Here is a 72,089-nt window from a genome sequence, read left to right as displayed (position 1 = left end):
TTCTGGTAAGCTCAAAAAATGAAGAAATTAATTTTTTTTAGCAAAACCAGGTTTGGATTAGGTCTCACATATATCTCGTGCGCAAGGGATCGGAGGGGAGAAATCGACCCCCACTCCCTTTTACTAGCTGTTTACAAACCCAACAAAGAGCAATTCAATATAAAGAGGAGAAAGAAACTTTTCACGACCAAGGAGAGAAACACATTTTTTTCACAAAAGACAAAGAAGTAGAGAAGAAATTAAAGGGACCACAAACTAATAGTAAAAAGGATCACAAAGGAATCTTTAACTTTGCATTACCAACTATAAATAATACCAACATTTACTTGAGTCAAAACTATTACTATTACGTAATTTTTTTCCTTTGTATAAAATGAGTAAAACCGTCAACATTGCGTCCTCAAACAAACTATTATTTTGCCGTAAGAAAGAAACTTTGTTATGTAACCTTTGATTTCTTTATATGCATGGTTATTTTATACATCAACACCAATAATCTTCAGTTTCTTTCTTTTCCTTTTTTTATTAGAAAAAAGAAGAGCAATGTTGGTAGTATTACAAGTATATGCTCTAGATTCAAGTAATAGAATCGAAAATATCACCAAAGAGTATGATGAATGAACGAAATCATTTACCTATAAGTAGAACCGTAGAAGTATCACATTTGAGTATTAATATTAATACAACTGATAGAAGATATTTTCTACTTTAACGTATCCTATGACACTATAATAGTATTAATCGAATCGTGTAAGTTTCGAATACATGTCGGATGGTTAAGAACCAAAAAATATTTTTTAGTTCGTAAGCTTAGGTTGTTCCCTCTACTTTTGAACTCGTACACATTAATACCGATAACTTACATATTTTAAATTTCTTCCCCTTCAGACCACCGACACCTCAGAAGCAACCCAACGTTCTCAGTTTGCTACCTTGCTTTTGCTGATATTAACACAAGTCACAATATTGTTTCATTGTCCTTTTTAAAAGTAATTAGAAAAAGAAAAATAGTTCTTAATGGTGTGTTCGTGATTTTGGTCCAAAGCGGATAATATCATATCATGTTAAACGTATTTTTGGACCGTTTTAGCTTAACAATTGGGACAATGGCTCAATATCTTTTCTACATACTCTTATTTTCTAAATTCTTTGCCAAATTTTTTTAATAAGCTATTTCGAAAAAATATAATACAAAATTCACCTAATTACTAGGAGTAATAGAATTAATAGGACCTCCTTTTTCCTTTATACTTTTTTCTTTTTCAAAAGTCCTCTTCTTTTTCTTTTGGTTAATCATAGAGAAACAACATTTTTTTAGTCTTTAAAAGTCATTGTTTTAGTTTTTTTTTCAAAAAGTGATCTTGAATAGTAAAATTTAACCTCCTCTGAATTCTTTAGTCCTTAATCCCCCACCCCCCAAACACACACACAGAGCTAGAAAGCCAAACATAGCGAGATATATATATAGGAGTAGTATATATGGAGGAAGATAGAAATCTATATATAGAGAGAGAGCAAATTTAGGAGAAAGAAAAAACAAGAAAATGGGAAATAGAGCAAATGCCAAAGAAAAGAGGAGTAGCAGCAGCAATGAAGGTTGGGGAATGGGATTCTTCTTCATTTTCTTCCCAAAGGACGATTCCGCCATAATCACCAACAATGACGACAACAAAAAAAACAGTCTTTTTTCCATTAATACTTCCCTCAGGTCCTCCAATTCCACTCATCTTATCTCTAAAGTCCAATCCACTATCTCCATTTGCGCCCTTTTCATCTTCATTACTCTTCTCCTCTTCACTCTCTCCACTTTTGAACCCTCCACTTCTCATCACTTCCCTTCAAGAAAACACCCTATTTCTTCCAACAACAAATCAAACTCATCATTTCAACATGCATTGCAAGGAATGGGTTCTTTGTACATAAAAGGCACCAGAGCCATGAATCATTTAATTATAGCTCATCTAACTGAGTCTGTCACTGTGAATGAACTTAAACTGTTCTCAAGACTCTTCTACAGGTCGAAAATGGCACCAAAATCAGACCTTTTATTCATATTTCCATCAAAGTCCATTCTTTTTGAAAAAACAATTGCTGAAGAACACAACTCATTCTTGAAAATCTTTTATAGCTACCAAAAGAACAACTCAACATCCGATTTCGACACGACCCATTCCAAGATTTCCAATAAGAAAGCGAATGAAAGCGCAGAGCCCATCTGGGGTCGCAAAATTCACAGCAATTTCAGTGAAGAAAATGACATTACTGAGTCAACTCGGATGAGTTATGGCTCGGTTGTAGGATTCTACGCTGATGAACTTGACCCGGAAAATTCCTTAACCGGGTTTTTAGATAATGTACCCATGAGTTTAAGAAGATGGGCGTGTTATCCAATGTTATTAGGTCGAATCAGAAGAAATTTCAAGCATATAATGCTAGTAGATTTGAAGGAAATATTATTACTCGGTGACTCACTGAGTCGAGTCAAGAATCTGGGTCAAGACTCGGTTCTTGTTTCAAGAATAACTTACTCTAATGTACTATCCAAGCATGGAAGAAAAAAGTTGGAAAACATTCAGTCCAATGGTAAAAGACAAGCCAGTTCAGCAATTATTATGGGAGGAGCAAGAGGCGTTCGACGATTATCGAATGCAATGTTAACAGAAATTGTACGAGAAGCATTGGAGCGTAAGAAGAAGAACTCGGTTACTGAGTCTGTTCTGTTTAATCAACTCGTTGGAAATGAGTTTATACTGAAGAATGTGGAGTTGATTTTTGGCGAGTCAATTGCTGAACTGAGTTCACTGACTGAGTTGGATAAAAATTCAGCTTCTTCATTAATGTTTATGTCTAAATCTTCAATGGTTAGGCGAGGGAATAGTAATGTGGATGTTACTTCTTTTTTTAAAAGGTATTTGCGTTCATTTCCTTTGGATTCCACAGCTTATGGTGATTGTTAGGAACTGAATTAATTAGAAAAACAGGGAAATTATAGTTTTACGTTTTTTTTAGGGCATTTTATACTTTGTAGTATTTGTTCATAACAGAATTTCTTCAATTATATTCTGAAAATTTCGTGTTAATGAGATGGTACTTCTATGCTATTCGTTTTATGTTTCTTACCTGGAGAGAAATAGGGGGAAAGGTTAAATTACTTATTGGTTGATGGTTACATGCTAATTTAAAAAAAAAAATACGGAAAGATCATTTATGCGATGAATAATCAATGAAAAATTTGTTATGATAAATAGTAATAATATAAGAAGCATCGTATTTAGTATTACATATATATATATATATATATATATTGAATATAATGAAAAAATGTTATACAGGAATTACTTTGCTTTAAAATTATGTGTACAATGTACACCACCACAAAAGAACCCACAACGATCAGGTGTAGTTGTAATTGTTGCATTTGCTGCAACCTATTTGATACTATAAAAGTTTATTCTTAATTTTATAAGAGAGAAAATACCATTTACTAGTTGCTGCATTTGATATGACCTACTTATTTGATAGTATACTATGAGAGTTTATTCTTAATTTAATAAGAGAGAAAATAAAAAGACACGTGAAACATCCACTTTGCATCTCACTCATTTGAAATGATAATTTTGATTGCATTATTCTATTTATCTTACATTTCAAAAGTTTTGTAAAATTTCTTAAGTCCGTGTTCAACAAATATCTTCACATAACATGAATCGGGGCAGTGGCAAATTCAAACAAAAGGGGTAGTGTGTGTTTGGGAGGAGGGAAGCACATTGATTGGAACCAAATTTCCACCGCGTTTTTAACCCCCTTTTGACAAACTCCACAGAAACATATGAGAAAAAGGAAAACGCAAAGGAAATAACGTGTGATTTTTTTCTTTTATGCTTTTACACTTTATTTCATGACAACTTATTTTGCCAGCCTTTTCCAGCCAACCAAGCGTCTTGACATCTCTAGCTTTAAGTTTGACATTTAAGAATGGTAAGGGAAGTAAAGGAGAAAAAGGAAAGGACCAGGAGTTAACTGAAGGCTTGGAACTCAGTACTCGGAGAAATACTAATAAAATACATATCAAAATATTTTTAATGGTACGACTGTATAAATCCGTCACGTGGACTAATACTACAATTACATGTTACATAGGAGTTAAAACGACAAAGAGAAATGGAGTGTAGGGAAAATGTGAGCAACACCCATGAGATTGCTTGTGTAGATATCATTAGGGTTGTACGCGAGGCGATTTGGTTCGATTTTTTATTAAACTAAAATCAAATCAACTATATCGATTTACTAAATTTATAATCAAATGAAACCAACATAAACTCGGTTTTTTCGATTTCGGTTTCGATTTTTGTCGGTTTTTTCGGTTTCCTCGATTTTTCGATTTATTTTCGGTTTTCCTTTTTAGTTATATTATGCTTGAAAAAGAGATCAAATAATCACCAATTGTCCGCATGATTACTATTCATTAAAATAATATATATGAGAAATAGCAATTATTCGTATGAATCATAATTTCAAGATGTATTCCACATCTATTCCAGTGGTAGTTTCCATCTAGAAAGAGAATCTCTACACATAATAAAACATTCGAATAACTTACTGAAATTTAAAGAAAAATAAATGAGCAAAAAGAGAAGTTCGGAAACTTCTCAAATTCAGGTTACTTCTTAGAGAACCTTTAACATTAAGCAGTGATTTCATCATAAATATAAGTACAATATTAGAGTGAAAGAACACAACTAGTAACATCAAATTTCAGGACCAACAATCTAAGATAACAATTATACCCAAATTTAAAGGGACAAAATAACATAATTAGTTTAATCAAATACTTTAGCTTACCAAATTATATTGGAGTAGTAAGACTAATATGTAATTACAAACTTGAACAGTGGCTCGGAATTGCAAAGAAGGAAGCTCGTCTTGAAATGGATGGAAGGGTTTTATCTATTTGGGGTTCTTTGACTTTGGAGTTGGAAGATAGGAAAGATACGGAAGAATGAAGACAAAGAATAACCTATTTTATTGTCTTTTCTTATTGGGTTTTAGTTTGGGCTTCAAATTTAGGTTGTGTAGTTAGAACTTAGAATCTATTAAGTGGATAGTGAATTTATAAGCTCACAAATAAATAATATCTCAAGACATTGAAAACTATAAATTAATTTAGAAAATACTTACAAATTTATATATATATAAATTAGATTTTAATGATTATTTTTTATGTATAAATTTATATATATATTATGTCGGTTTGGTTTAGATTCGGTTTGACTTTTTTTTGTTAATACCAAACCAAACCAAGAGTGATCGGTTTTTTATTTTACAACACCAAACCAACCAAACTAAACCACAAGTCGGTTTTTTTCTTCGGTTTGACTTGGTTCGTCGGTTCGGTTTGGCTTGACGGTTTGGCTTGTACACCCCTAGATACCATACATGTTAGTCTCTGAGTTCGAATATAAGAAAATAGCCGTGGGGTTGGTAATTAAGGTCATTAATAGTTACGACTATGAAAAGAATAAATCAAATTCGTTATTACACATAATTTGCTATTATTGTCTCAACCGTTAGAAATCACTCACGTAACAGGCAATTAATAAAATAAATGACAGTGACGGGCAAGAGCTAAACAAGGCAAGCGGTTATAAGAAATAGCACTATTTAACCCCCTCCCCCCCCCCCTTCCCCCAACTTGTATCCCATAAAAAAATCTATCAAGTCATACTGTCAAGTATCATTATTCTTATTGTTTTCTATTATTGGAAGAAATATTCTTTCCTACTGGAAGAAAGCGACAATCATCAATAAGATTTCTATTTCTTTATTATCTCAGTTTAATTCTTTATTATCATTATTCTTTTTTCATACCAATTATATTTAAAAAAGTGAAGTAAATTGGTTGCTAGAAGTCTGCATTATTCTATTAATTTGCTTTAACTTCAAATACTACTTTTTGGGTTATACAAATTGGTTCTGTTACTAGGAATCTAATAATCGTTTCACTTTCTATTTATATATTATCTTTAACAACAAAATTATATTTGGAACTGATCAAATTACTCAACAGGAGAATGGATAATAGGGATCTATCCCACATAATTTACCCACATATTCTCCACAACGTCCACATGATCACTCACCCGATGGACCTTCTAGTCGCAACATTGAGCAGCAACATAAAGAACAATCAGGTTTGCATGACGATTTGAAGCAATTTGCCGCTCAGCAGATTGGTGAAGCTTTACGAGCTTTAAGAGGCAGTGTGCCAAAAATAGTTCCAGCTCCACCACAGTTAATACAATTATAAAAGATCCCAATTTGGGGCTTGAAAACTCAAGGAGTGAAGAAATTCCAAACAGTTCTGGAGCGAGAGGTTCAGGTACGCCAAATAATCCCAATTTACAAAAATCTAGTTCTAACCTTGCAGAAACAGCTCAAGGACAAAATGAACGGATAGAGCAGATACTGTGTGTACCACTGGTGATCAAATGTGTGGATATGGACAAGTATTCACAATAGTCATAAAAACCAAGCGCATCACAATTGCCGACACCAAAGAAATTCAAAATGCTAGATATTCCCAAATATAATACAACCTCCGATCCATGAGATCATGTCACCGCATTTTTCATAGGAAACAAAGGTTATAATTTGACAAAGCAAGAAATCGAGTCGGTGCTGGTGAAGAAATTTGCTGAAACCCTTATAAAAAGGGCATTAACATGGTATTCTCTTTTGACTGATAATTCAATTGACTCGTTTGCTGAGCTTGCATATTCATTTATTAAAGCACATGTGGGAGCCCAAAAAGTAAAGAAGAAAATAAAAGATATCTTCAAAATACAGCAAGAAAACACAGAATTACTCAAAGAATTTGTAGATCGCCTCCAACGAGAGAGGATGTTGCTACCCCTTATACCTAATAATAAAGCAGCGATAGCTTTTGCAAGAAACTTAAATGAAAGAAGTTCAGAAGCTATGATAAGGTTAAAAGAAAGTTTACAAGAATTTTCACCAACCACTTGAAATGACGTTTATAACAGGTACAACACTAAGCTTTGAATAGAGAAAGATATTATATCACAGCCAAAGGTGGAAGATAGGTCCATGCCTAAAAGATCAGAGTTAGAACGAAAAAATACAAAAAATAGGTACAAGCCTTATATGGGACCAGCAAAGCGAGATCACGTGCCGAAACCATAACATGTACGATCTGATCAAAGGTCAAGGTTGAAGAAAGTAGGCTCTTCTTCTCGATTTGAAAAAGAACGGGAAATGATGAGGTACAATGACCGGAATCCCATACCAAAATTAATGGATTTTAATTTCAACATAAGCACTTCAAAGTTAGTAGTGGTATTAAGAGGTATGTGAGATAAGGTATGGTGGCCTAAAGAAACAAGGTCAGATCCTAGTAAAAGAAGACAGGAATTTTGGTATGAATTCTACATTGATCATGGGCACAGAACGGCGGATTACAGGATTCTATAAGCAGAGGTTCATTATCTGTAGAAGAAAGATTATCTCACTGATCTATTTAGTGGGAAGCAATCTTATATGAAAAACATGGAAGAACCACTGAAGGCTTCGTCACCAAAAATAAACATTGAATATCATAACCAGAGGTGAAGAAGGTAATGTAGTAACGTATACAACGGCAAAAGAACAGTTAAAATATCAGTAACACATGGAAAGTGTATTCGGCAAATCCTAGAAGGAGAGAGCATAACATTTGATGTTGAAGATGCAGATGGCTTGTTCATACCCCATAATGATGCATTGATAATTTTTATTTATTCATGATACTAATATAAAACGACTTTTGATTGATCTAGGTCGCTCAATACATATTATATTACTGTGAGTAGTCAATGAAATGCAAGCAACTGATCGCATAATACCCAAGGCTCGTTCTCTGTTGGGGTTTAACAATTCAATTGTGATAACCAAGGGACAAATTACGTTGTCTACGTTTGCAGAAGGGGTAGTAAAAGACACCAAATTCCAAGTGGTGGAGGCAACCATAATTTATAACATGATTTTAGGAAGGCCATGGATTTATGAGATGGATGTTGTGCTATCGACTTTGCATCAAGTATTCAAATTTTCATCACAATGGGGGATTCGTTAGATCAGAGGAGATCAATAAGATGTACGAGAAACAATATGGTGGTTGTATCAAGTAGAACAACCGAAGATGGAGAAGAAAAATAGCAACTACAGTACCAAGCTGAGAAACCCACTAAACCTTCAGCGACGGGCATGGGAAATGAAGCAGACATGAATGCAAGACCTGATGTGATTCAGGAACAGGAGAAAAACTATACTATCAAAACAACATCAAAAGAGCTCGAAGTTGTTATACTATTTGTCCATTGGCCCGAAATAAAACTTTGCACTAGAACAAACCTAAGCCCGGAACTAAAGAGTAAGTTAATTGAATTTTTGCGCGCTAACGCTGATTGTTGTGCTTGGTCGCATTTAGATATGACAGGTATACCACCAGAGGTAATAACTCATAAACTAAATGAAGACCCATTGTATACACCGGTTAAACAAAAGAAAAGAAAGCAAGGTACCTTCAAAAACCAAGTAATACAGGAAGAGGCAAGGAAGCTTTTAAAAACTAGATCTATTCGTGAAGCAAAATATCCTGACTAGTTAGCAAATACTGTCGTTGTTCCAAAAAGGAATGTTAAGTGGCGGGTATGTGTAGATTATTCTGATTTGAATAAGGCATGTCCCAAAGATTTATTTTCTTTACCGCATATAAATCAATTAATAGATTCCAGTGTCGGTCGTGAATTTAAGTTTTTGGATGCTTATTATGGCTATAACAAAATTAAAATGGATCTCGAAGACCAGAAAAAGACTTCTTTTATTACAGACAAAGAGACTTACCGTTACAAAGTTATGCCCTTTGGTCTAAAGAACGTTGGAACTACATATCAAAGATTGATATAAAATATTCCAAGAACAACTGCGAAAGACTATGGAAGTATACATTGATAAAATGCTGGTAAAGTCGACGTAAGAAGAAGATCATCTCAAGTACTTGTAAAGAGCATTTGCAATTCTTCGGAAATACAATATGAAGTTTAATACAGAAAAATATGCATTTGGTGTAGCATCAGGTAAGTTCTTACGTTTTTTTCTTTCTAACAGAGGGATCAAGGTGAATCCAGCTTAAATTAAATCAATTAAAGAAATACCAGATGTGCTTACAAGTGAAAAAGAAGTGCAAAGACTCACTGAAAGAGTTGCAGCTTTGAGAAGATTCATATCTAAATCTTCTGAAAGATGTTCAAATTTTTCTCATTACTAAAAAGGCAAAATATGTTTGAATGGACAGATGAATAACAACAAGCATTGTGAGATTTAAAAACATATATGTCAAAGCCACATTTGCTGTCAATGCCAAATTAGGGAAAATGACTACTTGTTTACTTGGCTGTATCTGAGGTAGCAGTGAGTGCGGCGTTGGTCCATAAAGAAAAAGGTACGCAATCTCATATCTATTATGTTAGTAAGGCATTCTTAGAAGCTGAAACAAGATATTTACATTTAGAAAAATTGGCATTAGCATTAAAAATGGCATCGAAAAAATTACGACCTTATTTTTAATGTCATTCCATATATGTCGTGACAACTTTTCCATTACGAAATATTTTACATAAGCATGAATATCAGGAAGATTAGCCAAATGGCCAATTGAACTTAGTGAATATGATATCATTTACTAACCACGAACTGCCATAAAGTCATAAGTTCTAGCATATTTTATAGCAGATTTTAGTTCGAACCTACTCCCCAAGGTCGAAAATGAGGTACGTGCGTCTACCGGATCTAATCTAGGGACTTGTACCCTATACACTAATGGATCTTATAATGTAAAGGGAGCAGGTTTGGATATTATTTTAATAGCACCCACTGGGGAAATTGTTAGATAAGCGATAAAATATTATACTATTACTAACAATGAGGCCGAGTATGAGGCAGTGCTTGCAGGTTTGGAACTTGCAAAATAAATGAGAATCCCTCTCAAAGGGGAAGAATCTGATTCGATCGAATCGAGCAAATCGAAATTAAAAGTGTTTCTCAGTTGGTAGTTAATCAAATGCAAGGGAATTACATGGCAAGAGAGACACGAATGCAACAATACTTGAAAAAGGTACGAGATTTGTTACATCAATTTCGAGTATGGAAAGTTGTTCAGATTCCAAGAGAAGAGAATGCAGAAGCAGATACATTGGCAAATCTTGGATCGGTAACAGATATAATAAATTTTGAAAATGCAATAGTGGTGCATTTATTTCATTCAACACTCGATCAAACAAAAAGCGAGTTAAATTTTAATAGTTTAACATGAGATTGGCTAAATGAATTCATAAATTATTTACATCATGGAATATTTCTTTAAGATAAAAAGCAATCTCAACGACTACAAATGCAAGCTGCTCGTTATTGCTTGGTAGAAAGAAATTTGTATCATAAAATATTCAGCAGACCTTTAACTTAGTATCTAGGCCCTAGACAAACTGAATATATAATGTGAGAAGTGCATGAAGAGCACTATGGAAATCATACAGTTGGTAGATCGTTGGTAAAAATATTGATAAGAACTAGATATTATTGGCCACGAATGGAATAAGAAGCGAAGGATTTCGTGAAAAGGTACAATAAATTTTAACAGTATGCAAATCAATTACATCAACCAGCAAAACTACTTCATTCAGTAGTCGCTCCATGGTTGTTTATAAAATGGAGGATGGATAGTGTAGGTCTATTACCCGAGCGCCGGGAAAGGTAAGATTTTTACTGATTTTAACTGACTATTTTTCTAAGTGGGTGGAACCAGGTGACTTCAAACAGGTATAAGAAAAGAAGTCATAGAAGTTTGAATATCAGGAGAAATCACATGTGATAATGGACCACAGTTTGTGGGAGCAAAGACTACGAAATTTCTTAAAAGTTTGAATATCAGGAGAATAAATTCGTCTCCATATCATTCCATTGCTAATGGACAAGCAGAGTCGATGAATCAAAAATTGTCAACAACATGAAGAAGCACTTAGAAGCAACAAATGATAAATGGTTTGAAGTATTACCATGAGTGTTGTGGGCCTATAGAACAACATCCCAGACAAGTACAGGAGAAAATCCTTTCTCACTCAATTATGGTACTGAAGCTCTGATCCTAGTGAAGATATGGGAGCCAAGTCTGAGATATAAATGCATGAATGAATTATGTCACGATCCAAAATCCCAACCCATCGGGGTCGTGATGGCGCCTAACAGCCCTTTCTAAGCAAGCCAACACACAATAAAAAATATGAACGAATTGTAATTAATGACTAATATCAGGATAATAATATAGTGTAAAAGCAACTTGGAAGTGTACATGATAAGTCTAAAACAAACACTGACATCAACCATCCCAAAATGTGGAGTCACAAGTACATTAGCTACTAGAACTTAATAAATACATTATTTTGAAAGAAATACAATATTGTCTGAAAAGTAGAAACAGTACAAGAGAAATAGGAAGATGAATCTAAGGCCTCTGAATGTAATGTAACTCTACCTCGAATCGCCTGACTGGTATCTGCTAAGAACCTCTCGGGACTCCGCTGGTACCAATGTCCGGATCTGCACAATACGTGCAAAAGTGTAGTATAAGTATAACCTACCCAATATATTATGTAAATATCGATCCTAACCCCGAGGAGGTAATGACGAGGCTAAGACAAAATACCTACAATAATCCTGTGTAATTATATATCAAGAATTAACGAAATGACATGCAAAGTATCAAGTATCACAACGGGATTATAGCAAGTAAAAGAGATAACCGCACATAAGTAATGGGGCATAAAACGGGAGGTAAGGTAAAGCGTCACTAAGTAAGCCGCTACTTGTAGTTTTACAACAACTCTGAAAAACCTTTCAAAAGTAAATAACAAAGCCAAGTCTACATTCAGAATATCAAAGTAAGGAGCAATGAAATCAATAAAATGGCACGATATCACCTTTCATGCTTTTACCCTTATCCTCACATCAGGATATAATAGCAAGCATGAAAATAACCTTCGTGCATATCCTCGCTTTCACTCAAGTACGGAAGCACCCTTCATGCAATGATATCAATATATGAATAAAGAATGGAAATACTCTTCGTGCACAATCACTCTTCTCACAAGCACGACAATACCCTTCATGCATTTCGCTCTTTCTCATAATGAATCACATACAACACAATACCAAACAAGGTGAAAAGCATAATCAACATCAATAATAGTATTTGAACATGACTCGTCATGTGAGAATTTACCAATAATTTAGCACCAACAACCGATCAACAATTCAACGATTGCAATGCCTAATATCTCAATAACCTCAATATAGAAAACAACATGAATACAAGAAATTAAAAAATAATACAATCTATATAAAGTATGGAAGACATAATGCACAGAGTGACAAGGCAGAAATAAGGCCAATTTTACCCGCATGCTTATCCCATTGTTAACACATATACATTCATCACCTTTTATATACGATGGCCCCAACACATAAGTCACGCGACAAGTAGACTCAATTACACCCTAATTCCCTCAATCAAGGTTAACTAAGATACTTACCTCTTTTCGGAACACAATCAATAATCCAACACGACCTTTCCTTTAGAACAAACCTCCAAACCAACCAAATCTAGTCAAATATTGATCAAACAAGTCAAAATAAGCTTTAAAAACTACCCTCGTACGAATAAGGTTCAAGCTTTAACTTAATTGAAAAAGTCAACAAAAAGTCAACACGTGCTCATGTGGTCGAAATTCGAAATAAAGATCAAATCTCAATTACCCATTCACCCTCGAGCCCGAATATGTGCTTTGTTTTAAAATTCAACCTCAATTTGACATCTAAATATCAGTTTTATAAAATCCCTAAATTCTAGCCCAAATCCCCAATTTCTACTCTAAGAATCTTAGATTTGATGATGAAATTCATGAAAAGTAATAGAAATTGAATGAAAATAAGTTAAAGTTACTAACCTATGAAGTTGGGAAGAAATTGCTCTCGAAAAAATGCCTCTATGGAGTCTAGGTTTCAAAAATGGTATAAAATGAGCTAAGTCCCAAAATTTTCAACCTTTACCTAGCTGCAGGTATCGCAATTACGAAGCCTTTTTCACAATTGTGTTATTCGCAAATGTGAACCACTGATCGCAAATGTGATTTGTGCCTGAGCCTTCCAGTTTTTGCAAATGCGACCAAACCTTCGCATTTGTGAAGGTCCCATCCCCCGCAAAAGCGAACCAAGCCTCACATTTACTAAGCTGCTCAACCACTGCCCAGTGTCACAAATACGACACAACGGTCAAAAATGCGATGAACCTCTATTCGCAAAAGTGACTTTGACTTCACAAAAAGCAAAGTGCCCATTCCCAGCCCATCTTTGCAAATACGAGCATTGTCTCGAAAGTACGAGGCTCGTATTTGCGAACAGACCCTCGCAAATGCGAGATCTGCAGATTAACAACAAAGTGACAATGCATAAATAAGGCTAATTTTACCCGCATGCTTATCCCATGGTCAGCACATATACACTCATCACCTTATATATATGACGCCCCCGCACATAAGTCACGTAACAAGTAGACTCAATTACATCCCAATTCCCTCAATGAAGGTTAACCAAGACACTTACCTCTTTTCAGAACACAATCAATAATCCAACACGGCTTTCCCTTTAGAACAAGATTCCAAACCTACCGAATCTAGTCAAATATTCTTCAAACAAGTTAAAATAAGCTTTAGAAACTACAATCGTAAGAAAAAGGTTCAATCTTTAACTTAATTGAAAAGGTCAACAAAAAGTCAACTTGTGCCCATGTGGTCGAAATCCGAAATGAAGATCAAATCTCGATTACCCATTCACCCTCGATTCTAAATATGTTATTTGTTTCGAAATCCGACCTCAATTTGAGATCTAAATTTTAATTTTATAAAATCCCTAAATTCTACCCAAAACCCCAATTTTCTACTCTAAGAATATTAGATTTGATGATGAAATTCATGAAAAAGTAATGAAAATTGAATGAAAATAAGTTAAAGTTACAAACATATAAAGTTGGGAAGAAATTGCTCTCCAAAAATTGTCTCTATGGAGTCTAGGTTTCAAAAATGGTATAAAATGAGCTAAGTGCCGAAATTCCCAACCTTTACCCAACTGCAGGTATCGCAATTGTGAAGCCTTTTCCTAATTGTGATGTTCGCAAATGCGATCAATGCCTGAGCCTTCTAGCTGTCGCAAATACGACCAAATCTTCGCACTCGCGAATGTCCCATCCCGTAAAAGCGAACCAAGCTTCATATTTGCGAAGTTTCTCAACCACTGCCCAGTATCGCAAATGCGACACAACAGTCGCAAATGCGATGAACCCTTATTCGCAAAAGTGACTGTGACTTCACAACAACAAAGTGCCTAGTTTCATCCCCTCTTTTCAAATACGAACATTGTCTCGCAAATGCGAGATCTACAGATTAATAACACCAGCAAATTTGCAGCTATGCCAAAACCATCCGCAACATATCTGAAACTCACCTGAGCCCTTCGGGATCCAATCCAAATATTCACACAAGTTTAATAACATCAAAATAATTTGCTCTTAAGCTCAAATCATCAAATGAAAATAAAAAATCAAGAATCAAACACAAATACTCAAGAATTTTCAAAGTTCAACTCAATTTTCCAACTTTCCACATAAAGCACCAAAATGGCCTCGGACCATATGTGACCCCAACCAAACACGCGTACAAGTCAAAAATCATCATACAAACATACCAGAATCGTCAAAACACTGATCTGAGGTCGTTTACCAAAAACTTTGACCGTGGTAAACTATAGCCACTTTTAAAGTTAAAAATCACATTTTTTTCACAATTCAGAGTTAGACTTTCCGAAAATCGACACGGACCATATACACAAGTCATAAATCGTCAAATTAAGCTATGGAAGGTCTCGAAATATGAAAAGGGAAGCTAGTACTCAAAACTAACTATCGAGTTGTCACATTTTCCATCTCTAAAAGAAACGTTCGTCCTCGAACGAACATAGAAGTGTACTTGGAGTGGTAAAAAGATTCGGGTATCTACTCCTTATATCAGACTCAGACTCCCAAATGGCCTCCTCAATCGTCTGACCTCTCTAATGCACTTTCACAGAAGGAATATCTTTAGATCTCAACTTTCAAACCTGTCGGTCTAGAATAACCAGTGGCTCTTCCTCATTGGTCAAGTTCTCATCAAGCTGCACCATGTTGAAGTCTAAAGCAACCTCCCCAACTCTCTCCAAGATCTCAAATGGACCAATAAATCTCGGTCTCAACTTTCTCTTCTTTCCAAATTGCATCACGCCCTTCATAGGCGACACCCAAAGAAGAACTTTCCCACCTTCCATGTAAGCCATATCACGAACCTTCCTATCCGCATAACTCTTTTGCTTGGATTGAGTTGTACGAAGCCGCCCCTGAATCAATTTCACCTTCTCCAAAGCATCGTGAACCAAATCAATTCCCAATAATCTAACCTTATCCATCTCAAACCAACTAACCGTAGAACGATATCGCCTCCCATATAAGGCCTCGTACGAAGCCATCTGGATACTCGACTGAGAGTTGTTTTTGTAGGCAAACTCCACTAGAGGTCGAAACCGGTCCCATTAAAACCCGAAATCGATAGAGCATGCACTCCGTATATCCTCCAAAATCTGAATAGTCTGCTTGGACTGTCCGTCTGTCTGAGGGTGAAACACGATACTCAGCTCGACTCGCATGCCCAACTCATGTTGCACAGTACTCCAAAAGTGTGAAGTCAACTATGTGCCACGGTCTGAAATAATAGAAATAGGCACATCGTGCATGCGAATGATCTCCCTATGTAAATCTTAGCCAACCTCTCTAAAGAGTAGGATGTCATCACCGGTATAAAATGTGCAAACTTAGTCAACTGGTCCATAATGACCCAAACATCATCATACTTCCTCAAGGTTTGTGGTAAGCCTACCACAAAGTCTATAGTGATGCCCTCCCACTTCAACTCCGGTATCACCAATTTATGAGTCAACCCCTCCAGTTTTTGATGTCCATACTTCAACTATTGAGAATTCAAACACAGAGAGACATGTCCAACAAAGTCTTTCTTCATCTTCTGCCACCAATTATGCTTCTTTAAGTCATGATGCGTCTTCGCGACACCTGGGTGAATGGAATACTGTGAACTATGAGCCTTTTCAAGATCAACTCACTCAACCCATAAACATTTAGAATACAAATCCGGCCTTAAAGCCGCATAGCACCATCATCCCCAATCACGACATTTTTAGCACCACCCCGCTTCACCGTGTCATTCAACACCAACAAGTGAGGATTATCAAACTGGCGAGGCGTAATGCGCTCCACCAAGGATTACTGTGCAAAAACACAAGCAAGAACCCTGTTAGGCTCTGAAAAATCGAACTTCACGAACCGGTTAGCCAAAGCCTGAACATCCATGGCTAATGGCCAAAGCCCATGCTCTCCGCCTTCCTACTAAAGGAATCGGCTACCACATTGGCCTTCTCTGGATGATATAATATGGTTATATCATAGTCTTTCAATGACTCTAATAATCTCTACGGTCTCAAATTACGATCATTTTGCTTGAATAGATACTAGAGACTCTGATGATAAGTATAGACCTCACATGGCACACCGTATAGACACTTTCTCCAAATCTTGAGCGTGTAAACAATGGCTGCTAACTCCAAATCATGCACATGGTGATTCTTCTCATGGACCTTCAACTGACGAGATGCGTAGAATCACCCTACCATCCTACACCAATACCACACCAAGCCTAATATGCGGTGCATCATAATATACAGTGTGATATCCCAAACCTATGGGCAACTCCAGTATTGGGGTTGTAGTCAAGGCAGTCTTGAGCTTCTAAAAGCTCTCCTCATACTCGTTAGACCATCTGAAAAGAGTGCCCTTCTGGGTCAACTTGGTCAGTGGGGCTGAGATAAATGAAAACCCCTCCACGAATCGGCGATAGTAGCCTGCCAAACCCAGGAAGCTCCAAATCTCTGTAGCTGAAGTAGGTTTAGGCCCACTATGAACTGCCTCTATCTTCTTAGGATCCACCTTGATACCCTTAAAATACATAACATGACCCAAAAAGGCAACTTAGTCTAACTAGAACTCACATTTAAAAAACTTGGCATATAGCTGAAGATCTTTCAAAGTCTGAAGTACAATCCACAGGTATTGTTCATGCTCCTCCTAACTATAGGAATAAACCAGAATATCATCAATGAATACAATCACAAAGGAATCCAAGTAAGGCTTGAACACTCAGTTCATCAAATCTATGAAGGTTGCTGGAGCATTGGTCAAGCCAAATGACATCACCAAGAACTCGTAATGACCATATCGAGCCCTAAAAGTTGTATTGAGGACATCTGTTTCCCTAAACTTCACCTGATGGTAGCCATATCTCAAAGCAATCTTGAACAACACCTTGGAACCCTGAAGCTGGTCAAATAAATCACCAACCTGGGCAATGGATACTTGTTCTTGATAGTGACCTTGTTCAACTATCGATAGTCAATGAACATCCTTACCGATCCGTCCTTCTTCTTAACAAACAACACCGGTGCACCCCAAAGTGAAACACTAGGTCTAATGAATCCCTTGTCAAGCAAATCTTGCAACTGATCCTTCAATTCTCTCAACTCATCTAGAGCCATATGGTGCGGTAGGATAGAAATAGGTTGAGTGCCCAGAACCGAATCAATGCAAAAGTCAATATCTCTGTTGGGTGGCATACCCGACATATCTATAGGAACACCTCCAGAAACTCACTCACAACCGGTACCGAATTCATAGGAAACCTCTGTACTAGAATCTTGGACGTAAGACAAATACGCCAAACACCCCTTCTCAACCATACGTCGAGCCTTCAAATATGAAACCACCCTGCTAGTGGAGTGACCGAGGGTCCCTAGCCAATTTAATCTAGGAAACCTCAGCATGGCTAATGTCACAGTCTTGGCATGACAATCCAAGCTAACGTGATACAGAGACAACCAATCCATTCCAAGAATGACCTCAAAATCCACCATATTCAACCACAAAATATCATCTACAATATTGAAACCATTAATAGTGATGACACAAGACCCGTACACCCAATAAACTACTATGGAATTTCTAACCGGTGTAGACACCAAAATAGGAACATCAAGAGAATCACGAGACATACTCAAGTTCGAAGCAAAATATGAAGATACATAAGAATATGTAAAACCCGGATAAAACAACACGAAAGCATCTCTATGATAGACTGAGATAATACATGTGATAACTACATTGGACGACTCTACCTCGGTCTAGCCTAAAATGCATAACAACAGGGTTGAACCCCGCTAACATGTCATTCACATCTGGAATGACCTCTCACTAACTGACCTTCACTTCTAACTAATTGGCCTCCACCTCAGGATTCTTGACCCCCGTTTCTGGTTGGCTGAGCGTACGTTGGAGCAACCGATGTCGGAGTCATGCATGAGTACCCTATTGTGGCATATTGCTCTGTGACCTAGGACAAAACCTCACGATGTGCCTCAGATCCCCACATACATAACAAGCCTTTGGCTAATATGGCTGTTAAACCTTGAGTTTTCCCTGAAGACCCGAATAACCACCCTAGTAACTCTGTATCGGAGGTGCACTAATCGGAGCTAGAGGTGCAATGTATGCTAGCTGCTCGGAGCAAGTTCCATAAGTGTTGGGTTGCTTGAAGTACCATAGGTGACCTGTAGAGCTGAATGAACCGGCTAGATAGGATGGCCTCTACCAAAGGAACCCCTGCCTCTAGACGAGGCACCACTAAATCATCCAAAATGGTCGGGCCTCTTGTCAGAGGTCACCTTTCTCGACTGGCCTTTAATGCGCTCAATCCTTCTGGCGATATCCACTACCTGAGTGAAGATAATCTCAACCTCGGTCTCTCTGGCCATCTGAAGTCTGATGCCATGTGTAAGACCATCTATGAACCTCCACACCTTCTCCCTCTTAGTAGGGATCAGGATAGTTTCATGTCATGGTAAATCCACAAATCTAGTCTTATACCGAGTAATGGTCATGCTACCCTGCTGAAGGCGCTCGAACTGACTGCGGAACTCCTCTCTATGAGTAAAGGGAATAAACTTCTCCAAGAATAACTGCAAAAACTTAGCACATGTGAGAGGAGGTGATCCCGATGGCATGCCTTGCTCATACACCTACCACCAGCTCTTGGCAGAATCATGCATAAGAAATACGATAAAATCAACTCCATTGGACTCCATTATCCCCATGTTGCACAAAATCACATGGCAACGGTCCAAGAGGTCCTGACATCCTCTGAAGGCGCACCACTAAAGTGAGGGGGAAATAACTTAGCGAACTTGTCCAACCTCTTCAACTTATCAGCTGGCATTTCGGGTCTGTCCCCGGGTTGTGTAGTAACAATATATCGAACCACCCCAACTGGTAAAACTACTGGGGGCTGATAACCGTGAGCCATCTGCTCTGGAGTATGAGTTGCGGGAGTCTGAACTTCTCTCCCTGCATGAGAAATGACTGGTGCAACGGGAAACACACCAACCTGTGCCAGACTTGGACTAAGGCGTCCTAAAGCACAGAGTAGCAACGAACCCCCCCTGGGACCTGAGCTGGACCTACTGGCTCGGTTGGAACTAGTATATCATCATTATTCTCTATCTAAAGCTCGACAACAGGTGCCGATGTGTGTGCTCTGGGCTGAGCTCTACCTCTACCTCTGGCTTTGCCCCGGCCCCTACCCCAGGTAGTGGCTACTAATCAGCTACGTATGACGTACGAATCCTCACCATCTATGAGAGAATAGTAGAAGTGATTCAAACTTAGCAATAGAACAAAGCCGCACGATAGCAAAAGAAAGAAAATGAAGTTTCCTAAAGTCTTATAGCCTCCAGAAAATAAGTACAAACATCTCTATTTCGATCCTCAAGACTCTACTAAACTTGCTCATGACTCGTGAGACCTATGCAACCTACAGCTTTGATATCAACTTGTCATGACCCAAAACCCCTACCCATCGAGATCGTGATGGCACCTAACACACAATAGAAAATATGAAAGAATTGCAATTAATGACTAACATCAGGAATATAATATAGTGTAAAAGCAACTCGGAAGTATACATGATAAGTTTAAAACCAACACTAACGTCAACCATCCCAAGATATGGAGTCACAAGTACCTAAGCTACTAGAGTTTACTTAATACATTATTTTGAAAGAAACACAATATTATCTGGATAGTAGAAATAATACGATAAAAATAGGAAGATGACTCTTAAGCCTGCTAACAGAATGCAACTGTATCTCGAATCACCTGACTGGAATCCGCTAAGCACCTCTCAGGACTCTACTAGTACCAATATTTAGATCTACACAAGTACAGAAGTGTAGTATGAGTACATCTGACCCAATGTACTCTGTAAGTATCGAGCCTAACCCCGATGAGGTAGTGACAAGGCTAAAACAAGACACCTACAATAATCCTTTGGAGTTATATAGCAAGAATTAATAAAATAATAGGTAAAGTAACAAGTATAACAACGAGATTATAGCAAGTAAAAAAGATAACCAGTACAAAAGTAATATGGAATAAAACATGTAGTAAAATAAAGCGTCACTAAGTAAGCCACTAGTTATAGTTTTATAACAACTCTGACAACCTTTCAAAAGTAAATGACGAAGCCACAAAGCCAAGTCCATATTCCGAATATCAAAGTAAGGAGCAATGAAATCAACAAAACGACACGATATCACCCTTCCTGCTTTTACTCACATCCTCACATCATGATATAATAGCAAGCACGGATATTTCCTTCGTGCATATCCTCACTTTCACTCAAGCACAGAATCACCCTTCGTGCAATGATATAAATATATGAATAAAGCATGGAAACGCCCTTTGTACATAATCACTCTTCCTCACAAGCACGGCAACACCCTTCGACATTTCACTCTTCCTCACCAAGCATTATATACAAGACAATACCAAGTAAGGTTGGAAGCATAATCAATATCAATAATAGTATTTGAACAGGACTCATCATGTGAGAATTTACCAACAATTTAGCATCAACAACCGATCAACAATTCAATGATCTCAATACCAATATCTCAATAACCTCAACATAGAAAATAACATGAATATGAGAAATCAAAAAATTATACAATCTATGTAAAGTATTGAAGGCATAATACACAAAGTGACATGGCACAAATAAGGCTAATTCTACATGCATGCTTATCTCATAGTCAATGCATATACATGTGTCAACTTGTATATACGACGCCCCCAACACATAAGTCACGTAGCAAGTAGACTCAATTATACCATAAGTCCCGCAATTAATATTAACCAAGACACTTACCTCTTTGCGGAACACAATCAACAATCCAACACGATTTTTGCTTTAGAACAAGCCTCTAAACCAACTGAATCTATTAAAATATTGTTCAAACTGTCAAACCAAGCTTTAGAAACTACCCTCGTATGAAAAAAATAAATCTTTAACATAATTTAAAAAGTCAACAAAAATTCAACCCGGGTCCACGTGGTCAAAATCTAAAATTAAGACCAAATCTCGATTACCCATTTATCCCCGAGACCGAATATGTAATTTGTTTCGAAATCGGACCTCAATTTGAGTCAATTTTACAAAATCCCTAAATTTGACCCAAAATCCCCAATTTATAATCTAAGAATCTTAGAATTGATGATGAAATTCATGAAAAAGTAATGGAAATTAATCTATGAAGTTGGAAGAAATTGCTCTCAAACAATCGCCTTTATGGAGTCTAGGTTTTCAAAAATGGTATAAAATGAGCTAAATCCTAAAATTTCTAACCTTTACCTAGCTGTTGGTATCGCAATGGCGAAGCCATGTTCACAATGGCGATGTTCGCAAATGCAAACTTTGATAATATATAGAGAGAGTTGATGTGATCAGTTCTTGAGCCTTCGAGTTGCCGCAAATGCGACCAAACCTTCGCATTTGTAAATATCCGATTCGCCTTAAAAGAGAGCCAAACTTTGCATTTGCAAAGCTTCTCAACTACTGCCCAGTGTCGCAAAAGCGACACAACAGTCGCAAATGCGATGAACCTTTATTTGCAAAAGCGACTTTGACTTCGCAAAAGCGAAGTGCCCAGTACTATTCCCTCTTTGCAAATGCGAGCATTTTCTCACAAATGTGAATCTTGCATTTGCAAACAGACCATCGCAAATTCGATATCTGCAGATTAACAACACTAGAAAATTCTCAACTATGCCAAAATCATCTACAATGCATCCGAAACTCACCTGAGCCCCTTGGGCTTCAATCCGAACATTCACACAAATGTAATAACATCACACGAACTCTATCATAAGCTCAAATCATCAAATTAACATCAAAAATCAAGAATCAAGCACAAAATCTCAAGAATTTGTAAAGTTCAACTTAATTTTCCAACTTTTCACATAAAGTGCCAAAACGGCCTTGGGTCACCCGGGACCCCAACCAAAAATGCGTGCAAGTTTAAAATCATCATACAAACCTACTCAAATCGTCAAAAATCATATTTTCTTTCAAAATTCACATTTAGACTTTTCGAAAATCGACACGGACCACACACGAAAGTTATAAATCGTCAAATTGAGCTATAGAAGGTCTCGTAACATGAAAAGGGAAGTTATTACTAAAATGACCTATTAGGTCATCAAAAATTATTAAATGATGAAGCATTTCATACAGATCTGGATTTGACAGAGGAATGAATGGAGTTAGCTTTGATATGGAAGGCAACTCAAAAGAAAGGATAGAACGATATTATAACCGAAAGGCGAATTTACGATATTTCAAAATTGGGGACTTCGCCCTTAGAAATATGTTTCAATCCACACAGCTAGCAAATTCAGGGAAGTTGGGCCCCAGCTGAGAAGGTCCATATCGAGTTCGAAGCATAGTTGGGAAAGGAGCGTACAAGTTTGAGACCATGGACAGGAAGATGTAATCTTCCGATTGGAATGCAGTGCATTTAAAGAAGTACTATTTCTAAGAAAGTACCCATGGTCATATATCTTTCAATTTATTATTTATTTATTCATATAAATTTTACTAATATTTTTAGATAATAGGCACAAATCTTACCCAAATAAAATGATGACATTAGACCCAAAAAGATACACAGAATATCTAATTATTCTTGATCAAGGTTACAATAATTCTGATGGAAAGGGTTAAAAATAGTCTTCATCTAAAAAGTTATGAATCCCGTACATGCTTCCTTTTCAAGAAAAGGACCAAGGGTGGAAGTTCTCGAATTTAACTAAAGATCCAATGTTTAAGTTTTTATATTTTAAACTCAAACACCGGGGGACTATTTAGGGGTACATTTCGAGGAGAATTTAAAAAACTTGAAGAAACTCGAAAATTTCAAGAATTCTGAGGAGTAGATTTGGATTTTGAAGAAGAAAATTCCATAAATTTTTAATTCATGCAGAGACTACAAAAATAGTCATGGGATAAAATATTCCCAGGATCTACTTGTAATGATAAATCAATTTTGCTGCAAGAAAGAAATTATACTGATAATACATCTGAATATTTATTTTGAAAGTTCAAATAAAAATTCTCAAGTTATTTCATATTTATACACCAGCATGAAGATGAAACATCATCTTCATTAGTATCGATTGCATAAAAGGACCCCTTTTTATGATTAAGACTGTATGTACTTAGCTCCGGCAACGTTAAAACATTCATTCAATTGAAGTTAAATAGTAAAAGACTTGAGAAATTAAACGAGGAAAAACAAAAAAAATATAAAATATATGAAAAGTTGGTATAAGAAATATCTTCAAAAAATATCAACAAAAAGTTCAGTAATGATAAAAATTAAGGCTCGGAAGGAGCATCTTGAGGGGGAAGGTTGTCAGTTGGAGAAGGATTTCCAGTTGAAGGAAGATTTACTTAGGGACTTGAAGTTGAAGTCTAAAGATATGCCTCTGTATCCTCTTTACTTACATCACCCCTAGAACATTCTTCCTCAGGAGTGGAGAAGCTTTGGCCTTGCTCAGATACATCAATAGCAACTTTAGCCTTAGCAAGTTCAGTATTGAGGTCAAAAACTCTTGGCTAGCCTTGGTCAGAGTCTCCAAACGGGTGCGGAGAGAAGCCCAACTAATATCTATAGCTAGTTTATCTTCAAGGGCCTCATGCACCCTTTCCAGTTGATCAACTTCAGCCCGTAAGTTTTCTTTCTCAATCTCAGCAGCATCATAGGAGATCTTCAAAGGCTCTAAAGCAGACTCAAGAAATTTAACCTTATCAGAGGAGGCATGAAAGTGCTCCTGAGCCTGGGTAAACTCTTAAACTAGTTCATCCGCATTATTTCATTTTTGGTTCAAAAGTTCATTCAAACTTCGAACCTCTTCAGTGACCTTGGAGTGATGCTATCACGACCCCAATTTTCCTCCCTAGGACGTCGTGACGGTACCTAGTCTCTAAGACTAGGTAAGCCTAACAACATACAGAATAATTAAAATAACAATAGATATAAGTCTCAAACTCAACAGCTGTAATAAAATAATGTTACAACTCAGCATAATACAAATCCCAAGACCCGGCGTAGTACAAGTCATAAGCGTTAAGTATGAATACTGGATAATCCTATACATCATATCTACATATATATATATATATATATATATATATATATATATATATATATATATATATATATATATGATAATGAAATAAGAGATTTAGAGAGAGGGGGACTCTGAGGCCTGCAGACGTCGGCAGGTATACCGTGAAGTCTCCGCAGCATAATCCCGACTAATGCCTGGACTGATAAGCAGTACCTGGATCTGCATAAAAAGATGTGCAGAAGAGTAGCATGAGTACTCCACAGCGGTACCCAGTAAGATCCAAGCCTAACCTTGGTAGAGTAGTGACGAAATCAGGTCAGAGCCCTAATGGAAATAATAAAAGACTGAACAAATATTGGTAGTATAATAAAGACAGCAATGGAATTGAATCAACGAATAATATAACAAGATTAACTACACAAAACTAAGCAAATAGTGCAACATTGAGAAAGACAATTAATAGTATACTAAGAAAAACAACAATCAAAGACAAGTATAAAGAATGGGGATATGTCAACAAGAGTCACTACCGAGGTACCGTCTCGTAGTCTCAAATCATAGAATAAATCACAATATTTCCTTATGTTATTGAGGGAGCCTTTACATTTAGTTTTGAAATCATTTTTCCTGAAATATCATCCCACGTTTTAACCCACCATATCACACCGCATGTCTTCTAGTAGTTCCCCTACTAGCCACACGTATCAAGCCCAACTTATCTCACCGCATGCGTTTAAACACTCGGACCTTATACCACTGCATGCGTATCAATATCACAACGTATCACAAATCTCACCTCAAGTGCCCAATAACACAATTTTCCAGAGAAACCCAACAATAACAGAATTTCACAATAAGGAGCCCACGACTCAACCACAATGTACACAAAGTCTCAACAATAATAACCGAAAGAATAACTCAATAGAATGATATTTCACAACTTAACACTTTACCTCAGTAGGAATCACGGCCTTTGCAACTCAATACCAATTCCAGCAACAAGATATTCCAAGGAACAACAATTTCAAGTAAGAATTCAACAGCTAAATTGTGAATACGGAATAAGGAAACAAGAATTTTAACTAAACAAGTAGAGCAATTAGCAAGTAAGAGATAGGACAAGTAGACATGTGGAATTAGAATTAATATGATGACTATGGCATGTTAAAGTAACTCAATTAAAGCATGAAAGGAATCTACATAGCTAAAAACTAGAAATTTCAATATGTAGTCCGTGTACACACTCGTCACCTTGTGTACACGACTTTCACATATCATAATTATCACAACAATACCAAATCCTAAGGAGTAATTCCCCCACACAAGGTTAGACAAGTCACTCACGCTAAATCAATCAACTAGAAGGCCTTTCCCTCGATTTTCCAACTCCGAACGGTTCAAATCTAGCCAGTAAGCATATTTTCTAATTTCAGATTATACAGACAAGATTTAAGATATTCAACTTTATCCTTTACATGTGTTGGGTTTAATAAGAAGATTTAATTTTAAATGAGTGTTCTTTCAAAATATGGGTAAGAAATGAAAGATGACTAAAATAAGAAAGAGAATAAAATTGACGAAAAAATCAACTAAGGCCTACATCTCGGGACCCGACCAAAATTATAAAAATCGAATACCCATTCGATATCGAGTCCAACCATGCAAAAATTATTAAAATCTGGCCTCATTTCGCCTTTCAAAACTAAAGAATTTAGCCTAAGAAGTTCTACCACTTTTTCCCAATTTTTCAAAATCCAATCATTAATTACATGATAAACATAATGATAGATTCGAGTAATTTAACCAAAATCGAGTTAGGAATCCTTACCCTAATGATCTCTCTAAAACTCCATCAAATTTTGCCTCAAACCGAGCACTCTAAGTCCAAAATGTGAAATATGGAATAAACCCTCGATTTCAAACTTAAGTTCTTCTCCCCAGCGATTCCTTCTTTGCGAACGCGAAAAATGCCTCGCGTTCGCGAAGCACAAAAATATTACTGCCCAGATTTCCTCTTACGCGAACACAAGGATACACTCGCGAACGTAGTGACAAAATTTCTCATGCTTCGCGATCGCGAAGCCCTTCTCGCTAACACATAGACCAACGCATGAGTCCCCACGCCAGGCTACCTTTCCTCTTCGCGAACATGGATCCCAGCCCGTGATCGCAGTACATATGGTCTCAGAATACCCTACGCGAACACGGGAACACCTTCGCGTACGCGTAGAAGAAAACTAGAACCGAGAAAAACTAGCACTTAAGATATTCCTCAATGATCCAAAATGCACCTAACATGGTCTGAATTACACCCTAGACCCTCGGGACCTCAACCAAACATACCAATAAGTCCTAAAATATCATACAAAGATACTCGAAACATTAAATCATATCAAATAATACTAGAATCACGAATCGCGCATTGATTCAAGCCTAAGAACCTATGAACATCTGAATTCCAAAACTATTGTCGATTCATACCAAAACAACTCCGATTGACTTTAAATTTTACACAAACATCATAAATGATATGACAGACCTATTCCAACTTACAGAATCGAGATCCGGCCCCGATATCAATAAAGTCAACCCCTGGCCAACCTTCTCAAACCTTCCAAACCTTAATTTTTCCAACTTCGGCAAAATACGCTGAAATGACCAACGGGCCTCCAAATCCACATCCGATCGCGCTCCTAAGTCTAATATCATCATACGGAGCTATTGTAAGTGTCCAAACTCCATTTTGGAGTCGTCTCCACCAACGTCAAACTACGGTCAATTCTAACCACTTAAACATCCAACTTATGGACTATGTTTCCTATTTCACTCTGAACCTTTCCCGACCCCGAAACTAAGCACCCCGGCAAATAACGTAACTATAATATAACACAGAGGAGACATTAAATAGGAGATCAGGGCTAATACATTCAAAATAATCGGTCGGATCATTACATCCTCCCCCTCTTAAAACAAACATTCGTCGTCGAACGAGTATAGAGACATACCTGAAGTGGTGAAAAGATGAGGATAACGGCTACGCATATCATGCTCGGTCTCCCAAGTCGCCTCCTTGATCGATTGACCTATCCACTGAACCTTTACTGGACCAATGCTCTTCAACCTCAACTTTCGAACCTGCCTGTCCAAAATGGCCACCGGCTACTCAACATAAGATAGATCCTTGTCCAACTGGGCTGAGCTAAAATCCAACACATGAGACGGATCGTCGTGATACTTCCAGAGCATAGAAACATGGAACACTAGATGAAATGCAGCTAGACTAGGTGGTAGTGCAATCCTATAGGCCACCTCTCCAACCCTCCCAAAAATATCAAAAGGTCCGATATACCTAGGGCTCAACTTACCCTTTTTCCTGAACCTCATAACACCCTTCATGTGTGAAACTCGGAGCAAGACCCGCTACCCAACCATGAATGCAACATCGTGAACCTTCCAATCCGCATAACTCTTCTGTCTAGATTGGGCTGAACGAAGTCAATCCTGAATGAATTTAACCTTCTCCAAAGCATCCTGAACCAAGTCTGTACCCAATAGCCTAGCTTCACCCGGCTCAAACCAACCCACTAGAGACCGATACCGCCTACCATACAAAGCCTCATATGGAGCCTTTCAATTAATTTATTACAACACCGCCTCAAACCAATTATTTTATTACAACAATTGACTTTGAGACTTATATCTATTGTTATTTCAATTATTCCGCACGTTGTTAGACTTACCTAGTCTTAGAGACTAGGTGTCGTCATGATGCCCTAGGGAGGGAAATTGGGGTCATGACAAGTTGGTATCAGAGCTCTAGATTCATAGGTGTTATGAGTCACAAGCAGGTTTAGTAGAGTCTCGTGGATCGGTACAGAGACGTTTGTACTTATCTTCGAGAGGTTATAGAACTGTTAGGAAAAGCTTCACTTTTTTGATTCCTTATAGTGCGAAAGCTTTGACTTCGAATGATAAATTTCTGTCTTTCTATTCTCTCACAGATAGTGAAGACACGTACAGCTGGATCAGATGACCAGACACCCGCGCCCCCTGCTAGAGCCACGAGAGGCCGGGGTAGGGTTAGAGGCCGGGGATGTCCATGTGGTGCAGCCAGAGCACCCACACGAGTTGCTACAGAGGAGCCACCAGTAGCTCCAGTTGGAGGGCAGTCACCTGAGACGCCTGTTACTGCACCAGCTCTCCAGGACACTCTCGCCCAGTTTCTGAGCATGTTCGGCACTTTAGCTCAAGCAAGGTTGATTCCACTTGCTCCTTCCAAATCTTAGGCGGGGGGAGGAGCATAGACTCTCGTCGCCCGTACCCCAGAGTAGCGGGTCCAGGTTGACCAGGTTCTAGAGGTCATACCAATGTAGTCGATAGCCCTAGTTCAGCTCGAGGTTAGGGTAACAGTTTCTGAGGGGGAGTAGCTCAGGCTCGAGAGGTACAAAAAGTACCACCCTCCTACTTTCAGTGGCTTGGCGTCAGAGGATGCACAGGGTTTTCTTGAGGAGTACCACTGTATCCTCCGTACTATGGGTATTACGGAGTCTAGTGGGGTTGCTTTCACTACGTTCCAACTTAAGAGAGCAGCTTATATGTGGTGGCGAGCATATGAGTTGGGTAGTCCGGTCGAGGCAGCTTCACTCACTTGGACTTAGTTTTCAGATATGTTCTTGATGGAGTATGTTCCCCAGAGTCTCAGAGAGGCGTGGCGTATAGAGTTTGAGTAATTGCGTCAGGGTTCTTTGACCATGTCGGAGTATGCGGTCTGGTTCAGTGATTTGGCTAGGCATGCACCAGCCTTGCTTGCTACTGTTCGAGAGTGAGTCCGTTGATTTATCGAGGGGCTCAACCCCAATATTAGATTTAGCATGGACCGAGAATTGGAGATGGATATTGCATACTAATAGGTAGTGGGGATATCTAGGAGATTGGAGGGTATGTTGACTCGGGAGAGAGAGGAGAGGAAGGCCAAGAGGTCTCGAGATTCTGGCACATATAGTGGTACCTGTGCCCCAGTTGTAGCTCGTCATGGTAGGGGCTATGTGAGTCGCCCTGTTCATTCAGCACTTCCAGCCTCCAGCGGTATTTCGGCCACTCCTAGGCCTCTGGCTCCCTGTTATGCACCACCATTGTCTAGTGCATCTCCTGCATGGGGTGCTTTCAGTGGTCAGTCTAGCCGATCAAGCCTGAGCCAACCACAGCAGCCACATCCTCCGAGAGCATGTTTTGTGTATGGTGACACTCGCCATATGGTGAGGGATTACCCTAGACTCAGTAGGGGTGTACCTCAATCGACCGGGTCGTCAAGCTTCTCAGACCATGGTCTCCGCACCAGTTGCCACTCTACCTACATAACCAACTAGAGGTGGAGGTCGAGCAGGTAAAGGTCGCCCTAGAGGGGGAGTTCAGGCCAGATATTATGCTCTTCCTACTAGGACGGAGGCAGTTGCATGACTCCGTCATCACTGGTATTGTTCTGGTCTATCATAGAAATGCATCAGTCTTATTTAATCGAGGTTCCACTTATTCCTATGTGTCATCTTATTTTGCTCTGTATTTGGGTATATCCCGTGATTCTTTGAGTTCTCATGTCTCTATATCCATACTTGTGGGAGATTCTGTTGTTGTTAACCGTATGTATCGGTCGTGTTTAGTTGTTCTTGGTGGTTTTGAGACTAGAGCCGATCTATTATTGCTCAGTATGGTAGATTTTGATATTATTTTAGGCATGGACTGGTTGTCATCCTATCATGCTATTATCGATTGACATACCAAGACTGTGACACTGGCTATGCCAAGATTACCATGGATAGAGTGGAGAGGTGCGTAATATTATGTTCCTAGAAGAGTTATCTCATTTCTAAAGGCTCAGTGTATGGTTGAGAAGGGGTGTAATGCTTATTTAGCTTTCGTGAAGGATGTCAGTGTTGATACTCCTACAGTGGAGTCAGTTTTGGTGGTAAGGGGTTATCCAGATGTATTTTTGGCGAATCTTACGGGCATGCCGCCTGACAGGGATGTAGATTTTGGCATTAATTTGTTACCGGTCACTCAGCCCAATTCTGTTCTACCCTATCGTATGGCCCCAATAGAGTTGAAAGAATTAAAGGAGCAGTTGCAAGAGTTTCTTGATAAGGGCTTCATTCGACCCAGTGTGTCGCCTTGGGGTGCTTCAGTCTTGTTTGTAAAGAAGAATGATGGTTCTATGCGCATGTGTATTGATTATCGTCAGTTGAACAAGATTATAGGGAAGAACATATATCCATTGTCATGTATTGATGACCTATTTGATCAGCTACAACATGTCAGAGTGTTCTCTAAAATTGACTTGCATTCAGGCTATCATCAGCTGAAGATTCGGGAGCCAGATATCCCGAAGACTGCCGACTCGATATGGTAATTATGAGTTCCTTGTGATGTCTTTTTGGCTGACCAACACCCCAACAGCATTCATGCACTTGATAAACAGTGTATTTCAGCCTTATCTTGAATCATTCGTCATTGTGTTTACTGGCAGCATTCTGGTGTACTCTCGGAGCCGGGAGGATCATGAGCAGTACCTGAGGAATGTGCTTCAGACCTTGAGAGAAAAGAAGTTGTATGCAAAGTTTTCAAAGTGTGAATTCTGGCTTGATTCAGTGGCATTTTTGGGTCATGTAGTGTCGAGTGAAGGGATCAAGATGGATCTGAAGAAGATTGAAGCAGTGTAGAGTTGGTCCAAACCGTCTTCAGCTACGGAGATCCAGAGTTTTCTTGGTTTGGCGGGGTATTACCATCAATTTGTAGAGGTTTCTCGTCTATTATAGCACCTATGACCAGACTGACCCGGAAGGGTGCTCCGTTCAGGTAGACCAAGGAGTGTGAGGAGAACTTTCAAAAGCTCAAGACAGCTTTGACCACATCCCCAGTATTGGTGTTGCCTTCGGGTTCGGGGTCTTATACTGTGTACTGTGATACATCGCATATTGGTCTCGGCGCGGTGTAGATTCAGGATGCCAGGGTGATTGCCAACGCATCTAGATAGATGAAGGTGCATGAGAAGAACTATCATGTCCACGGCCTCAAGTTAGCAGCTATTGTTCATGCCTTGAAGATCTGGAGGCACTATTTGTATGGTGTCCCTTGTGAGGTCTACATCGATCACTGGAGTCTACAACATCTGTTCAAACATAAGGATCTTAACTTGCGGCAGCGGAGGTGGTTAGAGTTGCTTAAAGACTATGATATCATCATTCTATATCATCATGTGAAGGCCAGTGTGGTGGCCGATGCCTTGAGTCGTAAGAAGGAGAGTTTGGGCAGCTTAGCATATCTACCGGTAGTAGAGAGGCCATTAGCCTTGGATGTTCAGGCCTTGGCCAACCAGTTTGTTAGATTGGATTTTTCTGAGCCGAGCCGAGTTTTGGCTTGTGTGGTTTCTCGTCCTTTTCTTTATGATCATATTAGAGAGCGTTAATTTGATGACCCATACCTGCGATGCCAAGGATGTCACTATTGGAGATGACGGTGTATTACGGATGCAGGGCATGCTATGTGTGCCCAATGTAGATGGTTTTCATGAGTTGATTCTCCAAGAGTATCACAGTTCATGATACTCCGTTCATCCAGGTGTCGCCAAGATGTATCAGGACTTGAGGCAGTACTATTGGTGGAGGCGGATGAAGAAGGGCATAGTGGAATATGTAGCCCGGTGCCTAAACTGTCAGCAGGTGAAGTATGAGCATCAGCGGCGTGATGGATTGCTTCATAGGTTAGAGATCCTAGAGTGGAAATGGGAGCAGATTGCTATGGATTTTTTTGTTGGGCTCCCACAGACTTAGAAGAAGTTCGATGCAGTTTGGGTGATTGTGGATAGGTTGACCAAGTCAGCTCATTTCATTCCAGTGGTGACTACTTATTCTTCAGAGCGACTGGCTCAGGTTTATATTCGTGATATTATCAGACTTCATGGTGTGCCAGTATCTATCATCTCTGACAGGGGTACGCAGTTTACATCACGGTTCTGGAGGGTCGTTCAGCATGCATTAGGCATGCGGGTGGAGTTTAGTACAGCATTTCACTCTCAAATGGACGGACAGTCCGAGCGAACTATTCAGATATTAGAGGATATGCTTCGTGCGTGTGTGATGGAGTTTGGGGGTTCTTGGGATCATTTCTTGCCACTTGCGGAGTTTGCCTACAACAACAGCTACCAGGCGAGCATTCAGATGGCCCTGTAATTTTCTTTGTATGTTAGATGGTGTCGGTCTCCGGTGGGTTAGTTTGAGCAGGGCGAGGGTAGGCTATTGGGTACAGGCTTGGTTCAGGATGCTTTGGAAAAGGTTAAATTAATTCAGGACCGACTTCGTACAGCCCAATCCAGACAGAAGAGTTATGCGGATCGAAAGGCTCGCAGTATTGCATTCATAGTTGGGGAGCGGGTCTTGCTCCGAGTTTCGCCCATAAAGGGTGTTATGAGGTTCGGGAAGAAGGGAAAGTTGAGCCTTAGGTATATCGGGCCTTTCAAGATTCTTGAGAGGGTTAGAGAGGTGGCATGCAGACTTTCTCTACGACCTAGTCTAGCTGCAGTGCATCCAATGTTCCATGTTGCTATGCTCCAGAAGTATCACGTCGATACGTCTAATGTGTTGGATTTCAGCTCAGTCCAGTTGGACAAGGATCTGTCTTATGTTGAGGAGCCGGTAGCCATTTTAGATAGGCAGGTTCGAAAGTTGAGGTCGAAGAACATTGCTTTAGTGAAGGTTCAGTGGAGGGGTCATCCAGTCGAGGAGGCGACTTGGGAGACCGAGCATGATATGCGTAGCCTTTATCCTCATCTTTTACCACTTCAGGTATGTCTCTATACTCGTTCGAGGACGAACGTTTATTTTAAGAGGGGGAGTATGTAATGACACGGCCGGTCATTTTGAGTGTATTAGCCCTTATCCCCTATTTATTACCTTCTCTGTGTTATACTATGGTTACGGGACTTGCCGGGATGTTTGATTTTGGTTTCGTGTGAGCTTCGGAGTGAAATGAGACATATAGTCCCTAAACTGGAAGTTTAAGTCATAGGAGTTGACTGTAGTTTGACTTGTGAGAAGAAGACTCCAGAATGGATTTTTGACAGTTCCAATAGTTCCATAGTGTGATTTTGGTCTTAGGAACGTGTCCAGACGTTAATTTGGAGGTCCGTAGGTCGTTTCGGCGTTAATTGGCGAAAGTTGGAAAGTTGGAAGATTTTGGGAAGTTTGACCGGGAGTGGACCTTTTGATATCGGGGTCAGACTCCGATTTTGGAAGTTGGAATAGATCCGTAATGTCAATTATGACTTGTGTGCAAAATTTGAGGCCAATCGGACTTGTTTTGATAAGGTTCGACATCGAATGTAGAAGTTAAAAGTTTATAAGTTTCTTAGGCTTGAATTGGGGTGTGATTCATGTTTTTATGTTGCTGGATGTGATATAAGGCCTCGACTAAGTTCGTAACGTATTTTAGGACTTGTTGGTATATTTGGTTGAGGTCCCGGGGGCCTCGGGTGTAATTCGAACCATGTTCGGCACATTTAGGATCATTGAGGAGTTGCTGAATCTGGTGCTTCTGGTTTCCTTCTATACGGTCGCGTGGTTTGGATCGGGATCGCGAAGGGGTTTTCATGGACTGGTGGTTTTTACTCTACCCATTCGTAGAAAGAGGGATGTGATCGTAGAGGTTTGGCTTGCAGTTAATCGCGAACGCGTGGTCGAGTTCGTGTTCGCGAAGAAGAACTGGCAAAGCTGGGGCTGAGGCAGTCATGCTACACGGTCGCATAGCCTGTGATGCGAATGCGATGTTGAGGCAGTGTTGTTATCCGCGTTCACGAGTGCTTTTACGCAATCGCGAAGGGGTTAAGTTGAGCCAGGCAGAAATTGTCTTACGTGATCGCGGGTGGATTTACGCGATCACGTAGTGTAAATAACTAGGCAGCAGACTTAAGTTTCAAAATCGAGGGTTTATTTCATATTACACAATTTGGACTTTGAGAACTCGGTTTAAGGCGAATGTTAGAGGTATTTTCAAAGGGATTGTTGGGGTAAGAGTTCTTAACTCGTTTTTGATTAAGTTCCACTAATCTATCTTTGATTTCATCATTTAATTGGGATTTGGATTGAAAGATTGGGGGAAAATGGAGGAAACTTATTAGGCCAAATTTTGGGGATTTGAGCGAGATTTTGGTATCGGATTTGTGTAATTCTTGTAAGGTTGGACTCGATATCGAATGGGTGTTCGATTTTTATAATTTTGGTCGAGTTCCGAGACGCGGGCATGTATCGACCTTGTGGGGCAATTTTTCAATTCTTTGCTAAGATCATAGTTTATTCATTTAAATTAGTTTCCTATAGTTATTTTTATAGTATGAAATTGTTTTGGCTAGATTCGAGCATTTCAGAGTTGAAAAATCGAGGGAAAAGCCTTCTAATTAATTGATTTAGTGTGGTTTGAGGTCAGTGACTTGTCTAACCTTGTGTGCAAAAAATTTTCCTTAGAATTTGGTATTGTGGTGATAATTTGTGATATCTGACGGCCGTGTACGCAAGGTGACGAGTGCGTACACGGGCTAAATGTTAAAATTCCGGTTTTAGCTACACAGTTTCCTTTTGTGCCTTAATTGAGTTACTTTAGCATGTTGTAGTCATCATGTTTAACATAATTTCACATGTCTATCTGTCTTATCTCGTATTGGCAATTTGTAATACATGTTTAGTTGAATTACTTGCTTTTCTAATTCCGTATTCATTACTTAACTGTGGGATTCTCTACTTGAAATTGCTATCCTTGAAATATCTTGTTGTTGAGTTTGGTGTTGAGTTGCAAAAGGCCGTGATTTCTATTGAGGCAAGGTGTAAGTTGTGAAATTTGATTTTATTTAGTTTTTATGCTTTGGTTTTCGTGTTATTGTTGAGGTTATTGTTTGGTTGTTGTATGAGGATTCTGCAGTGCTATTGTTATTGTTTGCACGAGGTTTCTGTCGTGCGGTTGTTACTATTTGCACGAGGTTTCTGTCGTACTGTGATGAATTATTGATATACATGCGGTGGTATAATGTGGGCTTGATACGCGTAGCTAGTAGGGAAACTACTAGAAGCCATGTGGTATGATAAGGTGGGCTAAAATGCGGGGTGCTATTTCGGAAAAAATAATTTTCAAAACTAAATGTAAAGGCTCCCGCGGTGATATAAGGAAAGACTATGATTTATTTTTATGATTTGGGACTTCGAGGCACTACATCGGGAGTGCCCCTGTTGATCTTCTCTATTTGATGTATTGTTTGGTCATTGTTTCCTTAACATTTAAAATCCTTGTTTTCCTTTCGTGATTTTATTATCTTCCTTGATTTCCGTGTTGTTACTTTCTGTAATTTCTTTATTGTTTTCCCTTCCCTGTTATTTCAGTATATCATTATATTTTCTGTCTTGCTTCTTATTATCTCCAGTACGGCCTCGACCTGACCTCGTCACTACTCTACCGAGGTTAGGCTTGGCAGTTGGCACTTACTGGTTACCATTGTGGTGTACGCATACTAGGTTTCTGTACATGTTCTGTGCAGATCCAGGTACATCCTATCAGCCTCAGTATTAGCACGTTGAGTTGCTTTCTTTGGAGACTTCAAGGTACACCTGCCCGCGTCACCAGGTCTCGGAGTCCCCTTCTACCCTGTCCTTTTCTTATCTCTTTACATCTTTATAGACAGTGATGTGTAGGAGTGTTCAGTACTGTATCTAGAGCTTGTGATTTATATTTTGGCCAGGTTTTGGGAGATGTACGTGTTGAGTTGCAGATTTTATTTCATATAGTTGTTGATATTTTTGAGATTTAAATTATCATTTCAGTAATTTCACATGTTTTTTAGGCCGTCACGATATTCTAAGGAGGAAAATTGGGGTCGTGACATCTATGATAGTAAACCGTTGCAAACTTCAAAGCCAATTATAGTAAGACATGTGTCTTGAGCATTAAATGAAAGAGACACATGTCTCTTCACTTGTGCAGCACGTCATAATGATCTCGGGAAGAGGCAGCAAAATATTTCCGCTATAAACAAACTCTCCACTTCCCAAATATTCAGTTGAGAATATTCAAAAAGTGGGGGGACTGTGTATTTGTGGAAAATAAATCCGCTATGTGGATTAATACCGCAATGACAAGTGTCATGGGAGTTAAAACGACAAAGAGGAATGATGTGTACAGAAGATGTGAGAAACACATATGGGATTGCTTGTGTAGATACCGTACTTGTTAGTCTCGAGGTTGAATATAAGAAAATAGCTGCGGGATTGGTAATTAAGGTAATTAATAGTTACAAATATGAAAAGAATCAGTCAAATCCCTGATTACACATAATTTGCTATTATTGCCCAACTATTGCAAATCACTCACGTAACGGGCAATTAATACAATAGATGGAAGTAACGAGCAGGAGCTAAACAAGGCAAGCGGTTACAAGAAGTAACACTACTTAACCCTCCTCTCCCCCCCCCAACTTGTATCCCATAAAAAAATCTATCAAATCATACTGTCAATTATCAATATTCTTACTGTTTTCTATTATTGGAAGACTTGTTCTTTACTACTGGACGAAAGCAGCAATCATTAATAAGATTTTTTATTTCTTATTTTCTCAGTGTAACTCTTTATTATCGTTTTTCCTTTTTCAATCAATTATCTTTGAAAAACGAAGTAAATTGGTATTTCCCACGGTTCCTTAGACATAGCATCTTACTTTAACAAAATTAAGAAGTTGTGGGATGAGATAGCATCTTATCGAGTGAGGGTTTGTACTTGTGGGGGTAAGGCTGCTGAAGATGAGGAACATAAAGTATATCAATTCCTTATGGGCCTCAATGACACTTATATACAAATTAGGAGCAACATATTAATGATGATGCCTCTCCCTTCTATTGGAAACACCTATAGCATCCTTTTGTCTGATGAAAAGCAGAGACAAGTCTCCTCTACATCTCATTTTTCAACTACTTCTGCTATATTCAATGCTGGCACATCCAAACCATATTTTCCTTCTAAGGTTTCCTTTGAAACTCCTAGACCTATTGTCACTTGCAAGTATTGCAAGAAACCTGGGCACACCATAGAAAAGTGTTATAAACTACACGGTTTTCTCCCAACTTTAAGTTCAACAAAGGACCTCCTCGCAGAATTGATGCTCATATTGAGACTACTAAATCTAATAATTCACCTGCTCATGGTGATTTTGGTACTACTGATAGGTTTGGTGGTACTGATGTTTGTGTTATGTCTGGTGATCAGTCCTCTACCATACCAGGACTCACCAAAGAACAGTATTCTCAGCCGATGATGATGCTTCGACACTCACAAATCTCTGCTTCCAACTCTGCTACATCTCAGGAACTCATAGGTTCTACCAATTTTGTTGGTAAGCTCTTACCTTATAAAGGGGTTTCCTATGGGGCTTGTATGTTATCTAAAGTAAATGGCATTACTTGTACCTTATCTTATTTCCTTACCAAATGGATATAAGGTCAAAGTTACTAATGTTGGTTCTTTAGCCCTATTTCCTTATCTAATTCTCCACAATGTTCTTTATATTCTTAGTTTTCAACACAATCTCATCTCAGTCTATAAGTTGTTGTCTCATTATGATGATGTTGTTCAATTTTTCAAGAATGCTTGTACTCTACAGGGTCCTTCAGTGAAGAAGCCAGTGGTTCTTGGTAGATTAGAGAATGGCCTATACAAGTTATTTCAACAAGCCAAATTATCCACCTTCTACTAAATTTGTTTCCTTTAATTCTTGTTGTTCCACTTCTTCTTATGTTCCTGCAGTTTCTATTGATATTAATGTTGATAGTACAATTATAAATACTATTGATGTTTCTTCTAAAGTGAATAAAGATGAAATTGTGTGGCATTATAGACTTGGACACATTCCCTTTTCAAAATTGATACTTATTTATGATATTACTTGCAAATTTTCTCCTAAACAATCCTTCACCTGCCCAGTATGTCCTCTAGCAAGACAGGTCAGATTACCTTTCCCTGATAGCTCCATTCAGTCTACTCACCCTTTACAACTTATACACATTGATACTTGGGGATCCTACCCTACACCAACCTACACTGGCTCCAAGTACTTTTTAACAATAGTTGATGACTACTCTAGGGCAACCTAGACGCATTTGCTGGGATCCAAAAGTAATGCTTTTGACATGTTAAAAGCCTTTATTGCTATGGTTGAAACATACTTTAATTCTAAAAATCAAACAATTAGGAGTGATAATGTTTTGGAATTGGGTTCTAGTTCTTCTGGCCATCAATTCTTCTCTTCCAAAGGGATATTGCATCAAACCACCTGTCCTCACACTCTTCAACAGAATAGAGTGGTGGAGAGGAAGCATAGACATCTATTAGAAACTGCAAGAGCTCTTCTTTTTCAATCCCATCTTCCCTCAGTTTTGGGGGGGATTGTCTCTTCACTACCACTTATCTCATTAATAGGTTTCCTTCTCCCCTACTTCACTCTAAGAGTCCTTATGAACTTCTGTACAATAAGCCTTCCATTTACTCCCATCTCAGGGCTTTTGGGTGTTTGTGTTACTCTACTATCACCAAACCACACAAAGACAAGTTTCACCTTTTTCCTTGTGTCTTTGTAGGTTACCCTTTTGGTAAAAAGGGATATAATCTCTATAATTTAGCCACTAAAGTCTGCTTTGTATCAAGAGATGTAGTGTTTTATGAACATGTATTTCCTTTTCTCAAGTCATCTTCTCCTTCTTCTCCCTCTCTTCTTTCCCCTTTACTCCAATGTTTTGATGACCTGCCTTATTTTCCAACTCCGTCATCATTTTCTTCTCCTCATTCTGAATCCATTCCTACTTTCTGCTCCCCTAATGTATCTCATAGTCTGCCTTCTTCTCCCCCTCCTTCTTCTTCCAGTCCTTCCTCCTCCCTTCCTTCTCCCATTTCTTCTTCTTTTGTTCCTTTGAGGAGGTCAGATAGACCTCACAACCCTCCTAGTTATATTCAAGACTACCTTTGCAATACCTCCATTTCCTCTAACAATCACAATCATGCTTCTGCTCCTGACACTGTCACCCCTAGTCACCTTCACATCCCTGAACCTTCTTGTTACTCTCAGGCTGCAGTCATACCTGAGTGGCAGGATGCCATGAGGTTGGAATTTGAAGCTTTGGAGGCCAATAAGACCTGTGATATTGTTGATCTTCCTCCTAGTAAGAAGCCTATAGGATGTAAGTGGGTGTACAAAGTTAAGTATAGAGCAAATGGTAGCATAGAAAGGTATAAGGCCAGGCTAGTTGTTAGTGGAGGACACACAGGTTGAGGGGGTGAACTTTCATGAGATCTTTTCCCCTGTTGTTAAAATGGCCTCTGTCAAAACCTTGATTGTTGTAGCTATTAAGCATCAATGGCCAATGTTTCAACTTGATGTTAATAATGCTTTTCTCCATAGTGATCTTGATGAAGAGGTGTTCATGAAGCTTTCCCCCTGGGCTTTCGGTTCCTACTTCTTGTACTTCTGCCCCTTTGGTTTGCAAACTTCTGAAGTCTCTTTATGGCCAAAGGCAGGCCTCTAGGTAATGGTATGCTAAATTGTCCCGGGCATTGTGCTCTAGAGGTTATTCTCATTCTTTGAATGATTACTCTCTATTTACTAGGGGTTCTGGGGCTTCCTTGGTGATTCTAGTTGTTTATATGGATGATATCATCCTTACAGGGGGTGATTTGCATGGACTTTCTTCATTAAAAGGATTCTTACATGAGCAGTTCAGAATTAAGGATTTAGGGTCCTTAACTATTTCCTTGGGATTGAAGTTTCTTATTCTGATTCTGGAGTTCTTTTACATCAAAAGAAGTTCATTCATGACATGATAGAATCATTTAAGTCTTCTTCTTGTACCCCTGCTTTTTGTCCTCTTGAGTTGAATGCCAAACTGAAAGCCAAGGTTGGAGACCCCCTGCCTAAGCCTGATGATTACAGATGTCTGGTTGGGAAGTTGAATTTTTTAACCCACACCAGACCTGATATCAGCTTTACAGTCCAGCATCTCAGTCAATTTTTGCAGTTTCCTTGTGTTCCCCATATGCAGGCTGCTCTTCATGTTTTGAGATATTTGAAAAGTACCTCTGATTAAGGTATATTCTTCAATTTTTCTCCTGATTTGTCCTTGCAAGTATTTTGTGACAGTGATTAGGTTTCTTGTGCTGATAGGAGAAGATCTGTTTCTGGGTTTTGTATTTTTCTTGGTGGGAGCCTTATCAGTTGGAAGTCCAAGAAGCAACATGTTGTCTCCCTTTCATCTGATGAGGCTGAATACAGGGCAATGAGTAAGGCTGTTGCAGAGGTTACTTGGGTCTCTAGATTGTTGGGTGATTTTGGTGTCTCTTGTTCTTCTCCTGTTCCTCTGTTCTGTGATAATCAGGCAGCTTTGCATATTGCTCGCAATCCTGTGTTTCATGAACGGACCAAACATATTGAACTTAATTGTCATTTTGTTAGACGCGAGCTTGGTGAGGGCCTGTTGAGTTTGCATCATGTCTCCGGCTCTGCTCAGGTTGCTGATCTGCTCACAAAAAGCCTTGCCTATGCTTGCTCACTATTTTCATCTTCGCAAGTTGGGGGTTTTGTCACCCTCCAACTTGAGGGGGGCTGTTAGAATAGGCCCAATGGGTATAGGCTAATGTTAGACCCATTATATTGGGCCATATGTTGTAATTTATCCGGGTAGCCCAATTTAGAGTATTATAAAGTATTAAGTTCCGGGTCATATAAATACATTGGGTCCAGTCTTCAATTGTAAAGAACATTTTATATTTTTCTCTTCTGATATAGAAAGTATCTGGAAGTTTCCTCTCAAACCAAACATGAACCCTAAATTTCATTCTTCCGATTTCACATAACTTCTACATATTTACAAATTAAGAATGAGATACTTTTAAGTGCCTTATATTCCCGCTTCCGGAGGAAAAAAGAGAATATTTTCAGCAATTCAAGGTAACCAAACACTGAATTTTCCTTCATACCAAAGAATAACTGAGGTGGAGACACAAATATTACATGCATGCAACCAACAAGAGATCCGCAGATAATCACCAAAGACAATCGATCACAGCTGCTTGTGATCTTTCGGCTCTGAAATTGGGAAAAAATTAGTTTAACATAGAAAGTAACAAAGGAAAATGCTAGCGAACAATTGCTGCAACGAATGCCAATGTATTTCCTTGCTCTTCCTAACATTTGAACATTTTTCATATCAATTCATAAGATTTGATAATTCATACGAAGAAACGAAACAGTGTGTGTGTACAATCTACAATAATGATGGAGGTAAATAAGGCGGAGCGAGTCTTGTAAGAAGGCAGTTAAGGTGTGGCAGTTATATGAACAGCAAGAGAGAGCGCGAAACCGTCTAATCATGAGACAGCTTCTCGTTAAAATATTCCACCTTTTTTTCTTCTTTTGTTTCGTAACCGCTGCCTTCGGATTAAATTGCATATATTAAAAAATTGAATGCATATTATCAGGACGAATAAATTCATTTTATTTGGATTACTCAGTTGTTTCGTGGATGATTGCGTTAAAATCACTAAACAAATTTTTATGATGGAAATATCATTCTAACTTTACGTAAACATCACAAAAGTCACTAAACTAGTTTTTGTAACCAAAATTCCTATCCCAAGTGTCAAAAGACTTCTCATTCGCATGTTTGAACTGCCAATAAATACATAACAGTATATGCTTTTATATAATAATTTCTTACTTATTCATTGTTAAATGAAGTATCAATTTGTGAGTAGCACTCCAAGTGGATAGAGGGTGCTTTTACGCTGACAGGAGAGTGCCAAGGCAACATTAACGCGAACGGGCAAATGTCGCCACTGGCTGCAACTGCTTAAAGAGTTGAGATTAATCGCCATGAATTGAAGCAAACGATTAAAGGATAATTACACCACCACCACTAAGACAGAACAAACTTCTTAAAGTAAACTTCATGTTAAGACATTCAGTCTCATTAATCTTTTAGACATCCTCTTTGCCCTCTTTGAAGCAGATGAAGCCAAGGCTTCAAGATTTGACATTAGGAATTGCACTTTGGTTCTTTTATTCGAACTTGGCCCCATTGTTCTTGTGCTGAATTGAAGATCATCAGCCAACTACCTGAAAATATGTGATAAAACTAGGCAGCAAACAGTGATAGGTCAACGTCATGTAAGTTCCTTGGCATGCTTCCAAGTGCTCATCAACGAAATCAAAGCCCAAGATTCAGATTTCCCAGGCTGACTACTTTACAGAAATTTGACCTGAAACAAGATGCCATTGAGGCCGGAGAAAAGCAGAATGCGAGACAACTGCCGCATAAGCAAGTTACTGCCATATACCCCAACCAATCAAAACACCGTCTGGCAAGGTTTTCTGCAACTGAAGAATTTGGATAACCTCATCAAAGCACCTCGTGGCCACGCCTTTTGCTCAATCGGGATACCTATATAGTGAATTGCAACAGGGAGAGTGAGATCGTAATTCATAGTAACTACTAATCCAGAAGATTAATAATAATAAAAAATTTGCAACCATTCGGCATCCCAGCACTTAATTTGCTACAAAATGACTTCGAAAACCAATCTTCAATAGCCAGTAAAGTACGCTGTAACATCTCTATAGATCCAAGAACTCAAGAACAAAGATATCTTCTACACCATATAAGATCTTCAGCACAACAGCATTGACATATCAAAGGATCTAGACATATTAGACAACATATAAGCCTCAAACTATCAAGTCAAGGTATTCAGAGGAACTAAGCACAAGCAGAATGGGGATATTGAATTTCCTAATAAAAACCATCAGTGATATGAATTGGAAGTTGAAACCAGTGAAACTTGGGACAAGTACCAGGTACAGGCTGGTTAGCCTTGAGCAGTCCGGTACGTGCAATCCAAAACATAATTTGAGGCTATCCTTGTGCATGTTGCTTCAGAAGTACAAAGAAAATGGAACAACGCAATTATGTTTTTCCCTCTCGTCCTCCTTTTATCAACTTTGGCCTAGGCTTCATAGGCTTGAGAAAAGAAGCCTGAAACCTGACCATACTTCTTAAAACCGCTATCAAACTTGACTCTATATCAATGCCATTAGGCTCAAGAATCCGTAAGCAATGTGCTACTGCCTCCATGGTACTCATGCACCCACTAAATGGTTCCTTCCTAAGAATTAAATCAGAATTGAAGATCGTCCCGCCGTCATTGCCTACATCATAGTCTAAGTGAACCTGGACAGCAAACTTTGATAAAAATGATAAGCTTGCACGCATCATCTCTCGAGCATGCTTCCAAGTTCCATCAAAAGCAATCAAGACGTAGTTGATCATCTCTACAGTATGTTTAGAGGATTTCCAATGATTGATTTCCTGAGATGGTGATGTATCAGCACCTGAAGAATCACAGTCACATAACTTTTTCCCATTAGTCAACAACCACAAAAAGAATCAGAAAATAAATGAAGAAAAGGAGATTGTTTCTCTTGGCGGGCATGCTGCAGGTTTGAGGGGATGAGAGTGCCGCTACAGGGTTGGTGTGCATGAGAAATGGTCATCAACCAACTATTTCATTTGACATGATTGAATAATTATGGCATGAGGATCCAGATTAATAGTCAAAAGAAATTTGGTCCAAGGATGATATTGAGTTATATCCACTAGATATAGAGCCCGTTTGGATTGGCCGGAAAAAAGTAACTTTTAAGCACAAGTGCTTAAAAGCACTTTTTATGTACTTGAACTTGTTTTACAAATAAGCAGTTACGTGTTTGGATAAAAGTGTTTAAACTAAAAAAAAGCTATTGAAATGTTTGGTAAACAAGTGCTGGTAAGCACTTTTTTCTGTTAAAATGACCGAGATGTCCTAAAGCTGTCAACACTAAAAATAAGCTTATTGATAGATTTTTAATTTTAAATTAACTCAAATGCAGATTAATTTGTGTATCAATTCAGTTTAAGTTATAATACTGATTAGATAAGATTATTTTAATTAATATAAAGTACTTATTGGGTAAAGCATTGATTAATAATTGTAATTAAAAAATATACTTAAACTATATAAACAATTCATATAAAATTACCCACAAAGTAAATAAATTAAAGTGAAGTACTTTTAAAAATCGAAAAACCACGTAAAAGTTACTTTTTTGCTTTCTACTTTCATTTTTGGTTATGCAAATGAATCAAAAATGGAATTTGAACGAGTTAGAAAGCTTTTGAAGTTGAGAAACAAGTATTGCTAATCAGTTTAGAATACTCCTGAGGTTATGATACCAGTTAGGAAGAAATGGGAAGAAAAAGAAACGGGTTAGAGGTTTTAGTAAGAGAGGGTACTTTGGTAATAATAAAAGCATGTAAGGGATAATAGGGTAAATTAATTGGTCAAACTCAAGTAGCTTTTAAGCCCAAAAAAAATAAGTTGGGATAGACCAACTTATTGCTTTTGGCTTGTTTTTAGTTTGTTGGCTTAAAAGCACTTGACTTTTTGTATTTGCCAAACACCAAAATAAGCTAAAAAGTGCTTTTAAGCTGGTTTGACCAGCTTTTAAGCCAATCCAAACACCCTAATAGAGCCCGTTTGGATTAGCTGAATAAAAGTAGCTTTTAAGCATTTGGGCTTAAAAGCACTTTTGAAGTGATGGAACTGAATTCAAAAAGAAGCACTCATGTGTTTGGCTAGAAGTGTTGAAGCTTAAAATAAGCAATTGGTGTGTTTGGTGAAAAAGTGCTAATAAGCACTATTTTATATTAAAATAACTAAAATGTCCTCAAAACTGTTAAAAATTAAATAAATTAATTATTACCAAATTTTAATTCTAAATTGATAATAGTACAAATTAATTTATGTTTTAACATATTTTAAGTTCTAAATTTGTTAGATAAAATTATTTTAATTTATGAAAGATATTTTTTTCCCTTTGACCAGATCTTCACTGTATGGTCATATGCAGAATTCTCTGTCAAAGAAAGAACATAGGTAACCTGTCATGGTGTACAAACTGCTAATAAAATAAACCATGATGTTAAGCATGTAAATTGGGCAAATGGAAGCATCTTTTTTCCTACCTTCTTTCCTTAAAATATTTTTGCCATATTTTCATTCAACCACCGAAAGCTTTTTATTTTAACTCTTTGCAATCTTACTAGTTTAATCGAAAGGGATTTAAAAGAAGAATGAAAAAGAGCTTCTCAAAATGTGAGCACTCGACATGGAAGCAATTGTAGACAAGGTCAAACGGATAGACAAAGACGAAGGAGCAATGGATAAAAATGTAATTGGCTTGGTCAAACCCCAAGTGCTCTTAAGTCAAAAAGCAATAAGTTGGAGTAGAAACTTATTGCTTTTGACTTGTTTTGAGTTGTTTTGAGTTGTTTTCGCTTAAAAGCACTTTTTATATTTGCCATACACTAAAACAAGCCAAAAAGTACCTTTAAGCTAATTTGGCCAGCTTTTAAGCCAATACAAACACCCTCATAGTTTGGTATTGTCATATGACAACACAGACAATTTAGTGATGTTTAAGCTCATTTATATGACCAAATTCAGTACCTTTCATCTCTTATTGAGATTTTTCTTTTTGGTAGTATTGTAAAGGAGAAACGCACAAAAAAGCATTAAAGTCTACTGGAGCTTTAAGAGAAAAGTGCAGTTGAAGCATTAGCTTCGGAGAAGATAGGCACAAATAAAGAAAACAGTTAAAGCATATATTAGTAATGGGAAAATAATAACTGTAGATATAAAAGACAATTATTTATATAAAGGAATTAAAAGATATTACAGTTGAGTAGAATATGTCAAGCAAAATCATATCTCATCAAGTTCAAAATCAGTTTTAATTTTTTATCAGGATAGAAAATGCAATTTTATGTTTCTAATAAAATTCTGTAAGCAATATTCTTACACTAAATTTGAAATTTCTATTCATGATCACTAATATAATCATTCATAATGTTTAACTATATTTATTGTTTAGTCTCCCTCTCTTCAAAGACAAAACTCATGAGTGACGAGGTGCGTCTTAGTGCCTTGGTGCTTACACTAAAGTTCTGTCTAAGCAAGGAGAAATCGTTCTCATTTTCTGTAACCATCCCTTCTCATTCTTCAAGGTACCTTTATCTCTACACAATATACACTGATAACAACTTTCTCATTCTTGAGTCTTCCAGGTGCCATTAGCTTTATACGACCTACAATTTATGACTTCCCTTTTACTTTCAATTAAAGTAAATCCTTTTCCTCTGTTTTCTCCTCTGCTAAGTAGCAAATCATCTTCCAAGTGTGCGGACATTTTCTTTTTTCAGCTTGATATAGCAATTCACTATTCTCAATTATTAACAGACAACAAAAAACCTCAATCCCAACTACTTCGGGCAAGCTATAAACAACATCATACCCAGTAAAATCCCACTAGTGGGGTCTGGGGAGAGTAAAGTGTACGCAGACCTTACCCCTACCCCGAAAAAGGTAGAGAGGCTGTTTCTGGGAGACTCTCGGCTCAACTTCGGGCAAGCTATATGAATCCTAAATAACCATTCTGTTCCATTTAGACCCATTTCATTCTGATACTCGATAACACATCTAAATTTCGTCTTTTACAACAAACTAATCACAACTAATCTAGCTCTACCAACACTGGCCCGAAACTATCAACAATACAATCTCAAATAAAATAAAATTATATGGCATAGTAGGAACTTATTTTTCTTTAGAAAACAGAAAGTTAGTAGGGATTTTGTAATACAACAGATAAAGAGTATAGTTATATAGAGGATTCAAATGTATAGGGAGGGAAAGCGAACTAGGAGGTGCATAGATTTCATTGAACAAATTTGTAATTAGACTGCGAGACCTACTGCTGCCAGCAGTGCGTGGCTGGTGCTTGGGTGCTCTTTAGGTGTATGTGTTAATGTGGTTTGGAAATGGTAATATTCACAGTTATTACCAAAAAAAATAAAATTAGAAAAGATTAAACTCGTTCACTCAAGAAGTAAGTTTTTCGAATAACTTCATACCAGGAAACAGATAAATTGCTCTGTGCGGAAAATTAGGGTTACGAATAGCAACATCGTGAAGAGAATCGAGAATTTCTGAATCGCCGTAGCGTAATCTCCGGCCAACTATAACGTCGCATTTGCGGAGGCACTTGGATAGAACAGGGACTGTGGCGAGCTTGTGCCGTTGCTCGTGAGGATGGTGAAGGATTACGATTCGAGTAATAGTTGCGATTGATTCCGGTGGAATTATGCTGCATAAACACACTTTTATTGGTCTGTTACAGTTAAAGCAAAGTTTTCGCCGCTTCTCTTCGTTGTGACCGTCAGAATCATCGCCGGCGGCGAAGGGAGTGGAATTTGCCGGTTGGGTTTCGGGGTCCATTGGAGTAGGAAGTTTCTGGAAGTTACTAACGACTTGGATAACTCTTCTAAACCGAATTGTAACGATATTAGGGGAAAGTGATCAAAATGGTCCTCAAAGTATATGAGTGAGACTATTTTGGTCCTTGATTTATTGTTTTTACCAGAAATAGTTTAGGTTTCTTTTGTATCAAGAGTGTTGGGAAGCCACTAAGATGGATTAGATGGAGAGACGATGCCTCTTCAGAGTCTAAAGAGAAATCAGGAAGACAACATAATAAGGATAGAGGAGACTCCGAGGTTTGCGGACGCTGGCAGATGTATTTTTAAGTCTCCGTGTATAACTAGTTCACTGATATTTGGTCAAATAGGAAGTACCTGGATCTACACAAAAAGATGTGCAGAAGCGTAGTATGAGTATACCACAACGGTACCCAATAAGTGTCAAGCCTAACCTCGGTAGAGTAGTGACGAGATTAGGTCAGGCCCTACTAGAAATAATAATAAATAAGGCAGAAATTTATAATAGTGTAACTAAGTGACAAAGAAATAAATAAAATTTACAGAAAGATAATAACACAACAATTAGAGGTAAACAACAGGGGAGCTCCCAAGGTACCGCCTCGTAATCCCAAAAGTAAATCTGCAGTACATGAGGGATCTCCCGAGTAACCGCCTAGTATACCCAAAAGTAAATATGCAGTGCAGTGGGATTTCCCGAGGAACCGCCTCGTAGTCCCAAAAGTAAATATGTATTATAGGGGATCTTCCGAGGAACCGCCTCATAGTCCCAAAAGTAAATATGCAGTACAGGGGGATCTTCCGAGGAACCGCCTCGTAGTCACAAAAGTAAATATGCAGTGCAGGGGGATCTTCCGAGGAACCACCTCGTAGTCCCAAAAGTAAATATGCAGTGCAGTGGGACCTCCCGAGGAACCACCCCATAGTCCCAAAAGTAAATATGCAGCAGTTAGTCGGAGGAACAATAAAGTTTTAGCAAGAAATCTTACAGTTAAAGATTTAAATCAAATCAAGGAAAGCAAGTAATTCAGTTAAGCATGTTGCACATATTGCACGTAAGAGTTAAGGCACCTAGACATGTGATACTAGGCTAGACATGATCACTATATATGCTAAGGCAACTCAGTTAAAGAAAATATGCAGTGCAGGCGGATCTCCCGAGGAACCGCCTCGTAGTCCCAAAATTAAATATGCAGTGCAGGGGATCTCCCGAGGAACTGCCTCATAGTCCCAAAAGTAAATATGCAGTGCAGGGGGATCTCCCGAGGAACTGCCTCGTAGTCCCAAAAGTAAATATACAGCAGTCCCAAAAGTAAATATACAGCAGGTAGTCGGAGCAACAATAAATTTTCACCAAGAAAATTTTCAAGTTAAAGATTTAAATCAAATCAAGGAAAGCAGGTAATTTAGTTAAGCATGTTGCACATATTGCACGTAAGAGTTAAGGCACGTAGACATGTGATACTAGGCTAGACATGATCACTACATATGCTAAGGCAACTCAGTTAAAGAATTTAAAAGAAGACTACTCAGCAAGAACCGATATTTCCAAATTTAGCCCGTGTACGCACTCGTTACCTCGCGTACACGGCGCTCATATATCACAAAAATGTTATAACAGTTTCAAATCCTAAGGGGATTTCCCCCACACAGGGTTAGACAAGTCACTTACCTCAAGCCAATTAGTTAATAAGAATGCTTTTCCCTCGATTTTTCGACTCCGATCTGCTCGAATCTAGTTACAATTAATTTGATTCAATCAATACAAATTATAGGAATTAATTCCATATGAAAATACACATTTTTCAACAAAACCCCGAAATTTAACTCAAAAATCACTTGTGGGGACCACGTCTCAGAACCCGGCAAAATTTATAAAATATGAATGCACATTCAACGACTAGTCCAACCATACCAAATTTACCAAATTCCGACATCAACTCGACCTTTAAATCTCAAATTCTTATTTTGAAATCCCTAGGCCCAAATCCTCTAATTTCACCTCAAAAACATATCATCTAGTCTAAATACTCAATGATAATCCAATATTATTGACTAACAATGATCACAAGTGACTTACCACAAGTTTTCCTATGAATTCTCTCTAAAAATCGCCCCAAAGCCGTGTTGGAAATGTCCAAAAATGACAAAAACTCGGAACCCTATATTTTTGTACAGTGCCCAGAGGTTCCGCTTCTGTGGAATTTTTAACCGCATTTGTGGTAAATCTCCCGCTTCTGCGACAGCCTTCGCTTTTGCGGACAAGGAGACCGCTTCTGCAGACTCGCTTCTGCGGTTCAAGGCCCCCTTAGCCCATGCCGCATCTGCGACCATTGCGTCATTTCTGCGATCGCGCTTCTGCGACGCCTCATCCGCTTCTGCGAACCATCCGCTTCTGCGATTCCATGCTCGCTTCTGCGATGCCAGGCTCGCTTCTGCGAGCTCGCACCTGCGAGCCAAATTCCGCAGGTGCGATTGCATCAATAAGCAGCAGCAAGTTTCAATTATTTTAAGTCCAAATTTGATCCGTTAACAATCTAAAACTCACCCGAGGCCCCCGGGACCACAATCAAATACACCAACAAGTCCTAAAACAGCATACGAACTTAGTCGAAGTGTCATATCACATCAAACAATGCTAAAATCACAAATCACACCTCAATTCAAGCTTAATGAATATAAGAATTTTCAACTTCTACATTCGATGCCGAAACCTATCAAATCAAGTCCGATTGACCTCAAATTTTGCACACAAGTCATAAATGACATAACGGAGGTATACAAATTTTCAGAATCGGATTTAGGCCCCGATATCAAAAAGTTAACTCCCCGGTCAAAGTTCCAAACTTAAATTTCTATTTTAGCCATTTCAAGCCTAATTTAACTACGGACTTCCAAATAATTTTTCGGATATGCTACTAAGTACAAAATTATCATATGGAGCTATTGTAACCATCAAAATTCTATTCCGGGGTCGTTTACATATAAACCAATATCCGATCAACATTTTCAACTTAAGTTTTTATTTTGGAGACTAAGCGTCTCAATTCATTTAAAAACCTCACCGGACCCGAACCAATTACCCCGGCAAGTCTCATAACAACTGTAAAGCATAAATGGAGCAGTAAATAGGGAAACGGGGCTGTAATACTCAAAATGAATGATCAGGTCTTTACATTCTCCCCCTCTTAAACAAACTTTCGTCCTCTAACGGTTTTAGAATCATACCTGGAGCCTCAAATAGGTGTGGATATTTTCTCCGCATCTCCCGCTCAATCTCCCAGGTAGCTTCTCTGACTGGCTGGCCTCTCCACTGCACTTTCACTGAAGCTATGTTCTTTGATCTCAACTTTTGAACTTGCCGGTCTAAAATGGTCACCGGCTCCACATCATACGTCAAATTACTATCCAACTGTACTGTACTAAAATCCAAAACATGAGACGGATCTCCGACATACTTCCGGCGTATCGATACATAAAATACTGGATGAACACCCGATAGACTAGGCAGCAACGCAAGTTTATAAGCCATCTCTCCAATCTTCTTAAGTATTTCAAAAGGCCCAATATACTTAGGACTCAACTTGCCCTTCTTCCTGAATCTCAACACACCTTTCATGGGTGAAACCTTGAGCAGAACCTTCTCCCCAACCATGTAAGCAATATCATGGACCTTCCGGTCGGCAGAACTCTTCTGTCTAGACTGGGCTGTACGAAGTCGATCCTGAATCAATTTAACCTTTTCCAAGGCATCCTGAACTAAGTATGTACCCAATAGCCTAGCCTCGCCCGGTTCAAACTAACCCACTGGAGACTGGCACCGCCTACCATACAAGGCCTCATATGTAGCCATCTAAATGCTTGACTGGTAGCTGTTGTTGTAAGCAAACTCCGCAAGTGGCAAGAACTGATCCCAAGTACCCCCAAAATCCATCACACACGCACGAAGCATATCCTTCAATATTTGAATAGTACGCTCGGACTGTCCGTCCGTCTGAGGGTGAAATGCTATACTCAACTCCACACGAGTACCCAACTCTCGTTGTATGGCTCTCCAGAACCTTGATGTAAACTGTGTACCCCGGTCAGAGATGATAGATACCGATATGCCATGAAGCCTGACAATCTCGCGAATGTAAACCTGAGCCAGTTGCTCCGAAGAGTAAGTAGTAACCACATGAATGAAATGAGCTAACTTGGTCAATCTATCCGCAATCACCCAACTGCATCGAACTTCCTCTGAGTCCGTGGGAGCCCAACAACAAAATCTATAGTAATCTGCTCCCATTTCCATTCTGAAATCTCTAACTTCTGAAGCAATCCACCTAGTCGCTGATGCTCACACTTCACCTGCTGACAATTTAGGCACCGAGCTACATATTCCACTATGTCTTTCTTCATTCGCCTCCACCAATAGTGTTGTCTCAAGTCCCAATACATCTTTGCAGCACCCGGATGAATGGAGTACTGTGAATTGTGAGCTTCCTGGAGAATCAACTCACGCAAGCCATCTATATTGGGTACACATAGCCTGCCTTGCATTCGTAATACACCGTCATCTCTAATAGTGACTTCCTTAGCATCACCATGGTGAACTATATCCTTAAAGACAAGCAGATGGGGGTCATCATACTGACGCTCTCTGATATGATCATAAAGAGAAAACTGAGAAACCACATAAGCCAAAACTCATCTCGGCTCGGAAACATCCAATCTAACAAACTGATTGGCCAAGGCCTGAACATCCAAGGCCAAAGGCCTCTCTGCTGCCGGTAAGTATGCTAAGCTGCCCAAACTCTCTGCCTTACGACTCAACGTATCGGCCACTACATTGGCCTTCCCGGGATGATAGAGAATGGTGATATCATAATCCTTAAGCAACTCCAACCACCTTTGTTGCCGCAAGTTAAGATCCTTCTGTTTAAACAGATATTGTAGACTTCAGTGATCGGTGTAGACCTCACAATGGACACCGTACAAATAATGCCGCCAAATCTTCAAGGCATGAACAATAGCTACTAATTCAAGATCGTGGGACCGTTTAATTCTTCTCATTGCAGCAAGTTAAGATCCTTCTGTTTAAACAGATATTGTAGACTCCGGTGATCGGTGTAGACCTCACAATGGACACCGTACAAATAATGCCGCCAAATCTTCAAGGCATGAACAATAGCTGCTAATTCAAGATCGTGGACCGGTTAATTCTTCTCATGTACCTTTAACTGTCTGGACGCATAGGCATTCACCCTTCCGTCTTGCATCAACACTGCGCCGAGACCAATACATGACGCATCACAATACATAGTATAAGACCCTAAACTTGTAGGTAACACCAATATTGGGGCTGTAGTTAAGGCTGTCTTGAGCTTTTGAAATCTCTCCTCACATTCCTCGGTTCATCTAAACGGAGCACCCTTCTAGGTCAGTTTGGTCATAGGTGCAGCAATAGAAGAAAAACCCTCTACAAATCGGCGATAATACCCCGCCAAGCCAAGAAAACTCCGGATCTCAGTAGCTTATGACGGTCTGGGCCAACTCTACACTGCTTCAATTTTCTTCGGATCTACCTGAATCCTTTCGCACGAAACTATATGACCCAAAAATCCCACTGAATCAAGCCAGAATTCACACTTTGAAAATTTTGCATATAATTTCTTTTCTCTCAAAATCTGAAACACAGTCCTCAGGTGCTGCTTATAATCCTCCCGGCTCCGGGAGTACACCAGAATGTCATCAATAAACACAATGACGAATGAGTCAAGATAGGGCTAAAATACACTGTTCATCAAATGCATAAATATTGTTGGGGCATTGGTCCGTCCAAAAGACATCACAATGAACTCGTAATGACCATCCGAGTCCTGAAAGCAGTCTTCGGGATATCTGGCTCTCGAATCTTCAGCTGGTGATAGCCTGAACGCAAGTCAATTTTAGAGAATACCCCAGCACCTTGAAGTTGATCAAATAGGTCATCAATACGTGGCAATGGATACCTGTTCTTCACTGTAACCTTGTTCAACTGGCGGTAAACAATACACATCCGCATAGAAACATACTTCTTCTTCACAAATAAGATAGGAGCACCCCAAGGCAATACACTGGGCCGAACAAAACTCTTATCAAGCAGCTCTTGTAACTACTCTTTTAATTCTTTTAATTCTATTGGGGTCATACGATATGGTGGAATAGAAATGGGATGAGTGCCCGGTAACAAATCAATGCCAAGATCAATATCCCTGTCGGGTGGCATACCCGGAAGATCCACCGGAAATACATCAGGAAAATCTCTTACTATAAGAACTGACTCCACGGTGGGAGTATTAACACTAACATCTCTCACATAGGCCAGATACGCATCACACCCCCTCCTAACCATTCGTTGAGCCTTAAGAAATAAAACAACCTTGCTAAGAACATGATCCAAGGTACCTCTCTACTCTAACCGCGGTAGACCTGGCATAACCAACGTCACTGTCTTGGTATGACAATCAAGGATAGCGTGATAGGGCGACAACCATTCCATGCCCAAAATAACATCAAAATCTACCATACTGAGCAATAATAAATCAACTCTGGTCTCAAAACCACTGATAATAATCAAATACGACCGATACACACGGTCAACAATAATAGAATCACCCACGGGTGTAGATACATAAATAGAAGAACTCAAAGAATCACGGGATACGCCCAAATACATGGCAAAATAAGATGACACATAAGAATAAGTGGATCCTGGATCAAATAAGACTGATGCATCTCTATGAAAGGCCGGAACAATACTTGTGATAACAGAATCAGATGCAACTGCCTCTGTCCTAACAGGAAGGGCATCACATCTGGCCTGGCCTCCTCCTCTAGGGCGACCTCTACCTGTCCAACCTCCGCCTCTAGCGGGCTGTGCAGGTGGAGTGGTAGTTGGTGCAGCAATCATGTCCTGGGAAGCCTGAGGGCCCTGTGGAATAGGTGGAGCCTGCGAAATCTATGGAGGTACACCCCTCCTGAATCTGGGACAATCCATCACCATATGACGAGTGTCACCATACTTAAAATAAGCTCTCAAAGGACGTGTCTATTGTGACTGGCTGAGGCCTAATTAACTGGTCTGACAGCTGGAAGCACCCCGTACAGGAGGTACACTAGACACTGGCAGTGTATAATAGGGATCCTAGGGCCAAGGAGTGGCCGGAGTACCACTAGCGGCTGGAATTGCCGTATGAACAGGGCGACTCCCATAACCCCTACCCTGACGAGCTATAGATGGGGCACGAGAACTGTTATACATGCCAAAATCTCGGGGTCTCTTAGCTTCCCTCTCTTCTCTCTCCCGGATCCGTATACCCTCCAATCTCCTTGCAATTGACACCACCTGCTGGTATGCGATGTCCACCTCCAACTCTTGGTCCATACTGAATCTGATACTAGGGTGGAGCCCCTCAATAAATCGGCGAACCCGCTCTCGAATAGTAGCAACCAAGGCTGGTACATGCCTAGCCAAATCACTGAATCAGACCACATACTCTGACCGGTCATAGAACACTGGCGCAACTGCTTAAACTCTGCGCGTCATGCATCTCTAAGACTCTGAGGAACATATTCCCTCAAGAACATATCTGAAAACTAAGTCCAAGTGAGTGAAGTTGCCTCAGCCGGACTACCCAACTCGTATGCCCGCCACCACTGGTAGACTGCTCCTCTAAGCTGGAATGCCGTGAAAAAAACCCCACTAGAATCCACAATACCCATAGTACGGAGGATACGGTGACATTCCTCAAGAAAATCCTAAGCATCTTCTGAAGCCAAACCGCTGAAAGTGGGAGGGTGGTACTTCTTGTACCTCTCGAGCCTGAGCTTCTCCCCCTCCAAAACTACTGCTCTAACCTCGGGTCGAACTGGGACAACTGGTTGCACTAGTATAACCTCCGGGGCATGGTCAACCTGGTTCCGTGGCTCTAGGGTACGAACGACGGGAGTCTGTGCCCCTCTCCCGGCCTGAGATGTGGTAGGAGTAAGTGGAATCAACCCTGCATGAGCTAGAGTGCCAAACATGCTAAAAAACTGGGCAAGAGTCTCCTGAAGTGCAGGGGTAGTAATAGGCATCTCATTTGCCTGCTCTCCAACTGGAGCTACTGGTAGCTCTGCTGCAGAAGCTCGTGTAGGTGATCTGGCTGCACCACGTGGTCTTCCTTGGGCTCTGGCTCGGGCTCTGCCTCTGCCCCAGCCTCTTGCGGCTCCAACAGGGGGTGTGTGTGTGTCTGATCATCGGATCCAGTTGTGCGTATCCTCATCATCTGTGAAAGAATAGAAAGACATGGGTTTAGAATTTAGATGTCAACAGATGCGCACGATAAGGAATCAAAGAAGTGAACATTTCCTAACAGTTACATAGCCTCCCAAAGATAAGTACATACGTCTCCGTACCGATCCGCGAGACTCTACTAAACCTGCTTGTGACTCATAACACCTATGAACCTAGGGCTGTGATACCAACTTGTCACGACCCCAAATTCACCTTCTGTAGGATGTCGTGATGGCACCTAGTCTCTAAGACTACGTAAGCCTAACAATTTTTGCGGGAATACATAAAATAAAACTGAAGCCAAATTCTCAACATATGAAATAAATATAAAACTACAATCCAATAATTTAAACTCCCAAAACCCGGTAGAAATAAGTCACAAGATTCTAAGAATTTATTCTAAGTGTCTCAATACATTAGATTCTAAAGAGAAATCAGGAAGACAACATAATAAGGATAGAGGGGGACTCCGAGGTCTGCGGATGCTGGCAGATGTATCTTGAAGTCTCCGTGTACAGCTAGTTCACTGATACATGGTCTGATAGGAAGTACCTGGATCTACACAAAAAGATGTGCAGAAGCGTAGTATGAGTACACCACATCAGTATCCAGTAAGTTCCAAACCTAACCTCGGTAGAGTAGTGATGAGGTCACGTTAGTCCCTACTGGAAATAATAATAAATAAGGCAGAAATTTATAATAGTGTAACTAAGTGACAAAGAAATAAATAAAATTTACAGAAATATAACAACACAACAATTAGAGGTAAATAACAGGGGCACTCCCAAGGTACCGCCTCGTAGTCCCAAAATTAAATCTACAGTACAAGAGGGATCTCCCGAGGAACCGCGTCATAGTCCCAAAAGTAAATATGCAGTGCAGGGAGATCTCCCGAGGAACCGCCTCATAGTCCTAAAAGTAAATACGCAGTACAGGGGAATCTCCCGAGAAATTACCTCGTAGTCCCAAAAGTAAATATGCAATACATGGGGATCTACCGAGGAACCGCCTCGTAGTCCCAAAAGTAAATATGCAGTGCAAGGGGATCTCCCGAGGAACCGCCTCATAGTCCCAAAAGTAAATATGCAGTATAGGGGGATCTTCCGAGGAACTGCCTCGTAGTCCCAAAAATAAATATGCAGTGCAGGGGGATCTCCCGAGGAACCGCCTCGTAGTCCCAAAATTAAATATGCAGTATATGGGGATCTCCCGAGGAACCGTCTCGTAGTCCCAAAAGTAAATATGCAGTACAGGGGGATCTCCCGAGAACCGCTTCGTAGTCTCAAAAGTAAATATACAGTGTAGGGGGTCTCCCGAGGAACCGCCTCGTAGTCCCAAAAGTAAATATGTAGTACAGGGGGATCTCCCAAGAAACCGCCTCGTAGTCCTAAAAGTAAATATGCAATACAAGAGGAACTCCCGAGGAACCGCCTCATAGTCCCAAAAGTAAATATGCAGTGCAGGGGGGTCTCCCGAGGAGCCGCCTCGTAGTCCCAAAAGTAAATATGCAGTATAGGGGGATCTCCCCGAGAAACCTCCTCGTAGTCCCAAAAGTAAATATGAAGTACAGGGGGATCTCCCAAGGAACCATCTCGTAGTCCCAAAAGTAAATATGCAATACAGGGGGATCTCCCGAGGAACTGCCTCGTAGTCCCAAAAGTAAATATGCAATGCAGGGGGATCTCCCGAGGAACCGCCTCGTAGTCTCAAAAGTAAATATGTAGTATAGGGGAATCTCCCGAGGAACCGTCTCGTAGTCCCAAAAGTAAATATGCAGTACAGGGGATCTCCCGAGGAACCGTCTCGTAGTCCAAAAGTAAATATGCAGTGCAGAGAGATCTCCGAAGGAACCGCCTCGTAGTCACATAAGTAAATATGCATTGCAGGGGGATCTCCCGAGGAACCGCCTCGTAGTCCCAAAAGTAAATATGCAGTGCATGGGATCTCCCGAGGAACCGCCTCGTAGTCCCAAAAGTAAATATGCAGTATATGGGGATCTCCCGAGGAACGGTCTCGTAGTCCCAAAAGTAAATATGTAGTGCAGATAGATCTCCCGAGGAACCGCCTCGTAGTCCCATAAGTAAATATGCATTGCATGGGGATCTCCAGGGGAACCGCCTCGTAGTCCCAAAAGTAAATATGCAGTGCAGGGGATCTCTCGAGGAACCGCCTCGTAGTCCCAAAAGTAAATATGCAGTGCAGGGGATCTCCCGAGGAACCGCCTCGTAGTCCCAAAAATAAATATGCAGTGCAGGAGGATCTCCCGAGGAACCGCCTCGTAGTCCCAAAAGTAAATATTCAGCAAGTAGCCGGAGGAACAATAAATTTTCAGCAAGAAATCTTATAGTTAAAGATTTAAATCAAATCAAGAAAAACAGGTAATTCAGTTAAGCATGTTGCACATATTGCACATATTGCACGTAAGAGTTAAGGGCGTAGACGTGTGATACTAGGATAGACATGACCACTACATATGCTAAGTCAACTCAGTTAAAGAATTTAAAAAAAGTCTACTTAGCAAGAACCGATATTTCCAAATTTAGCCTGTGTACGCACTCATTACCTCGTGTACACGACGCTCACATATCACAAAAATATTACAACAGTTTCAAATCCGAAGGGTATTTCTGCCACATAGGGTTAGACAAGTCACTTACCTCAAGCCAAGCTCAATCAGTCAATAAGAATGCCTTTTCCTCAATTTTTTGACTCCGATCGGCTCGAATCTAGTCACAATCAATTCGATTCAGTCAATACAAATTATAGGAATTAATTCTATATAAAAATACAGGTTTTTCAACAAAAACCCGAATATAAACTCAAAAATACCCGGCGAAAGTTACAAAATATGAACGCTCATTCAACCACGAGTCCAACAATATCAAATTTACCAAATTCCGATATCAACTCAACCTCCAAATCTCAAATTCTTATTTTGAAATGCCTAGGCCCAAAATCATCTAATTTCACCTTAAAAATATGTAATTTAGTCTAAATACTCAATGATAATCCAATATTATTGACTAACAATGATCACAAGTGACTTATCTCAAGTTTTCCCGTGAATTCTCTCTGAAAATCACCCCAAAACCGTGTTGGAAATATCCAAAAATGACAAAAACTCGGAACCCTCTGTTTTTGTACAGTGCCCAGAGGCTCCGCTTCTACGGAATTTTTAACTGCATCTGTGGTTCCTCTTTTGCAGTAAATCTCCCGCTTCTACGACAGCCTTCGCTTCTACGAACAAGGAGTCTACTTCTGCGGACTCGCTTCTGCGATGAAGTGTCCGCTTCTGCGGTCCAAGACCCCCTTAGCCTAGGCCGCATCTGCGATCATTGCGTCGCTTCTGCGGTCACACTTCTGCGATGCCTTATCTGCTTCTGCGGACCATCCGCTTCTGCGATGCCAGGCTCGCTTATGCGAGCTCGCACCTGCGAGCCAAATTTCGCAGGTGCGATTGCATTAGTAGGCATCAACAAGTTTCAATTGTTCTAAGTCCAAATTTGATCCGTTAACCATCCGAAACTCACCCGAGGCCCTTAGGACCTCAACCAAATGCACCAACAAGTCCTAAAACATCACTCGAACTTAGTCGAAGCCTCAAATCACATCAAACAATTCTAAAATCACAAATCACACCTCAATTCAAGCTTAATTAACTTATTTTTTTTTAACTTCTACATGCGATGCCGAAACCTATCAAATCAAGTCCGATTGACCTCAAATTTTGCACACAAGTCATAAATGACATAACGAAGGTATTCAAATTTTCAGAATCGGATTCCAGCCCCAATATCAAAAAGTCAGTTCCTCGGTCAAACTTTCAGACTTAAATTTCTATTTTAGCCATTTTAAGCTTAATTTAACTACGGACTTTCAAATAATTTTTCGGACACGCTCATATGTCCAAAATCATCATACGTAGCTATTGGAACCATCAAAATTCCATTCCGATGTCGTTTACACATAAGCCAACATCCGGCCAACCTTTTCAGGTTAAATTTTTATTTTGGAGACTAAGTGTCTCAATTCATTTAAAATCCTCACCGGACCCGAACCAATTACCCCGGGAAGTCTCATAATAACTGTAAAGCATAAATTGAGCAGTAAATGATGGAACGAGGCTGTAATACTCAAAATGACCGACCGGATCGTTACAAATAATAAGGAGCGCTACTAGCATAGTCTAAAAAATTCCCTAAAGATGTTTAATTATATATATATATATATATATATATATATTATATTAAAAATCACCGTACCCTTAGCGAAATGCCGTTCGCCTTTTTTTATTGCCTACAAAAACAAATTTTATATTGGATAAAATTATAATTAAGTTAATTACCTAATATTTATGACTTCAAAATCAACTAAAATTTTAATTGTTAAATCTTTCCTTATTTAAACTATGAAAAAACTCCTGATATTTAGGTTATATAAATATGTTTCTTATTTTAACTGTGTAAATTAATATAGCTTCTTTTCTACATGTACATTAGATATTTACTAATAAAAATAGATCTAATTTTAAGTCTTTAAATATTATAGTTGACTATACAGTCTAAACCAAACTTATTGGCACATTAGTAAGAAAATATCTTTAAGCTAGTTTACAAACAACATGCCTACATTTGAAAATAAGGAGTAATAATTTATAGTAATAATAAATACTACAATGTACTTTATGTTTTTATTTACATGTTATATTATGTACTTATATTAAATCAAAAGCCCAATTACAATATTCGATAAGTAAAACATATATAAGATACTCAAATTTATATATTAAAATTAATAGCAATAAATTTTACTGTAATTTATAAAAAATTTAAGTTAGTTTTAAGTAAATCTTTCTACATATTTCCTTAAAATCTTTCCTTATTGAACAATGCAGGAAATTCTAATATTTAAGATTTTAAAAAAAATTATATAATTATAATACGTTACATGTTATTCTTTAGGATATTGATACAATTTTATCCAGCGTAAATTTTTTTTAAAGGGTAAAAAGGTCGATTAAAATTTTATAAATATTTTTTTTTAATGAAACTTCAGCACAAAATATTGATCAATCTTTTTATCGTTTAAACATATATTTTATCTTGGATAAAATTATTATTTGATTATTTTTCTAATATTTTAGGACTTTGGAGTCAACTAAATTTTTACTTAGTAAATCTTTCTTTATTTTAACTATGTAGGAAACACTAAGATTTACAATTTCTAATCCAACTTAATGGCAGTGTTTAACTGAGAAAGGAGTTTAAGAAAGAAGAAACATTCTGAAATTTGTGGTTTTAAAACAAGCCACATACGTTTATGCAGCTATAAATCATCTTCTTAAGAGTAAATTAAAATTTTAAAATTAAAATATTTGTAAATAAGAAAGTATTATATTCTTTTTTTGGACATATTGAAAAGGAAAGCATGACATATAAATTGGGACATATGCAGTAAGATTTTTAAAATCTAAGATTTTATCTTATAGAATCATTCATTAAATGAATTAAGTAACATATATAACTATAATTCCTTGCGAAAATATAGTAAGCCAAAGCAAATAACCTTTTTATATAACCTTTTATCCAAAAATCATTAGAAATTTATGGGTTCAACATCTCCTAATTGCCTTCAGACACAACTAAAGAAAACAATAATTTTTAATAGCAACCAATAAAGATAATCAATAAATATGAGTTCATGGTTTAATGACAAAGCAAATACTTGTACTAGAGAGGCGCAAGAGATTTTTTTTATCTATTTAACTAAATAAGATCAACATTCTTTACTTTTAAAAACTTACATTTTTTTCTTTTATTTATATTTTATTACTCAACTATATATATATATTATGTAATTTTTAAAAATCTGTATACTTATTAATATTGGGGTTGCGCATATAATAAGACTAGTTTATCAGTATAACTTTCAAGGGTATTAAATTAACCACCCTTAACCTACGTGGCTCCGACACTGGCGACTGTCGAGTGCTTTACCTAGTCCTTAAAATTAATAGGCAAAATGGCCTCTGAGCCACTTAAACTTGTACCGATTTTTTATCCCGGTAAACAAACTTATATATTTCCCATTTGAATACTCCAACTCATAAATTTGTAAACTAATAGACCCCTTCGATCGTTGACCATGTACATGTGGCGATCACAATGTCGATGTGGCCAAAATGAGTGTCAATCACGCACATAAGGAACGTGCATCAGATAATTGTAACAAAAAAAACTAAAATAAGAAGGACAAAAAAATGGCCTTCTGGCCACTTTAACTTGCATCTGATTTTCAACCCAGTAAAGAAACTTACATGTTTCCCACTTGAACACCTCAACTTGATAAAAGTATAAAAAATAGGCACCTCAAAATGAGCGTGTACCTTAATCGCTATGACATAATTGACACATTATGTTATTCGCCTATTATTGTTTGACATGTATAATTTGTGGGTCCTAATATTTATTTAACCATTTTATAAAAAAATTTAGGAAAACATTATGTCTCTTCTTTTTTGGGTGGCCACTAGCACCTTTCACCATGAACACCTCCTTCCTCCACCCTAAAACCCCCAAATCAATTAAAATAATCAGTGAAAATTCATCAATAGGAGTGACCAAAGGCCTTGCATGAGTATTCTCATAAATTCCCATCATTCTTCTTCAATTTTATCATCGTAGATATCACTATTTCGGTTAGTATCTCGCCTGAAATTTCTATAAAGTGTTGCTAACTCTCTCGTTCCTTCTCATTTAGCAAAAAAATAAATTTTTTGTTATATTCCCTTCAGAGACAGATTCCAAATCTCTTGAAATTGGATTAGCGATTGTCTGAAGTTTTGCCGGCACCAGCAAACTTGTAGGAGTGGTTTGTGGGCTTGGGCAAATTTTAAACCTTATCTATCCACCAAAAAGAAAAATGAAAAAAAAAAATCAAGATGGCTATTCCGACCAATCGATATACTTTTTTCCTCAATTTTGCATTCGTCGGTGTCCTTATTCCACCCATCTGTCCTGACGATCTATTCACATCTTATAGTAAAAGTGTGCTCTAGATACTAATGGTTGAAAGTGGTGTTTGGGATGACATTAATGAAAGTGGTGGTGATAATGTTTTTAAGGTGGTTTTTGAGTAAGATGAAGGGGGAAGAGGAAAAATTTGGAGAAAAGGAATGGAGAAGATGAAGAAATGGAGGGGGATGGCTGCAGAAGAAAGAGGGCTGGGGAAAGAGAAAGGGGAAGATGGGAAGGGTCCCAAAGTAGCTAGAAATGAGCTTTTTTCTTCTTCTTTTATTTTTATTTTATTTTTTGCTTTTCCTTCATTTATTTATTATTTGTAATTTTAACAAAAACAAATCTCATACTCATTATATACACACGCTTTATAGGCGTGATTAGCACGTATTTTTGCCACGTCAGTTAAATTGTTGCCACATAAGCATAGTCAACGATCAAATGAATTTAAAATTGTGTAAATGAATGAGTTGAGGTGTTAAAAAGAGAAACACCTAAATTTCTTTATCGGGTTGAAAAATGATTTATCGGGTTGAAAAATGAGTACAAGTTTAAGTGGTACCGATGCCGTTTTACCTTATTAAAAAGAAAGAAAACTCTCACGGTTAATTACCTCTTTCTTCTTCCCCTTATTTCTTCCCACCCCCTTCCCTACCCCTGCCCCCCAAACCCCACACCTTGTCTTCTTCTAATTTCTTATCTTCATCGTTCAAGCTTTCATGTCCATCTTTACTCACCATTTTTTTTTTCTTTTTCTACAAATCTTATGAGGACGATGTAGAAGAATTTATAATTCCTGAAATCATAAATTACAAAGGGCTATTGAAGAAGTTGTCTTGTATTATGATTATTGAGGTTATGTACAGCCGATTTGGTGGTGTTACAATTGGTGGAGTTGAGGTTGGTTCTTTGGTAATAGTGACAATTCCAGTAATTTTTTTGTTAATGATTGGGGGGTTTTCAGAGAGAATTTTGGAAAAATAATGGGAGAAAAATAAAAAATAGAAAATAATGATTAAACAGAAAAGAGATCCTCATAGAAGGAGATTTGATAAATTCTAACCACGACGATGGATGAAATCAGTGGTTCACGGTGGTGGTTTGATGGAGCTAGTATAGATTTTGAAGAAGAAAAAGAAAAACATTATTGGTTTAAGGTTGGTTGTGGTGATGAAACCATAAAACTGGTAGGGGAGAGAGAAGTAGAGAGGGAGGCGGAGGAGATGAGGCACTGGTGGTGGAAAGCTTTACGATAAAGAGGAAGATGAAAGTTTTCAAAATTGACTAAAAAAATTATAAAGTTGGCAAAATTAGTTTTTTAAAAAGGTGATCCCATAAATTATATGTGTCAAATAATAAAAAGCTAAGTATTTGACATGTCATCCAAGTCGATGTAAGTTTATTTATCGGGACGGTAAAATATAAGTTCAAGTAGAGTTCATTTTGCCAAATTAATATACACAAATGCATGTTGTGGAAACAAATTAATTATCTCAGAATTGTTGAAGCCCTTACTCCATAAGTGACCTAGTCTTCTCCCTGCTGCATCGCCGGTCCCGCACCCAGTCGCCGGCCTCCGTCGAATCGACGGCCACCAGTCATTATAAAAAGGTTAGTTCTCTTCCTTCTCTCACTTTTTTGAATGCTTAATTTTTGTTTCTTTATGGTTATTTGGTCTTTTTTAATATTGAATTAAATTGTTAAGTAATAAAAACAACAACGTAGCGATTTCAGATACTGAAATCATCTCGGAGGCATGCAAGTTCGATTTTTGATGATTTCATCAGACAAATGGTCAAAAACTATCAAGCACGAAATATCTTTTTTTTTTTGTGTGCGCGCGCGTTTTATATTGAAATTGTTTATTTATGTTGTATTGAAATTGTTTCTTAATTCATAAATTCTCCTTTTAGTATTCGTCTTAGTTTAGTTTATAAACTCTCGTTATCTTTTTGGTTTAGTTTATCATCTGTGTTATATTTTTAACTAATCTGCATTTTGCTTCAAAGAGATTTTAATTTGTCACTTTACTTTGAATTTCACAAGCTATTGTTTGAGTAAATAAATTCGAATTACTTTGAGAACATGCACAATCATCAAATGTACCAAATTTAAGGAATACTTTTTACTTGGTAAATTGATGAGATAACTGGAGTTTTTGCATTGTAATATCTTATTGCACTGAAATTAAAATTCGCATCTCCACTTTTCATTTTTTCATTTTTTTAATAATCAGTTAGTCTCTCTCCCATTCCATATGGCACACTTTTCTTTTTAGCTTGTCCTATGAGAGCGGCACTGTAATAACCCAACAGATTATTTTGACTTTCAGAATCTCGTTCCCCCATTTACTGCTCAATTTATACTTTATAATTATTTTGTGACTGACCGGGGTAGTTAGTTCGAGTCCGGTGAGGTTTTAGAATGGATTGGAACACTTAGTTCCAAAGTTTAAAACTTAAGTTGAAAGGTTGGCTGAATGTCGACCTATGTGTAAACGACCCCGGAATAGAATTTTGATGATTCCAACAACTCCGTATGGTGATTTTGGATTTAGGAGCGTGTTCGGAATTTTATTTGGAAGTCCGTAGTTAAATTAGGCTTGAAATGGCTAAAACAAGAATTTAAGTTTGGGAGTTTGACCGGGGAGTTGACTTTTTGACATCGGGGTCGGAATCCAGTTCCGAAAATTTTCATAGCTCCGTTATGTCATTTATGACTTGTGTGCAAAATTTGAGGTCAATCGGACTTGATTTGATAGGTTTCGGCATCGAATTTAGAAGTTGAAAATTTTAAATTTCATTAAACTTGAATTGGAGTATGATTCATGGTTTTAGCGTTGTTTGATGTGATTTGAGGTTTCGACTAAGTTTGTATGATGTTATAGGACTTGTTGGTGTATTTGGTTGAGATTCCGAGGGACTCGGGTGAGTTTCGGACGGCAAACAGATCATTTTTGACCTTTGGGAGATAGCTGATAGCTGCTGGTATTTTTCTTCTGGTTTCCTTATACGCGATCACATAGGTACATCCGCGATCGCGTAAGCTAATTTGGGGCAGAGGCGACTTTGTTCTACGCGATCGCGTGAAATGGTTTGCAATCGTGTAGGCTTGTTTGGGGCAGTGATGATTTTTGTTCTTCGCGATCGCATGAAGAGAGCTGCGATCGCGTAGATATGGGAGTTTGTTATTCGCGAACGCGTGAAGAAGGTCGCGATCGCGTAGAGTAAGTGGAGCAGAAGTGGAGGTCACGCGTTTGTGCTTCGCGATCTCGTGGACGAGTTCGCGATCGCGTAGGCCTGTGAGTTTGAGCTTCGCGATCGCGTGGACAAGTCCGCGATCGCGTAAGGTTAATTTGGGCAGTGGAAAAATTGTGTTTCGCGATCGCGTGAGAAGGTTCGCGATCGCGTAGAGCAAATGACTGGGCAGAGAGTTTAAGTTCTGAAAATGGGACCATTTTTACCGATTTGGAGCTCGGATTGAGGCGATTTTTGGGAGATTTTCAGAAAAAACAACGGGGTAAGTGTTCTTAACTTAATATTGGTTAAATTACCCGAATCCATCACTGTTTTTATCATTTAATTGGTGAATTAAGTTGGAAAAATTTGAAAACCTTCTTGGATAAATTTGAGGATTTGAGGGCCGAATTGTTATCGGAATTTAGTAATTTTGGTATGGGTAGACTCGTGGTTGAATGGGCGTTCATATTTCGTAATTTTTGCCGAATTCCGAGATGTGGGCCCCACAGACGATTTTTGAGTTAAATTCGGATTTTTATTGAAAAATATAGTATTTTCTTATGAAATTGATTCCTATAATTTTTGGTGACTGTATCGAATTATTTTGGCTAGATTCGAGCAATTCAGAGTTGGATAATCGAGGAAAAGGCCTATTAGTGGATTAAATTGGAGCAAGTCGAGGTAAGTCTCTTGCCTAACCTTGTAAGGGGGAAATTACCCCAAAGGTGATTTAAATTAATAATTGTTGCTAATTGTGGGGGCTATGTACGCACGAAGTGACGAGAGTCCGTGCGTAGCTACTATTTATGCTAAAATCCGGGTAGTTGAGGACTCAAATCATGAATTACGTGTGTTAATTGTATCCTTTATTTAATTAATGTATTTGAACTATACTGTGAATTGTTAGGAAAAATAGTAAAAGATTGAAATCTCATATACTTGAATTTTTGTATAAATTAATTAATTGTTAAAAGAAATTGTACACCCTCTTGCATTAATCTCATAATATATATATCCTCATTCCGGAGGTACATAAGAAAATGTCCTCCTTTCTTGTGGAGCGGGCCGAACGCCTCGGCAGTATAGATGCATCTATGGATCGCGCCGCACGTCCCTCGGCAGTGTACACGACACTCTGGATCGGGTCGTACGACCTCGACAGAAATCGTGCCTAATAATAATAATTACACGATACCTTGATATTTTAATTGCAGCAAAATCCTCAGGGGTTGGCCTGGTGGCAATTGACTTGAGCCTTGGGGTTTGCTCCCTTTCAAAGTCTCAAGTTCGAAACCTACTGGGTGCAAACAATTTCTGAGGGCCATCGGACTGGATAAAAACCTGAATTAACCGTGGTGCACTTGCGGGAAACTCCTTGCCGAGGGCCTGTGCACCCCTGGGATTAGTCGGGGCTCAAAGAGACTCGGACACCCGGTGCAAATCAAATTTTTTTTTTAATTGCAGCTTGTGAAGTTACATAAATGGGGAATTGTCGTATTTGAAGGAATTTAATTATTTCTGCTGGTTAAGGAAAATTATTGTAAATTCTATAAATCATATTGATTTAAATATTTCTATTGTTATTTTATTTATTATATTTGACCCTTAGTGAGTGTCAAAGTCGACCTCTCGTCACTACCTCTTCGAGATTAGGCTTGATACTTACTGGGTACACGTTGTTTACGTACTCATGCTACACTTGCTGCACTTTTTTGTGCATGACCTGAGTCAGGTGATATAGTTGGAGGACCTATCGACGCGCATTCACGTTATCCAGAGGTTTAGTGGTGAGCTGCCTTTCTGAGTCGTTCTGCAGCAACTAGTGCCTCTTCTTGAAATTTTATCTGTCTATTATATTTCAGACAGTATTTGAAATTTTTGTGTAATCTACTAGATGCTCATACACTTGTGACACCAGGTCTTGACACACACACTAGTAGAATTTTTGGATTTAATTCTGTTCGTGTATTTTTTTCTAATTTACCAGATCTTTTTATATTGTCCTAATTCTTGCAAGTTGTAGGAGTTTAATTACTCGGTTAATTTTTAAAGAGTTGAATATGTGTTTAAATCACTAGTTGGCTTGCCTAGCTGTAGTATTGGACGCCATCACGACCTATAGATGAAATTGGGTCGTGACATGCACCTTTCTATATTTAGACTCCAAGTTTCAAAAGTCTCTTTTTTTGGGGTTAAACTTCATGCATGGACAAACATCGTTACAAAAATTGGAACAGAGGGAGTATTAGTGTTTGTACTTTATAAGATGGTCGTAATTTGTGCTGATTTTTGAATTTTTTGGTAGGATATAGGTATTTGCAATTCAATCCGTTTATGGAAACTGATAAGTGGAGAAGTTTTTCAGAAGGAACAAGTGATTCTGAAGGCTATGGGGAGGATCTTGATGATGATGACCATTGCTGTGCATATGCATCCACTGATATACCCAATTTGCAGTTCAGGTTTCACCTCTTCTGTTGGGAATTTTATCTTTATTATTAAAAAATTATTTCACAAATAACATACATGCAATTTTTTGCTTCAGGAAAGATATTTCAAGATCACGGTGGCTTGACCACTTAGGAATGGCTGAGGTCGTGGAGAGGAAGGGTGGATTGTGGACAACTACTGGAATAGTTCGTAATGGCAAGATATATTGCTTCATTGAAGAGACGTTGTAGGTGATGAAGATTCTCTTATATTATTAATATATACTAAATATAAAGATTAACTTTTGTTATCTCCTATTAGTTGAAGAGTTAAATACTGACTTCTAGTACAGGCATTATTTGGTAATAAGCCACGTCCAAATAAGAACAGGAGAAAAATACTCTGTTTTCAGCATATGTAGCATGTCTATTGTCTGATCAGAATTCAAATTTTAGATCTGTTTGGCATTTCTTTTCTTTTCAGAAAAAAGAAAATATTTTTCGGTGATATATCTTTAACAAACCTCAAAAGAGGTATGGCTGCTCTTGTTTTTAAAGGCTGCAAAAGTTGAAAATTGTGTAGTTCGTTTAATACATTGACACGCTTTTCGTTGATTCTTTTCTCATTGTTGGTTCTGTAAGTGAATTTTGGTAAGAAGATTGCTGATACTCTTAGGTCATATTTTTTCATTATACATCTCTAAGTTATGCTTGTTTATTTTAGTTGCACACCTGTCTACTGCTTCTACATATTAGAAATAGTAGTCTGTATGTAGAAGAGAGTAGAAGCCAATAGATAAAATTATACATATAGCAAGTGTCCTATTACAGGGGAGTTTTGTCTCTTACAATCTTATTTGTATTAGGAGTTAATATGAAAAAAATATGGTTTCATTTGAGAATTATCTTCTGCAATTGCCAGTGTGTTTAAAGAATGATACCTTTTTTTTTTTTTTTTTTTTTTGTGATGTAGATATCTGGCGGAAGTTGGGGCTCTACATCTCTTCAGTAACAATGACGCACCCCTATCTCTGGAACATATATATAATAGGGTTGCAGAAGGAAAAAGTGGATGTTCCTTGGAATATTTTGAAGTCTATAAGCACCTGAAATCTCTTGGTTATATAGTCGGGCGCCATGGTATTCCTTGGTCAGTTAGAAGGTCAAGTGTAAATTGTATTTCTAACCAAGACCTGCTGGAGACTGCTGAGATTGGATATAAAGAATCAAGAGACAGCATTCTCATCAGTGAAATGTTTAGTAATATGCAAATTGGTGGATTGAGAATGGTTTTTGATGTTTACCCTCCTAATAGTAGATTCCGAAAGTCTGCACCTGGTGATCCATGTTTTGTACTTTGTCTTGCGAGGTGGGATACCTTGTTAATGCGGTTCATTGTATTATGGTGCTAGTGCCTACTAAAATTTTCTGAATCTTTGCCTCCTATATTTTAGCTGATTATTATGTACAGGGATTTGAGATATACTAGTTAGCAATGCTGAATGTTTAAGAATAAGATGGATCACCAGATTGGATGATATTCTGGCATAAGTAGTTGTTTTAATATTTTCCTCTTTATCCCTCATTCCTAGCCTATCTAATTCCCTTCCTCCACTCTCTCTCCTGACTTGTCGATCCACATTAATTATCGATGTAGCTCTATTTTATGAGTAATGTATTTTCTTGTGCAGTGAGTATCCACCTTCCAAAGAAGAGATTGAAGATCTTGAGAGACATTCTCATGGTATTCCCTTGAAATTCTGTCTGGTTGAGCATGGGCGTGTGAGCTTTTTCTCATTCAGCAAAGTTGAGCTTCCTATCCTTCCATGACCCCGACCAGCAATGAATCCAAATATCGACATGCCTTGAGAAGAGCTATGGTACAATTGTGAATTTTAAGTTTGTGGATTGATGTTTCACCATTGTGTAATAGGCGTGTATTATTCAGACGATAAGCATGTCTGGCTTACGAATCAGGACCTAGTCTCCCGTGCTTATAACAAAACCAGAGTGTCTTGTCTTCTTTGCCCTCAATGTTTTTTTGTAAAAGTTGAAGGTTGGTTTATTTTATTGCCTAACATACGTGTTACACTCGTGAAATTTACTCTGGTCAAAAGTGATCAATCTGTTAAGGTGAGCTATCAAGGTATTTCTTTCTTTGCAAGAAACACTTCTATCCCTTGTTGAGTGAGGAAACCAATTTGTGCTTGGTCTTACCTGGTTGCCAACTTGTAAAACTAATGTTATCAGTGATGTTCCCATTAAATGGTCAGGCTGTATTCGCCAGGCTAATGCTGAGACTCCCATGGTTATGCTTTCCATGTATGAGTCCATCCCCATTAACTCATTGGAGAGCCCATTTCATCCATTTTCACATCTTTCTAATGATCTGGCTTTTGTTGTTTCTCCAGCAAAAGCAATTCCTGTTTCTGCTTAAAAAATTGGTACCATGATCATTTACCTACTTTCCTTCTGCCTTCAGTTTATAACCGTTAGTTGTTTTGAAGATTTTGTTACAAAAAAAAGTATAATATGAAGTGATTTTAACATAAAGGAAACTTTGACTGGATTTACCAAGCAAGGTACTAATGCTCCCTTCTATGCCTGATTCTACTGCTTCATAGCCCATAGGCCCCTGTTTTGTGATTTATTAACAGCTTAAGGTCCGTCATTGTTTTTATATCTCTTCTTTGTGAATTAGTCACCCTAGTTATATTGTTGATTAAAAAGAGAAACCGTGTTACTCCACCACAGTCAAAAATATTTACTTACTGCTAATATAGAACGAAAGGTCTTAACAATGGCGAAACCAAAGTTGTAGTAAAACAATTTTTTCAAATTTTATTCTCTTCAAAGAAGAGACGTAGATCCAGCAACTAAGGATTCATTTAGC

General features: G+C 38.5%; 4 protein-coding genes across 20 annotated transcripts; 2 read left to right on the top strand and 2 right to left on the bottom strand.

The window, feature by feature from the left end:
* The first annotated feature begins 1,434 nt into the window (after positions 1 to 1,434).
* LOC104114096 (uncharacterized) lies at positions 1,435 to 3,080 on the top strand. The gene has a single exon (XM_009624461.4). The coding sequence runs from the start codon at positions 1,545 to 1,547 to the stop codon at positions 2,955 to 2,957; it is 1,413 nt and encodes a 470-aa protein (XP_009622756.3). The 5' UTR covers positions 1,435 to 1,544; the 3' UTR covers positions 2,958 to 3,080.
* A 12,172-nt stretch (positions 3,081 to 15,252) lies between these two features.
* Positions 15,253 to 15,660, bottom strand: LOC138903189 (uncharacterized). Its single transcript, XM_070191119.1, has one exon. The coding sequence runs from the start codon at positions 15,658 to 15,660 to the stop codon at positions 15,253 to 15,255; it is 408 nt and encodes a 135-aa protein (XP_070047220.1).
* A 27,001-nt stretch (positions 15,661 to 42,661) lies between these two features.
* On the bottom strand, positions 42,662 to 48,275 carry LOC104116145 (tRNA-uridine aminocarboxypropyltransferase A). The gene is made up of 4 exons (XM_070191967.1): positions 47,851 to 48,275; positions 43,695 to 44,231; positions 43,103 to 43,284; positions 42,662 to 42,959 (listed from the first exon to the last, which is right to left on the bottom strand). Exons 1-2 carry the CDS (start codon positions 48,212 to 48,214, stop codon positions 43,807 to 43,809), a joined length of 789 nt encoding a protein of 262 aa, XP_070048068.1. The 5' UTR covers positions 48,215 to 48,275; the 3' UTR covers positions 42,662 to 42,959; positions 43,103 to 43,284; positions 43,695 to 43,806.
* Positions 48,276 to 63,029: 14,754 nt separating this feature from the next.
* On the top strand, positions 63,030 to 71,296 carry LOC104116146 (probable tRNA-splicing endonuclease subunit sen54). 17 transcript variants are annotated; one of them, XM_070191633.1, is made up of 7 exons: positions 63,030 to 65,139; positions 67,380 to 67,448; positions 68,500 to 68,554; positions 69,133 to 69,229; positions 69,313 to 69,444; positions 70,170 to 70,565; positions 70,888 to 71,296. In XM_070191633.1, exons 5-7 carry the CDS (start codon positions 69,353 to 69,355, stop codon positions 71,024 to 71,026), a joined length of 627 nt encoding a protein of 208 aa, XP_070047734.1. In that variant the 5' UTR covers positions 63,030 to 65,139; positions 67,380 to 67,448; positions 68,500 to 68,554; positions 69,133 to 69,229; positions 69,313 to 69,352; the 3' UTR covers positions 71,027 to 71,296. The 17 variants fall into 17 exon arrangements, with proteins under 17 accessions (XP_070047734.1, XP_033517200.1, XP_070047733.1 ...); XM_070191631.1 differs by having other exon boundaries at positions 63,032 to 65,139; positions 69,080 to 69,229; XM_070191630.1 differs by having other exon boundaries at positions 63,032 to 65,139; positions 69,073 to 69,229.
* The last annotated feature ends 793 nt before the right edge of the window (positions 71,297 to 72,089 follow it).

This window comes from Nicotiana tomentosiformis, chromosome 12 (assembly GCF_000390325.3).
Source record: "Nicotiana tomentosiformis chromosome 12, ASM39032v3, whole genome shotgun sequence".
In the NCBI taxonomy this organism is placed as follows: domain Eukaryota; kingdom Viridiplantae; phylum Streptophyta; class Magnoliopsida; order Solanales; family Solanaceae; genus Nicotiana; species Nicotiana tomentosiformis.
Note: the sequence above shows the minus strand (reverse complement) of the source record. Positions and strands in the feature narration are given on the sequence as shown.

What these genes read in the sequence shown, in the direction of transcription:
- LOC104114096 (XM_009624461.4), top strand. Translation starts at nt 1,545, where the DNA reads ATGGGAAATAGAGCAAATGCCAAAGAAAAGAGGAGTAGCAGCAGCAAT.
- LOC138903189 (XM_070191119.1), bottom strand. Translation starts at nt 15,660, where the DNA reads ATGGCTTCGTACGAGGCCTTATATGGGAGGCGATATCGTTCTACGGTT.
- LOC104116145 (XM_070191967.1), bottom strand. Translation starts at nt 48,214, where the DNA reads ATGGACCCCGAAACCCAACCGGCAAATTCCACTCCCTTCGCCGCCGGC. An exon ending in AGCAATTTATCTGTTTCCTG is followed by an intron (nt 44,232 to 47,850) that starts GTATGAAGTTAT and finishes GTGATTCTTCAG; the next exon opens with GTGCTGATACATCACCATCT.
- LOC104116146 (XM_033661298.2), top strand. Translation starts at nt 69,102, where the DNA reads ATGGAAACTGATAAGTGGAGAAGTTTTTCAGAAGGAACAAGTGATTCT. An exon ending in ATACCCAATTTGCAGTTCAG is followed by an intron (nt 69,230 to 69,312) that starts GTTTCACCTCTT and finishes TTTTTGCTTCAG; the next exon opens with GAAAGATATTTCAAGATCAC. An exon ending in TTTGTACTTTGTCTTGCGAG is followed by an intron (nt 70,566 to 70,887) that starts GTGGGATACCTT and finishes TTTCTTGTGCAG; the next exon opens with TGAGTATCCACCTTCCAAAG.